Below are 72,089 nucleotides of genomic sequence, written 5' to 3' on the forward strand. Positions count from 1 at the left end.
ATCTCAGTCATAAAATTGTAACTATAGATATACTAAAAGACTTTTACTTAAAAAAAAGTACAGTTAAAGCAAGTATTAAAGAGAGTAATTGATGGGACATTTGCCAACTTTAAATTAATTAGAGTCAGTCTTAATTTTTAAAAGTGTTGGCTGCAGCAAAATGATAGAGTAAGACATTAATGTTCCCATTATGATTCATTTCAAATTTGAACTCTTCCCAGCTCAAATCTGTTTGGTTGGTTAAAAATGAAGTGATGGTTGCAAATAACAGTATCCAGAAGACTATACTGGGTTCTAAATTAGCCAAATGAAAGGCATTGTTCCCATTTCATTGTTATGAAAATCTAACTGACAGGTTCTCTAGTCTTAGCTTTATGAGGTGCATGTGTCTGAGTGTGTGTGCATGAACAAGAATGCTTGCTTTTAGTGAAATGGGCAGATATGAGATATATTGATTGGGTTCTTCCTGCCATTGATTGAGTACAAAACTTGTCACTTCTCCAAGTAGTGAATCATGTTGACAGAGAGCAATACATTTTATAAGGTGTTTTTTTTTTTCCTTTGTTCAGATCATTTGTAGTTGAAGCACATTTGCCACCTTTTAAAAGTGATCTCTGCAGCATTCCAGAGCCATTGAAATATTCGTCTTGACCAGGATAGTCAGTTTCTTTGCTAGCACGGAAGAAGATTTTTAACATGAACGTGATTTTATCAACCACTCTTTGCTTTGGACTCCTAACTTTGTTATCTGTAATGATCTTTTTAGAATCGGTGCACGGACTGCCATATTTTATTCAAGGTATGTACACATGAATGTATAATTCTACAGGTGGGTAAATAATCCTTATCCTCCTATTTGCGTTGCTTTGATTTTTCTATCATTATGGCAATAATGTTTTAAACATCAATATAATTTAATCTTCAGACAACACTTCAGTACTTGCTGTTTTAAATTAAATGTAATCTGTGATGCTGTTCTCAAGTTAATTAATTTTAACTGACACTGTACTAAATTAATTTCAACTGCATTTGTCTCTAACCAAGGGAAATCTTTTTCTTATCTCTATTCCATTAGCAAAGATGGGGATGTATAAACAGTAATACAGCGCAATGCATATTTCAAAAGTACATCTTCAGGGGAAAAAAAAGAGTTTCATCCAGTGAGATGATTAGTAAACTACTTATAAAAGGAGAATGACTCTGAAAACATATCAAGACAATACTTGTATATGTAGAGATCTGGGGAGAATGATACATTGGGAAATTTATATAGTACTTTCAGGAGGAGGATGTTAACAACCACATTATTCATTGTGTAATCAGATTTCTAAATACTTAGGGTACTTATATTAAATGAAATAATGTAATTTTTGACATCTACAAATACCATGAGAAATTTAGAGAAAATGTTTCTATTCTGGTCATATTGGAATTTGATCTTTTAAAAAAATTTTTCATTGGATTCTGTAGTGGAAATAGCTTTTAATCTGGGAATCAGTGGAGTCAGATTTAATGCTGACTTATTAGGCAAACAACCTAAACTCATTGACACTTTTATGTATGTCTTTACAATTTAAAAATAGTAACTAAAAATAGTGCTCTTTAATATCTCATCCAATTTGAATCTATCATCTAACTGACCTCTTTGTCAGGAAGAAGGAGACAGACAGCCTTTGCTTTTGCTTTCTTAGGGAAACCAAGACAGAATTTAATAAATTTTGTTTATGTGACTCTGGGTTGAGAAAAGGAATTAAGTTTCCTCTTTAAGATCTAATCCAACTTTAGTAGACCGTTTTGTCTCAAATGAGGTTTTAAAAGTCAATGAAAATTAGAACAGTTCTTTTGATAGTGGAAATAAAATTGCATAAACCCTTGTTATTTATTTATAGGGATTTTCCCTTTGAAAAACAAATACAAGCCTGGGGCCTAACTGCAAGACCTAAATACAAGCTTGGGGATGAAAGAATCTGGATTTTATCCCTGGCACTCACATTTTGTCTTTGGCCAGCCAAAATCATTGTACTTGTTAGGCCTTCATTGCTTTTCCTATGAAATAATGGGATTTTCAATGTTCTTAACAGTGTAAATGTGTGAGGAAGGAAACAACTGGTCATTCACAGAAGACTCTGCAAAATGAGGATGTTAGTGGTAACTGTATTATAACTTCTGATATCATGTATATGAAATACAGAAAAATCCAACTCAAACTTTTTATAAGATTACAAATAGATAACATCTCTGACCCAGAATACCACACACTGATGTCCATATATCATTGGCAACATATAGGAAAGGTTTCTCTCTGGGACCCCTTGATCTCTGTTTCATTATATGTAAATAGAGAAGACAAGTTATTGGGAAGTTTATTTTCTAATCTAAATTGTCCAGGATTAGAGCAAACTTCTCACCATTTTTCAAAGCAACTATATGTTTGACTTATTTTAGTCTTTTAACACACTGTTTTCAAATAAGCATTTGTCCACTGACAAATCACAAAGGTGGGGTCACATCCTCTCTGTGTTAGATGCCATCCAAGACCAAGAACACAGTCTGCCAGCTTTCCTCTGGCTTAGGGGTCACAATGAAAGCATGCCTCGTGAGCCTGAAACTGGACAAATTGCCCACTGTGAAATGAACAGCAGTGAATATCATGACTAGAAATTTAAAGAATTTTGGTATATTATGATTTGAGGGTGTTCCAGGTTTCTTTCTGCAAAATTTCTTATCTATATCCCATAAAAAGCATCACATTCAAATGACAAGCAAGGACACAACTGCCTCTTTTAAGCTTCAGTGTCTCAGGTAGTAATGAGTCTTTTTCTTTTTTTCTTGTATATTGCAAAAGTAATCACTCTCTCATTTCTGAGTAACTTTGCCATCCTTTTTGCAAAGGGACATCAGCACTTGGATAGATTTTTATTCAAACAGTTTTTTATCAACACTAACTTTTAGTTTAAAGACAGAAATATTAAAAGCACATGCATTTTTTTCTTTTAAAGCAGTATCTGTTTTAAGATTAAAAATAAAAATGAGAAAAAAGACTTATTTTCTATTCTTCTTATCTTTCTAATGTTTTACTTTATAAAAAAAATTTTTAAAAATTTCTTGAAAAAACTTTTCCTCAGAGTATCCTATAAAAGGTGGTTTTCTTAAAAGGTAGTGACAAGAATTACTGAGGACAGTATGTAATCACTGGAAACCAAATGGGTAAAGAATGCTAAATACATTAATTTTCTCTTTTGAAAAATGTTCCACTTAAACACACAGAGAAGGGGACTGTAAATTAAGCCAACAAAAGGTTCAGAAGGCAATATTTTCTAGTTACCTTTCTTCTAGTTTTATAAATTCCCTAAATTGAAGTGATGAATCTATTTCTTTTATCACAGTTCTCTTTCTAAAACAAATAATCATTATCACCTGGCTACACAATGTTCCTCATTTTTTCAATGAAAGCATTTTAAAGATTATAATTTAACATTTTAATAAATAGCTATAATAAAAATTGCTACACTATTGCATAGTCATATCTTTCTCTTAAACTAAATTATTCCTGAGGGTCTTTGTTTAATTGATGTTAAGCAAAAGTTCCATTGATAGTCTATTATTTTAACTATTCAAAAAGAACCCCAGAATTTCACAAATAATTTCTATGCCTATGAAGTAATGGAAATTGAGGAACTTTAAAATTGAGGAAATTGAGCAACAATAAATGTGTTTGTCAATGTAGAAACTTTTGATGATGCCACTTACCCCAGGTCATTTATTGTCTTTCTCAGCAAATAGTTTATTCCTTTAATTAGCCATTTAGTTATGTGAGTTCATTAATTGACATTTTGGAGACACAGGGAATAGGAGACAATTTAAAGGAAGAGTCTAGTTAAATTATGAGCCATTTCTCTAATTTCTCTAGCTGAAGCCTCAATATTCCCACTTTTAAATTTTAAACTCACTAATCTATCTTTTGTCCACACAATATCAGTTATTATGACTGAAATGGAAGAGGACCTTATGGTCCTTGCCCCCCAAACCCCTTGCCTATGTCCTCAGACTTCCTTTTTTTTTTTTTTTTTTTTTTGTAGAAAAACTTTAGACAAAGAATAAGTTTAATCGGAGAACTGAGAAAATGAAGAAACAAAGGAAAACAGTGAAAGGAAGCCCAATAATAATAATGTAGTCTTTAAGCATAATCAAGGGCCTTTATTATATTAGAAGGACCTTCCTTCTCAAGGGCCATAGCTAATATTCTGATCCATATCCTGTGAGCTGTCTCATAGATACTGAAATATCAGGTGGAGAAATTAACTACCTGACGTCCAGACTGTAGTCATGACATAAGCGGCCACAATTCTGAGAACTGGCCTTCAAGAACTTGAAACAAACTGATGCTGGAACTGAAGGTTAACGGTACCTAAAATAAGCAAGATTACGCTGGTCAGACCACTGATGACCAATTTCAAGATGACTATCAGAGCTGACATGTTTATGCATGTAGCCCCCTCCCTCAGCCTATTAAAGCTCATGCCCCCTGACAATCAGGAGGCAGTCAGACATTGGACAGGTCTCTCTGCCCTCCCCAAACCTCCTGGTTGCTGGCATCCAAAATAAAGCAAAGTTTCCTTTCTACTAAGCTGGCCTCTTTAAATGGCTTTTGAGTGGCAGCAGCTGGACCTGGGTTTGGTAACATGAGGAGAAAAACAGAGGGAAGAATGATCCTATAGAAATTATATAATAAAGGTGTGATTATTTTAGGCCACCTTACAAAGTTCATTTTGTTTCTAAGACACTATTATTTTAATTGCATTACAATCCTGTTGAATCTTCATTTTTTATAGCTTGAATAAAGTCTATTGTCCTGATTTCTACCCCAGAATCAAAATATTTAGGAAAATTTGGTTGATTTTTCTGTTTTTAGAGTGCTGAGAGAGTGGGCTAGGAGGTAAATGGACAAAGATATAAAGCTATGATCACAGAAAAACTGGGCATCATCTGACCACTTTCACAAGGTTGCCTTGGATGGTTCAAGGCAATTCCCAGAACATAAAATGGCTCATATTTATATGTGTATAAAATCTCAAAGTCAAATTTTATATTTTTATCTTAAAAACAACTTTTAATTTATATTTCTTATGTTAAACACAATAGTAGAAAAAATTTTAAATATAGATGGAAAAATAGAAAGTACAATTTTCTGTAATTCTACTAAGGCAGAAATAATTTCGGGTGAATTTCAGACTGTAAACTTCCAGGTATATTCTCCATCTCTGCTTCTTTCTCTTTCTCACAATCTCTTTTTGAGTGTTCATATACATTCAATGATTTTTAAAACAGCTTGTCTTTTTATATTACACATCTCTCTCTGTACACATTTTTTTGGCAAGTATACACACTTTCCAGGTTGTGCAGTGGTAAGGAATCTGCCTGTCAATGCAGGAGATGCAACTCAGGTTCTATCCACGGGTCAGGAAGATCTTCTGAAGGAGGAAATGACAACCCACTCCATTATTCTTCCCTGGAAAACTCTATGGACAGAGGGGCCTAGGGGGTTACACTGTAGTCCATGGGGTTGCAGAGAATCGGACATGGCTGAGCAACTGAGCACACGTGCATGTTAATAGTTACCTGTAAAATCTATTTAATCAGAAAGACACTCAAGTGACACAGACTGAAAAGAGCTTTCACTACACTGAGGTAATTATTACAGGAAATGAATTGCTTCCAGATAAAGAAGATACAGACGGTGAAGAACTGTTGCTGGCTCTACTGAATAAAAACTTTGGCTTCCAAAGATCTTCCAACATTGGTGAGTTAAGAATAAAGTCAAACATTATTTATTCCATCTTCTGACCTGTTTTCTCTACATGTTAATTTATATTAGAGAAAGTAATAATTACTAATTTAAAGCTGCACTGAAGGCTTAAGTGTCTGTTATTTCATATTCATGCTAAAAGCAATGGCATTATTAAAAAACATTAAAATCTTATTTTGTTCAATTAGAGTATTCTAATGGGATTAGTAACTGTTGAGTTACAAAACAGTTGTTTTTACTTCTACTTTTCCCTCTCGTCTATGTTACTCTCCACAGGTACAGTTAATATTTGCTTTTACTAAATGCTTCCAGGGTATTATTAAATGTTTTGAAATAGGTTTCCATTAGAAATTTCTCAGATTAACTGTGGTTTTGTGGCACTTTTTTTTGCAATCAGATTCTTTCAATTTGGGAAATGACTGGAGTAGAAACCATCGAGAAATTTAGGCTCCACCAAGGCTTTTTTCCTTTGAAGTACAGGATAATCTGATTTACAATTATGCATCAGATTGGTCTCCAAGAAATGATAGATATTGTCAGAAATTTAGCAGGTCTAACCTGAGAGACAGCGTGACAATATAATGTAGTGCTCTCTCAGAAAACGTCTGTTCTAAAAAAACTGTCTATTCATGGGACAGGGCACTGGTTAGAAGAATGTCTTAATAAATACTTTAAAATACAGGATTTAAAAATTAGAAATAAGATGTTTCATTGAGGAAATTGAACGTGATTATAAAAAGAAAAATCTGTACTCATATTGTAAAACCCAGAGAGATTACTATTAGTATTTTGGGAAATTTCCCTCTTGATTAAATTTTGCAGATAAGATTTGTGGCCTGCGTTTTTTTCTACTTAATATTTTTTCATGAGAATGTCCCTATGCCAGTGTAAATATTTACTTCTAAATAGTAGTCCTTATTAGAACTATGAAAAGTCCCTATTTAAGAAAACTCTGTATTTATTATAGAAATTAGATGCTTGCTCATTATAGTACTGATTATATTTCAACGTTACAGACACTGAAAAAATGTTTGGGGCTTTATATTAGAGATACATGGGTGATCTCAAATCATACAAAAAAATGCCTTGTCTTTCTGAATGTGTGACCTGAAGTGAATTAAATATTACTTGCAATGTACATTTTTCATATGACAAATGTGTCTTGCAGATATAGAACTGGCTAACAAATTGGAGGAACCTAACCAGGTGAGAATGTGAAACACATGAAATCTTAATTTTCATAATTATTATAAGATAATTTCTTTTGAAACAGTAGTTTTTAAAATTATTAATTCTATATTTTAAAACTATTATTCTTGCTAGAAAAAGAGTGAAGTAATTCACTAGGAAAAACAATCAAATTCTACTAAAAAAAGAAGAAAAGGAAAACAAGACAAAACTGTAACTGAAGTGATCATGGGATAAAATGTCTAGAAATCTGGATTTTAGATCCAGCTCTCCAATTACCTAGGAGACCATGGAAGAATTAAAATTCTCTGGATCTAAATCTCCTCATCTCTAAAATAAGAGGCTATAATTAGATTGGTGGTTTTCAAAAGCTATTATTACTTTTCAAAGTGGAAATATTTTTTTCCAAACAAAATTGTATGTGTTCCCAGTAAATGAAACATATAAAAGTGGAGCTGTTCTACTTGAAGCAGCTAGTTTGGGAGGAGAGGGACTGAAGTGCTGCATTCTTACCTGTCTTGGCCTCGGTACAGGGAACCCCTTAGCAACCTTATCCCCCAACTTTTTTCTATGAGGAAAATTGGAAAATCATTGCATTAGATTATTTATTAACTCTTTCAAACACACTGCATGCAAATTCATTATCATATAAACCTTGTGGCTGTGAGAGAGAAGTATGCCCCGTCAATTATTAGCAGCTAGGACACGGATACATGCAGTAGCTCAAGCTGAATTCTGTTTGAATAGAGTTAGATCTCCAGGGTTTAGGCAATCAGTGATCTTGCTAAAGATCAACTTGGCTTACACTCCGGATGGAAACCTTAGGGTCTCAAAATACTTCTTTCCCACTAGGAAGGACAAATATTTCAGGAAATTCGAACATACACATAAAGTCTTTGAATCTCCTTGAAAAGGACTGGTCATTTTGGGTGACATCAAATCAGGTCCAGTTACACAGGCTGTGTTTCCAGGCTTCCCATTAATGAACACTGAGACTTGACTTCCTTCACCATAAACCTGCTTGTTCCTGATTGTCTGTTGAGTCAGTTTTCTAAATGCAGGTTTCCTTTTATTTTTCTGTTTAATTATTTTTATTTTTTTTATTACTTTTGTTTCCTTTTCTGTTGCTTTTTCCTACTTCCTTTTGTCCATCTTCTTCCTCCTTTTCTTGCTCTTTCTTCTTTCACAGAAAACAGTATTGTTGTTATTAAAGACTAATAATTTTCTTATTTGATTTTTAACAGCTGGAAATGCTGAAAGAGCAGCTCACAGAAGCAAAGGATGCTGAGATGTCCTATGCAATAGACGGTCTATCTTCTTCCCATCCTAATAAGCGAGGTAAATTTTCACTTCAAAGTCTTAACATTGAATTCTAAGATTAATTTTGCAAGTATTTCTGAAAGGGAAGAAATTAAGTTGACACTTCTTTATCTTATGTTGATGATAAGATCAAAGCTCATATTAAAAAAAAAAAATTCCAAGGCCTCCTCAATGGCTCAGATGATAAAGAATCTGCTTGCAATGTGGGAGATTGGGCTTCGATCCCTGGGTTGGGAAGATCACTTGGAGAAGGGAATGGCTACCCACTCTAATATTCTTGTCTGGAGAATTCCATGGACAGAGGAGCCTGTCGGGCTATAGTCCATGTGATCTCAGAGTAGGACATCACTGAGTGACTGAGCACAGACATTCAAATGAAGGCTTTAAATGTCTGTGAACTCTGTCACATATACAACATGGTTAGCAAGGTCATATATTCCAGATTTAAGTAAAATTAGTCTTTCATTTGGAGAAGGCAATGGCACCCTACTCCAGTACTCTTGCCTGGGAAATCCCACGGACAGAGGAGCCTGGTAGGCTACAATCCATGGGGTTGCGAAGAGTCGGACACGACTGAGCGACTTCACTTTGACTTTTCACTTTCATGCATTGGAGAAGGAAATGGCAACCCACTCCAGTGTTCTTGCCTGGAGAATCCCAGGGATGGAAGAGCCTGGTGGGCTGCCGTCTGTGGGGTCTCACAGAGTCGGACATGACTGATGTGACTTAGCAGCAGCAGCAGCAGACTTTCATTGTTTAAAACTGTGTCTCACCCTTGCTATTTTGCTTTAACACTGGAGAGTAAAGAGTACTCTCATTGCTATAGCACTTAGTCCAGGTTTTGATTTATAATATTTAATTTTAGAAAGATTTGTCTTTTGTATCCCTATTTCTTTTTATAACAATCTTGGAAAATTCTTGTATATGAAAAAAGTACATATATGTCTCTTTATTCACATTGTGATATGAGATTTGCTAAGGCATGTTTTATTCATTTTCACTTGTCCCCTTCCTCTCAAGTTTGTCTTTAACTGCTGTAAAAAAGCAGTTTTTACAATGGAAGAGGATGAAACAGTGTTCTTTAGACACTTAGCATATACCAGACATTTTATATTTTACTATCTCATGTTGTTATAGTTAAGTATATAGAGTCTATAGTTAGACTGCCTGGGTTTAAATTGTAATATTGATATATCCAATGTGTGTGACCTTGGGAAATTATCTAACTTCCTGTGCCTCATTTTCTTTGCCCCCAAATGCAAATAATAATAATCATCTTTATGGGATTATTAGGAAGATTTTATAAGTTAATATATGAAAGTCACTTAGAACAATATCTGGCATGTAATCAGTACTGTGTAAGCCTAACTTTAAAAATTCATTTTGATCATTATTACTATAATTATTATTTTATTTTCATCATAATCACCATAAGATAGCTATTACTATGCCTATATTAAGACAGGAAAATTATATCTCAGAGGGGTTAAGTAGCATGCTGATAATAACCCAATTACTAAGTGATTTAACCAGTGAGCCTGAAGGACATTGGTAGAGGATATATTGGAGGGTGGAAGGGAGAGAATCTTAGGGCTTATTAAGGACTTTCAGTTCAGTCCAGTCGCTCAGTCGTGTCCGAGTCTTTGCGACCCCATGAATCGTAGCACGCCAGGCCTCCCTGTCCATCACCATCTCCCGGAGTTCACTTAGACTCACTTCCATCGAGTCCGTGATGCCATCCAGCCATCTCATCCTCAGTCATCCCCTTCTTCTCCTGCCCCCAGTCACTCCCCGCATCAGAGTCTTTTCCAATGAGTCAACTCTTCCCATGAGGTGGCCAAAGTACTGGAGTTTCAGCTTTAGCATCATTCCTTCCAAAGAAATCCCAGGGCTGATCTCCTTCAGAATGGACTGGTTGGATCTTCTTGCAGTCCAAGGGACTCTCAAGAGTCTTCTCCAACACCACACTTCAAAAGCATCAATTCTTCGGCGTTCAGCCTTCTTCACAGTCCAACTCTCACATCCATACATGACCACAGGAAAAACCGTAGCCTTGACTAGATGGACCTTAGTCGGCAAAGTAATGTCTCTGCTTTTGAATATACTACCTAGGTTGGTCATAACTTTCCTTCCAAGGAGTAAGCATCTTTTAATTTTATGCTGCACTCACCATCTGCAGTGATTTGGGAGCCCAAAATATAAAGTCTGACACTGTTTCCACTGTTTCCCCATCTATTTGCCATGAAGTGATGGGACCGGATGCCATTATCTTAGTTTTCTGAATGTTGAGCTTTAAGCCAACTTTTTCACTCTCCTCTTTCACTTTCATCAAGAGGCTTTTTAGTCCCTCTTCACTTTCTGCCATAAGGGTGGTGTCATCTGCATATCTGAGGTTATTGATATTTCTCCCGGCAATCTTGATTCCAGCTTGTGCTTCTTCCAGCCCAGCGTTTCTCATGATGTACTCTGCATAGAAGTTAAATAAGCAGGGTGACAATATACAGCCTTGACGTACTCCTTTTCCTATTTGGAACCAATCTGTTGTTCCATGTCCAGTTCTAACTGCTGCTTCCTGACCTGCATACAGATTTCTCAAGAGGCAGGTTAGGTGGTCTGGTATTCCCATCTCTTGAAGAATTTTCCACAGTTTATAGGGATCCACACAGTCAAAGGCTTTGGCATAGTCATAAAGCAGAAATATATGTTTTTCTGGAACTCTCTTGTTTTTTCCATGATCCAGCAGATGTTGGCAATTTGATCTCTGGTTCCTCCGCCTTTTCTAAATCCAGCTTGAACATCAGGGAGTTCATGGTTCACATATTGCTGAAGCCTGGCTTGGAGAATTTTGAGCATTACTTTACTAGCATGTAAAATGAGTGCAACTCTGCAGTAGTTTGAGCATTCTTTTGATTGCCTTTCTTTGGAATTGGAATGAAAACTGACATTTTCCAGTCCCATGGCCACTGCTGAGTTTTCCAAATTTGCTGGCATTTTGATTGCAGCACTTTCACAGCATCATCTTCCAGGATTTGAAAGAGCTCCACTGGAATTCCATCACCTCCACTAGCTTTGTTCATAGTGATTCTTTCTAAGGCCCACTTGACTTCACATTCCAAGATGTCTGGCTCTAGGTTAGTGATCACAACATCATGATTATCTGGGTCATAAAGATCTTTTTTGTATAGTTCTTCCATGTATTCTTCCACCTCTTCTTAATATCTTCTGCTTCTGTTAGGTCCATATCATTTCTGTCCTTTATCGAGCCCATCTTTGCATGAAATGTTCCCTTGGTATCTCTAATTTTCTTAAAGAGATCTCTAGTCTTTCCCAGTCTGTTGTTTTCCTCTATTTCTTTGCATTGATTGCTGAAGAAGGCTTTCTTATGTCTTCTTGCTATTCTTTGGAACTCTGCATTCAGATGGTTATATCTTTCCTTTTCTCCTTTGCTTTTCGCCTCTCCTCTTTTCACAGCTATTTGTAAGGCCTCCCCAGACAGCCATTTTGCTTTTTTGCATTTCTTTCCATGGGGATGATCTTGATCCCTGTCTCCTGTACAATGTCACGAACCTCATTTCATAGTTCATCAGGCACTCTATCTATCAGATCTAGGCCCTTAAATCTATTTCTCACTTCCACTGTATAATCATAAGGGATTTGATTTAGGTCATACCTGAAAGGTCTAGCAGTTTTCCCTATTTTCTTCAGTTTGAGTCTGAATTTGGTAATAATGAGTTCACGATCTGAGCCACAGTCAGCTCCTGGTCTTGATTTTGTTGACTGTATAGAGCTTCTCCATCTTTGACTGCAAAGAATATAATCAGTCTGAGTTCGGTGTTGACCATCTGGTGATGTCTTTGTGTAGAGTCTTCTCTTGTGTTGTTGGAAGAGGGTGTTTGCTATGACCAGTGCATTTTCTTGGCAAAACTGTATTTGTCTTTGCCCTGCTTCATTCCGCATTCCAAGGCCAAATTTGCCTGTAACTCCAGGCATTTCTTGATTCCCTACGTTTGCATTCCAGTCCCCTATAATAAAAAGTACATCTTTTTTGGATGTTAGTTATAGAAAGTCTTGTAGATCTTCATAGGACCGTTCAACTTCAGCTTCTTCAGCATTACTGGTCAGGGCATAGACTTGGATTACTATGATATTGAATGGTTTGCCTTGGAAACAAACAGAGACCATTCTGTCGTTTTTGAGATTTCATCCAAGTACTGCATTTTGGACTCTTTTGTTGACCATGATGGCTACTCCATTTCTTCTGAGGGATTCCTGCCTGCAGTAGTAGATATAATGGTCATCTGAGTTAAATTCACCCATTCCAGTCCCTGTTAGTTCACTGATTCCTAGAATGTCGACATTCACCCTTGCCATCTCTTGTTAGACCACTTTCAATTTGCCTTGATTCATGGGCCTGACATCAGGTTCCTATGCAATATTGCTCTTTACAGCATTGGATCTTGCTTCTATCACCAGTCCCATCCACAACTGGGTATTGTTTTTGCTTTGGCTCCATCCCTTCATTCTTTCTGGAGTTATTTCTCCACTGATCTGCAGTAGCATATTGGGCACCTAATGACCTGGGGAGTTCCTCTTTCAGTATCCTATCATTTTGCCTTTTGATAGTAACTGTCATACTGGGTAAGACTGAAGCAAAATGAGAAAGGGGTGTCAGAGGATAAGATGGTCAGTTTACATCACGGACTTAATGGACATGAATTTGAGCAAACTTTGGGAAATAGTAGAGGATGGAGGAGTCTGGTGTGCTTCTCTCAATCCTTGTAATAAATTCGTAGAATCACAGAGTTGGACACGACTTAGTGGCTGAACAATTACCATATGGGAAATCACTGAAAATTTGGGGCAAGTGAGTGCTAAAAAATAAGTTTCAACAGAACCACTCTCGATGTTCAGTGGAGGATATACTGCTGCTGCTGCTGCTGCTAAATTGCTTCAGTCGTGTCTGACTCTGTGTGACCCCATAGACGGCAGCCCACCAGGCTTCTCTGTCCCTGGGATTCTCCAGGCAAGAACCCTGGAGTGGGTTGCCATTTCCTTCTCCAATGCATGCAGGTATGCTAAGCAGCCCACCAGGCTCCTCTGTCCACAGGATTCTCCAGGCAGACACTGGAGGGTATTGCCATTTCCTTCTCCAGAATACACTGCAAAAAGGAGCAAAAATGCAAGCAGAGAGACCTTTAATGAGGCTAATTAAGATCTAGATAATAAATGGTGGTAACTTTAATTAGGGTGGCAGTAGTGAATTGATAAGAAGGAGTCTGATACTAGATATATTTTGAAAAAAAAAGTCAACAAAATTTGCTCTAAAATTATATGTGAGTTGTGGAAAAAAAGAGGAAGGTTTGTAAATGACTCCAAGGTTTTGTTCTAAGTAACTAGGGATAAAAGGGCAATGTCTGCTTATTGAGGGCTTCCCTGGTGGCTCGGAAAGTAAATAATCTGCCTGCAATGCAGGAAACTCAGGTTTGATCTCTCGGTGGGGAAAGGCCCCTGAAGAAGGGTTACCCATTTCAGTATTCTTGCCTGGAGAATTCCAATGGGGACAGAGAGCTGGAAGAAGCAACATGGTGCAAGGGTTTGGTGATGGAAAAGAGTTGGTATAGAGATTTGTTGAATCTTTTCATAGTCAGTATAGCCTAGGCTATGATATGTTACAAATTTTAGTCCAAATCTCAGAGACTTAATATAAGGAAATCCATAAGTTCAATGCACATAGTATTAATACAAGCCTCTTCTATTTTGTGGCTGTATCAACTAGATTGTTGCTGTAACTTTACTGCCTCCAAGACTACCAAGATGAAGGAGAGGGATAGAGGCTGCATCTCAGCTATCAGTTGCCTCAGTTCAGGGACAAGCATCACTTCTACTGATCCACTGCCTTTAATTAGTCACTTGAGCTGCTACCAAAATATTGGAAGAACAAGCTAATAAAAGTTAGAAAGCACTTATAAAAGTACATGAGGAGTACTGCCTCCACCACAGTCAATCCTTTGATCTTTTCTTAACCACATAGACTGCACTCAACTGACTCTCTATTAGAGACAACCCCAAATTCCTTTCACTACTGCACCCCGAACAAAGAACAGGCTTTCCAGGAGATACTAATTTTTTTCAAATACAATGTGGCTCCACTTCATTCACAGACTTATTAGCTAAAAGGACAAATTCAGTAATTAGCATGGGAATAGGGAAAGGATAACAACAATCAGTCATCTTATTCATAAAGGAAAAGAACATGAGACATGAGTGGTAACCCCTAGCAATTCTGAAATCACACAGGGCAAATATTATACAAGTCTCTTATTCTGGAGATGGAGAAAAGTGTCTTGCCTGGTGGCTCAAACGGTAAAGCGTCTGCCTGCTGTGCAGGAGACCCGGGTTTGATCCCTGGGTTGGGAAGATCCCCTGGAGAAGGAAATGGCAACCTGCTCCAGCACTCTTGCCTGGAAAATCCCATGGATGGAGGAGCCTGGTAGGCTACAGTCAGCGGGATCACAAAGAGTCGGACACGACTGAGTGGCTTCAGTTTCAGTGTCAGTGTGTGGGAGGAGGCCTTCGACCATTGCGTTGTTTCCCCTGGCTCCATCTTTTTCGAAGTTTTTGCCTTTTTTTTTCTTCCCATTTTTCATCCCTCAACACAGCTTATGTGCTTTTGAGGGAATATTCTCTTTGAGGCCTGAATGGTTTCTTCAGGCCTCTTCCTACATTTTAAAGTGTCAAAGATGTTTTTAGTTCTAGGGTTTATTCTGTCTTTGACAATGATTTTTTATACCAATTTAAACAGCCTCTCAACTATTGCTACATAGTTTTTAAAAAACTATTTTAACTATTTTGTATTCTCAGCCCCAACTGAGTTGCCTTGAAGAATATATTTTGAAAAGCAACACTTAATCTCATTTTTTGCCCTGAATTCCTTGTTTCAATTGATACTTACCTGACTTCACTCACTTAGAATTATTTTAAATCCCTTTTTATAGTTTCAGGATCTAGAAACAGCTCTTGAAATATTTCAAGGTCTTGTATTTCTGAACTACCTTTGTTTCATTTTTATTTATCGGTAAAGACACCATTTCCCCCTAAGCATACTATTTCTTGTAATACCTGGCTAAGTGTATCCACCAGAAACCTAAACATACTGCCAATGTTCTATTTCCTTACCTTTTTCTTCTAGAAGTTCCAGAGGAACACATTCTGAATCTGAACTGTTATCGATGTCAGTTTTACCGCACATTTTGCTACTTTGTAAAATGACTCTTCTTGTTTTCAGCCTGTGACATCAATCTCCTTGTCTGCCATTAATCAGTTGCTGAGGCTGTGCCATGACTTAGCTTCCTCTTAGAGCAGCACCCTCCTTCAAGTTATTAAGGCATATTTTGGTCATAATTTAGGCAAACCACAACAACAAAATAACCTTAAAAATTCAGTGGTGTAAGTTGGTTTAAGATTTATTTCATGTTTACACGGAGCCTTGTGTACCGTGGTTATTTTCCTTCACTTTGTGCCTGCACCATGGGTCCCTATGGCAGGAGAGGAGAGATACGGAGGAAAACTCATCCTTACCTTCCAAAATTAGGCACATGCTCTCAAATCTATCTTAATGGGATTAGGGAAGCACCTGGGAAATGTCAAGAAACGCAATGAACAGTTGGAGAATCCTATCTCTGCTATAGACATTTTGAGCTTGTTATGCCATGTATAACAAAATCTTCCCAGTAGTGATGTGAGTAAACCCCTGAGTATATAAATTTGGAGCTTAGGGAAGTAGCTCAGACTGGAGATCTAAATATGACAGTTACCTGCATGTCAGTATTGCTTGGTATTGTGATGAAACTCTCTAGGGAATTACTCTAGATAGACATAAAACAGAAGACATCGAGGACAAGTGCCAGGCCACACCAAGGTTAGAGACTGGGCAGATGAGAGAGAATTAGCAAAACAGACTGAGAGGGAGCAGCTATCGTAGAAAAAGGCCACAAGGAGAAAAATGCCTCAGATGTCAAACAGAAAAACTGTTTCCAGGAAGACATAGTTCAGCTGTTCCTAAAGCTATGGTAGGTTCAGTAAAATGAGAGCTGAGACTTTCCATCTGAACAGCAATGGGAAGGGTTTTAATTATTTTGACAAGAATTATTTGATGGACTTTTGGTTAAGAAGAATATGAAAAACAACAGAAATGACTAACAACAGACAACTCTTTTGAGAAATTTTGTTTTGAAAGGTAGTAAAAATTAGAATATTAGCTGGAGTAACTTGGAGGGGTCAAGAAAGCTTTGTGATCGTTTTTAAGCAAGGAGATATTAAATCATTTATGCATGTAATAGGAACAAAATAAATATTTGTAGTGATAAACATATGAATTAGATGCCCAGGTTAGGTGACAGGAGCAATCCACATCACATCTGTCATTTTTATTGGGATAACTAGCAACAGTCTACCATGAATAACAATATATGAAGGTGAAATGAACTCAGAGGTTCACCTTAAAGCTAGAATATCTTAAATGTCTGTGAAATAATGTTATCTGTTTAATCATTTAATATATACTTGATAGACACCTGGTAAATCCTTCCTTTCATTAAAGATACAGCTGTCCAACACCAAGCATCATGCTAAAAACAGGGATAGAAGAATGCCGGCTAGGGTGTTTCCCCCCTGACACCCCACATAAATGATAAATGATAGATAAGCATTGAGGAGTTGGTTTGACTGGTGATATCATTCATGAAGATTTCCTTCAACTGGGAAGTATATTCCAGTGCACCAGAACCAAGCTGCTCTTGAGGTGCAAGTCTTGGATATGTGTAGATTTATATTTTCCTTCTTGATTGAGATATTCAAAGATATCCAAAGGGACAGAAAGGGACTTTCCAAAATATAAAAAGAATATTGGATTAGAGGACCAAGCTCCTCAATTTACTGTCTGAAAATAAATTTCTGCTTTCATAGGATTTAAATGTGTTTTGTTGAAAGAAAACTCTGGCTCTTTTAGGAATGAAAAGTAAACTCAGTACTATCGTAACACTCTGTGTATGTGTGGTGATGAGCACTAAGGCCACAGTTTAAAGAGTAAGTGGAGTTAGGGAGAGATATCTGGGCAAGAAGATAGACTTTTATTATTTATGGCAAAAAGTGTCTTAACTGTCCTATGAGTTTTCAACTCATTTTTATTGTACATCCCATTAATCAATAGTGAATCAAAGACCTATCTCTCCGAGGTCTTAATTTTATAAAACATTTAGTTTGAAGGAAATCAGAGAAATTTGTAATTAATTAGATGAAGCTGGCGTTGTTAGACAATTGGGAAAAATCCACAGATTTAAATCACTCATTCATGCATTTAAAGACTAAAATGCTGCTTGAATTAGTATGATTTTTTTTTTTCTGAAGAATCACTTTATGGTCAGAATGTGAGACTCAATTTGACAATCAAATTACATAAATATCATTTGGTGGTTTGCAAAGCGAAGTTTAAATTCTCTTCCTTCTTTTTCCTCTAGTAAATAGAAGCATATTTATCATGATTTCGCTTATTTTCTTAGTCCTCTTTGGGACTTAAGTTCAGTTCAGTTCAGTCTCTCAGTCATGTCTGACTCTTTGTAACCCCATGAATTGGAAAACGCCAGGTTTCCCTGTCCATCACCAACTCCTGGAGTTCACTTAAACTCACGTCCATTGAGTCGGTGATGCCATCCAGCCATCTCATCCTCTGTCGTCCCCTTCTCCTCCTGCCCCCTATCCCTCCCAGCATCAGAGTCTTTTCTAATGAGTCAACTCTTCGCATGAGGTGGCCAAAGTACTGGAGTTTCAGCTTTAGCATTAGTCCTTCCAAAGAAATCCCAGGGCTGATCTCCTTCAGAATGGACTGGTTGGATCTCCTCGCAGTCCAAGGAACTCTCAAGAGTCTTCTCCAACATCACAGTTCAAAAGCATCAATTCTTCGGCGCTTAGCTTTCTTCACAGTCCAACTCTCACATCCAAATATGACCACTGGAGAAACCATAGCCTTGACTAGATGGACCTTTGTTGGCAAAGTAATGTCTCTGCTTTGGAATATACTATCTAGGTTGGTCATAACTTTCCTTCCAAGGAGTAAGCGTCTTTTAATTTCATGGCTCAGTCACCATCTGCAGTGATTTTGGAGCCCCCCAAAATAAAGTCTGATACTGTTTCCGCTGTTTCCCCATCTATTTCCCATGAAGTGATTTATGCCAGCTCTAAATAGAAAGTGAAAGTCACTCAGTCATGTCTGACTCTTTGTGACCCCATGGAATAGTCTATGGAGTTCTCCAGGCCAGACTACTGGAGTGGGTAATCTTCCCAACCCAGGGATCAAACCCAGATCTCCCACACTACAGACAGATTCTTTATCAGCTGAGCCACCAAGGAAGCCCTTCTAAAATAGAGGAGTACATCTAGTAGGATGGCCTATTGTATTTTTTTGAACTGTATTACATACATTATAACGTAAAACAGAGCTGTTCATTAGAACTTTCTTTAATGAAAGTTCTTTGGAAGGACTCTAATTTGCACTGCCTATTATGGTCATCTATTGAGCACTTAAAAGTTGGTTAGTATTCTAGAGAAACTGAATCTTCAAAAATTTATTTAATTTTAATTAATTTAAAGATCCATATGAGGCTGACTACTGCTAAATATCTGTTTTAGAAAACTTTCTCATACTCAGGCATACTTACACTATTTTATTTAAATGTAATACTTTTATCAAAAATCTTTCTAATAAAGAATTGTTTTGTTTCTTTTTTAGCTTGTTTTTGGAAATATTGTGTCTAAAGTTTTTGCTCTGGATGCAAAAGATAAGAACATTAGAAAAAGTTATATAACTACCCACTCTACTGTTTAAAGATCAAAGCTATTTCAAGCATAAAAAAATAGTGGCAAAGTTTATACAGCTTGTTACATGCTTAAAGTTTATGTTGTGAATCGTAGTGACAAATTAGTTGCACTTGAATGGCATGGACTATAAGAATGACTCTGTAGAGCTAAAGTTGAGAGTGCTGTATCTATTGTACGCTTTCCATAAATTCATTGTCTACATATCATTTTGTTCAGTGATGACTAAGCTGTTGAGCTATCAATTAAAAAATTTAAAAATTGCTTTGGAAAATTAAATTATATTGTCTGAATCTATGTGGAAAATATGTATCTTTGTTCTTTCTCTTTTTTGTGATTCTTTTGGCTACTATCTCTTTTCTGTTCATTAGGATAATTGTCAGTAAGACTCCTACTGCCAAATGAATGCATTACTAGGGAGCAGAAGTCTTGTTTATCGGACTCTAGGAAAAAGTAGCACTAGGTGTTTGAGAGAGAGATATTAAGAAAATTTTCTTACATAACAGTTTACCTTTGGGCCCCTTAATTCTTATCTTTGCCTTTACCACAGTATCAGAATTTGAGACTTTTAGCATGTCTGTGAGAGACTAGATTCAGTGTACTAAAAACATCAGACAAATCATAAAAACTCTTTGAGGTTTTTTTTTTTTTTCATTAATTTCTTTCTCACATCTTCACATTAAACTGCTCTTACTTAAGTCTGAACAAACTTATTTAATCAATTCAAGGCTGGGAATCCAACTTCACTTTTATTCGCCACCTGTGGTGACACGGAAACATTGTCAAAGGAAGTTTGTAATTAAGAAATATCAATGGTAGACTATCAATGGCCAGATAGGCCTCGGGCATTCCCTTATATCACAGTACAGCGGAAATGTAGTTTATCTACATATGCTAATTGTGTGGGTCTTAACAATAAAACTGTCTCATGACCTAGAATGAGCGATATTAAGTGAAAAACAATTTAAAAATTCATAAACAGAACAAGTTGAGTAATATACCTGTAGTGCTTTAAATAAACTTGTTAGGAGCCACTTGAATGTACATAAATATACAGTTGCTTAATAATGCCTGAATGTTTCTCCCATATTTACATCTGCTGTGAACACAAGCATGATATTATTGTAAACAAAGATAAAATGTCTGTTTTCATCATCTCATGTTTATTAACTTTGGTGCAGTTGAATGATATTTAAGCACTTTTAAACTTTATGGGTAATGTTATTTAAAAAGTTTGATACTTTTTCCTTTTAGAGAAAGTTATTAACAGTTTTTCTTATAATTTGTTATTCTTAAAAATTTGCCTTAAGAAGTTTTATTCTGTAAAGTAAAGGTAGAATTCCCTAGATATTTTTTGTTTTTGTAGTCAGCGATTAACATCCCCCATGAAAAATTAGTTATGTAATCAACACCAAAATTCAGAAATCTCTATTCACTTCTACATGAAGCTTCACACAGGAACAAAGAGGAAGAAAAGATAATCTGTTTCTTTGAAACTAGATGAAAAGCCCCTTCAAGCTGGTAACTTTCAATGACATATAGCTGGATTTAGTAATACACAATACATTATACAAATTGATGAGATGACATCAGATTCTTAAGAGAAATTATGGCTTAATTTCCTGATATGTTAAACAAATATCTTATTTTAAACTAGAATACTGCTCACGATTGTTGTACTCTATATAAAGTAGCTGTAGAAATTAAAATATGAAATCAAATAGTTACAAATAGAGAAAACATTTTTCTTTTTTTCTTCATGTGCTTCTGGTGTATATGCTATGAGACAAATGCATTACACATTAGAACAAAGTGTAAATCAATATATTGTGGCTTCTTACTTTAGTTAAAATGGAAGCCCATAAGCATGATTGTGAATTTAAAAATTAAAGAAGATAGGAAATCAATTTGTTTAATCCAACTTTAAATCTTTGCCATGAGAAATTTTCAGGGACGCTAGGTTTTAATACCTTTTGTCAAAGCGTGAAGCAGCAGCTCCCCGTTGGATTGGAATAGAGTGGAGTGTTAATCACTCAGTCATGCCCAACTCTTTGTGACCCTATGGACCGTAGCCTGCCAGTCTCCTCTGTCCATGGAATTCTCCAGGCAAGAATACTGGAGTGGGTAGCCATTCCCTTCTCCAGGAGATCTTCCTGACCCAGGGATTGAACCCAGGTCTTCTGCATTGCAGGCAGAGTCTGACAAATATCCAAATGAAAGAAAAATGAAAGAGTTGCTAAGGAATAGGATACATTTTTATAAATCATCACAAAGTTGGGCAAGATAAATTATAACTTAAATAATTTTTTCAGATAGTAAGTCCTACAGGATCTTTGTCTGTGTACCACTGCTAAATTTCTAGTGCAAGAGGATGAACAGAAATCAAAAAAATCTGTGAGCTTTCTCAAAATTTACTCTTCTTTGCTAAGATTCCTCTATTACAATTCAAAGGATAATTCATTTTCAGTTTTTTTTTCCTAAATTAAATGTAAAGATTTTCAGCAGTTAGAAAATTTCTCCCCTAAAGAAACTACATACAAAATCACTTTGTGTACAATGCCAACTATATATGCTCATTTCTGTGTTTGAGTTTATTTTATTCTTTGGATGGTATGTTGATTTATTTTTAGTTAAGATCAACAACTACTCACTTCTCTTCTTCCAGTGTAACTGAACCTTCTCATTACACTCTTCCTTTTTAGCTAAAATAAACCTTTCTCTACTGGTCAATTTTTTCTTTTTTTTTTTTTTCCCTCACATATCAGCTCTGCTTGACAGTGATTACTAGAGTTTAAAGAAGTGTTAGAGGCTTTTTAAACTTCTGCTAATTTATGCTAAATCTCTTGTTCAAGTGATAAATTCTCTGTATGTACAATGTGCAATGGATTTATGCACTTAAATTACAGCAACAGTGCAGTTTTTGCTGAGGACGGCTTTCCAGAATACCAAACCTTGTGCTTTCACAGGAGAATTAAAAATAATTTGAATCATTTTAAAGAAATCATTCTCAAATATATTATACTCTTCAATGCTTTATTAAACACAATATATGAAACAGATTAAATGGATTCACAGATGGGTGGTTAACATTAAGAAGACTGCTTATTGTAACATGCTAAAATGTACTGTGCTTCAATTAGGTGAATTGAACTGGCCCCAAGAGCTCTGGTGGTTTCCTATTTGACTTCCCCCACAATTTCATCTATTATTTCTGTAAATAGCTCTCCTAATCAGCCACCACTACTCTTAATTAACTGTAAGTTATAACTTAGAGAAATGGAAAGTTGTTAGGGGACGAAAGATAGCCAAACTCAGCAAATGAATAATATTCTTCGATTCCTGATTCTAAGTCAGTGTGCTCTGACCTGCAGTGTTTCTCAATTTATTGGGAGAATAAATTTTATGGGCTTAATTACTGCTGTTTTTTCTTGTTCAGAGAGTTTTTCTCTCATATCTGGAACTGGGATTGTGTTTTATTTGGTTGAACCGAATTGACATTTGAATGTAAAAGAAGCCTAATTTCATAATCATTACCCAAGAGGCTCACAGACAAAAGATAAGAGAGGAGTAAAAGTCTTCAAGAGAAAATACACAGCATCGTCTTTCCTTGTTCCCCAGTGATGATCGAATGGATTGTACCTAAATTCTACTGAAATAAATCAGTCAGTCTTTAGTTATTATCCCTCAATTTCATATATGTAAACGGTAAAGGCACACAGAAACCATTTCACTGTATTGTGTTCCTTAGAAAAGTAATGTTTGGGGTATAGTAACCATTCATGAATACCTATAATATATATTTTAAAAATATCCATGCATTGAAATTATCTGCACAATTTAATTGAAGTTATAACAATACTGTGATGTGATGAACAGAAGTTCAAGCTCTGGAAAGGATGACAGAAGTTTCCTTAGAAGTTTAATCATTAAGGAGTGTGAAGAACTTCACCAAAATATCTTCCATGTTTCTGTGACATTTCACCCAAGGAAGTTGTGTCTGCAAAAATGAAAGTTGAAAATGTTACAGCTAATGAGACCTCTGCATAAGGGGAAATCCATCAACTTGAATTGAGAAGAGCTAAAACTTTAATTACATGAGGTTTCATTATAGCTTTTTTTAAACTGCCATGTCTTTTATTGCAGAGACAATAATGCAAAATGATAATTTCAGATAAAAATTTATTAAAAAGTGTATTTTAAATATAACAAGTAGGTGCTTATGCTGAAACCACAACTCCTTTCTTCTCCTACCTTTATTTCTTTTGAGTTTCCAATTTTAGGCCAAAGGATGTTGCCGTTACAAGGGAAAGATAAATAAAATTTGATTACTACTTTCTGTTTATTGTTAACATGTTGATAATTGTATATTTTGCTCTTTTTAAAGGATCCAAATATATTTAAACATAATATTTCTGTTATTTGAGAGGTATGTTGCTTATATGAATGATAGTATATCAATATTGTTCTAAAATAGAAATTGTCGTTATAATGCAACAACGTATGTTTTACATTTTTAAAAGTCTTAAGGTACTGTGGCAGCAAGGGGTAGCACAGTTAATGATCATATTTACCACATTTCATTAAGTTGGTATCCTGTTTCAACAGCAGAGTCTCAGAACTTTGCTAACTGCAGCTAGAGAAGCTACAATGCCTTACCACTCTGAATTTGAGTTGCTTAGAACTGAAACCTATTAAAAACTCAAAACTTTGGTCCAATATATTAACAATTTGAGGAGGACATTGTGTAAAAAGCAGATTAGCATCCTTTCTAAAATGTGTATCAGGAAGAGACAAACATTTATTCTGGAAACTATGTAACACACAGCAGCTGTATCTAGACTTGACCTCAAACCAAGAAAAACTTCCATGTTAGTACCAGTTTCATTATTAGTGTGATGACTTACAGTGAAACCCAGAAGGTGAAAACCCACAAATAAAACTGCCCCAAAAGAGTGTATATCAGCTCCCACAGCAGTGAAACAAAGATTTTCATAAAGTCTGAGATACTATTTCTGTTTGTTTAAGAGATGGATAATCAGTGAAGTCAGCAATAACAATTTAGCACACAGATCTTATGGGCTATGAAGAGAATGTTGGCTTATAAGTCCAGAGGCTGGGACCTGGAGCTTGCTTTGTCTAAAAGTGTGTAAAATTTTAGGCAAATCAGATTCCTCTCAAAACCTGTGTTCTCATTCATTTACAAAAATGATTTAGGTTGAAGGAGACTTTATATTCTTGAATCTCAAATGATTTCATTGCATTATTATGTGAAAATTATTTAATTATTCATGTTATCTATTAAATGATTCACATATTACATCTCCTGTTTAATTCAAAGGAATATTGTGACAATAAGAAATAACAGCAAAAATAATCTTGAAAAGTTAAATGGAAATTAAAAACATATTTTGATAGCCTTTATTATTCTTAGAATATAAAAACATGAAACTTTACACGAGGAAGTCAAAAAATGTCTGAGAAATCTTGGTGATAGTGGCAGGAAGTAAAGAATAGAAACTATGGTTGAGCAGGTGAACCCCCAATGATTGAAGAAAGGGAAAGAGAAAAATGTATGATATTAAACTCTTTTCTCAACATATTTTTACGATGTTACTATCTTTAGGTTTTAATAATAAGGACAGTTTTGGGGATCTTCCCTAACCAGGGATTGAACCTCGGTCTCCTTCATTGCAGGCAGATAATTTACCAACTAGGGAACCCTTTGATGCTCTATAAAATCTGTTAAGTAAAGGACATAATATATTAATTTGGATTTCACATAGCAATGATTCAGGAAACATTAATTCAACTCCCTTTTCATAGTTTAATAACTCTGGAGTTTTTATGGTCTAAAACATATGTAAAATTTATAGGAAAAATGAACTTCTTATATGATTTTTATGTCATACGTGTGTTTTGGTTAAATTCAGAAATATTAAAATGGGTGATAACCCAGAGTTGCAAAGGTGATGGGATATATGTGGAAACCAACTGAATTTAATTATTTTAATCTCAGTGTCATAACATTCTCAATACATCAAGAAACTGCAAGGTTGTGGCCCCAATTTCTAGGAGTTACTTAACTTTTAATAGCAATTAGTTCCTACTCAAATATAATGTGTTGATTTTTTAACATCCCTGAAGAGTAACCACTCTTAGTATATCTCTAGAAATAAAAAAAATTCAACTTGCTTTTTGAAGATGGTGCTGCTCAAAAGGCAGTGTCATTGGTTATTTTCAGTAAGTCCTCCTATAGTTATGGACATTCAGTAACCTTGCCACTTCACTGACCAATGATTCCATAGAGGGAAAAATTATTTTAATTGCCATTCTGTGAATGAGATAGTTGAGGTAAAATACTGATTTTTCATTGTGGTTGAGAGTATTTGATGAGGAGGCAAAACAGCATGACAAATTAAGAGGGTCAAGGCTAATGTGGTGCTTCTGGGCCTCTTCATCATTGGTCTGAGGATTATTTTGAGAAAAGCAAAAAGCAGAGCTTTCTCTCTGTAGTCTGAAATTGTCGAAACAATTCTGAGCTGTTTTAATATGTTTGGGAGAAAGAATGCACCCTCTCTGTAAGCCTTATTGGGAGTGCCTAGATTGTGTGTCCAAAAAATATTTACCATTTAAAACATATAATATGTATAATTAAATACATTTAAAATATAAGCTAATGACTTAAGCTTTCTGGAATTGAATTCTACTTGTATCATTGAGTTAATTAATATAAGCTTTCCACTTACTTGTACAATAATAATAATTATTATTGAGTACTTAGTTATGTCTGGCACAATTCTAGGTACTTCAGTTCAGTTCAGTTCAGTCGCTCAGTCGTGTCTGACTCTTTGCGACCCCGTGAATCACAGCACGTCAGGCCTCCCTGTCCATCACCGACTCCCAGAGTTCACTCAGATTCACGTCCATCGAGTCAGTGATGCCATCCAGCCATCTTAGTGTATACCAATTCATTTATCCTTAGGACAATGCAATCTGGTTGAAATTATTATTATCCTCATTTTATGAAGGAGGACTTCAGACTTTAAGCAAGTTGCCACAGCTAATAGATAGATGATCCAGGATATGACCCATAAAACCGGACCTGTCCACCTGGTATTTTACCCCTTATACTGTACTACTTTTCAAGATATTGGAATAGTAATAGTACTTACTTTATGGAACATGATGAATAAATAAAACTAAGTATAGGGCTCAGCATAGAGTTAATTTTCAGAACTGTAATATAAGCTCTTATCACTTGCACATATTGTGTGTCTAATATAATTTAGAATTAGTACAGGCATCTAATTTAATCTTCACAACACCCTTAATGTTATCTAAATGCACAAGCTGCAGGGAAATAAGTCATCTTGATGGAAATGAGGTAATGAATGACAGAACCAAGATTTGGATTACATGTCCTGATTTCATGCCTGATACCCTTTCTGCTATATCACTTTCTCTCCTGGTTCATGATGATAATTGGGTAGTTTAGTTATGAGCAACAAGATGGTGTATATCACCAGAATGTGTCTTCTTAATAATAGAGGGATTGCTATGTGTTTATTTATATTTATGAAAATGGTTTGTTGATAATTATAACTTTAATCTGTTTGCATATTAATACTCAATATGCAAGTTTGAGAGAATAAGTCTTTTTAGGGCAAAGTAGATCTAGGTATTGTTTTTTAATGTCATTTAAATTATTTAACATCAATATACTAATCAAGTACAGAAATGTTTGAAAGACAGTTTATAAGCCAAGAGATCCAAAGGGGGATTTATAAACCAAGATGGATCAATTAGCCCACTGTGAAATATTAATCAAAGCCTGCAGGTATTGTTATTTCTTCAAATTTTACTCACGACTGGAATCCATTAGCCTCTGGAATTTGAAAGCCGGTTTCTTCCAATTCGATCCATAGGGATACCAAATCGCCTTTTTGGATGATCTACTACTTTCCTGAAATAAACCAAAAATAACATATTTAAGCTAATGTCCAATTAGTTTTGCTCTTTTATTTCCCGCAGATCTGGGGGCTTTCTTCCGGAGTAGGAATGACTAGCAGTTCTTATTCATCAGCACCCAGTATGTGTCAGACACTGTCTCTTATCTTTCGGACATCTGTTGAAGTAGGTGTGCCCACTTCCATTTTACATCTGAGGACACCGAGGTTTAGAGAAATTAAATGACTTTTCCAAAATAAATAGCCAGACGAAAAACAAGATCTTACCAGCATACCAATCTGATAAGTGCTTAGTTTGGGTAAGTCCCTTTCCCCTCTTCAGATTTTGGTGTGTTCCTCTGTCACTTGAGGGAGGTTGCACCAGGTCAGTGGTTTTCCCTAACCTCTTCCTTTCAATGGTTTTCCTGGGGAAGGATGGTGGTGGAAGAGGAACAGATGCTGAAGCCAAGACTGGATGTGGAGTAAGTATGCCCCTCAGGTCTTCACTCAGATTTTACCTAGAGAAGCTTCGTGTGTGATAGTCTATATTTGTTATATATGTTCAAATATTGTTTTTTGGGAAAAAAAAAACTTCATTATTAAAATAAAGTTAAAAAATTCTACAAGAGGCCTTACAGTTTGTGTGTTTTAGGAATTATCTCTTTAAAAAGACACATTTTAATTTGATTTGTTATTGTCATTACTTAGTTCTATCAAGTCAAAATGCTAACAGGAAAGGTCCCAGAGCTGTGAATGAATAACTTTCACTGGCCTTGGATTTTAAAGAAGTTTTTATATTCTTAAGAAAGATAGAAATAGGGAGAAACTAAGAAAGCCATGTAAGTAAGTGACTTGTCTCACAGCTGAGGGGAATTGACTTAACAGATTTGTTGGACTTTTTATTGACATAATATGCATACAGAAAATAGGATATTTTGTAAGTGAACAATATGAGGTATATACAGATTATAAACACAATTACTACCCAGATCAAGAAATAGAACATTACTAGCAATCAAATATTTTTGAATAGGAAAGAGTCTTAAAGTTAATTCTTGCACCAAACGTAAGAATATCAACTCCAATTTTTGATCAGCGATGTTACAGCTTATCACTTGAAAATCTCGATGAGGAAGATCTAATTGCCACTCAAGACAACTTCGTCAATATTCAACAGTTTAAAGAGTTTCGAGATTTGTTTCAGAGCATTTTCAACGGTTTTTTTTTGTTTGTTTGTTTTTTCTAATTACTTGCATTATATTGTCAGTATTGACTACATAATTTAAGCATGAAAACTACATCATCTGCAAAGGCTTCCCAGGTGGAAAAGTGGTAGAGAATTCAAATGCCAGTATAAGAGATGCAAGAGACATGGGTTCAGTCCCTGGGTTGGGAAGATCCCCTGGAGGAGGAAATGCCAACCCACTCCAGTATTCTTGCCTGGAAAATTCCATGGACAGAGGAGCCTGGCAGGCTGCAGTCAATGGCGTCTCAAAGAGTCAGACTCAACTGAGTGACTGAATAAGACAATATACTGCACTTCTGACCTAAACAGTTGCAAGATAATACATAAATTTGTGGGTTTTTAAACCCAGATGTTTGTGTTAATTCATTACCACAGCAATAAAAAACTGATGTTTGTTTGTATGATTTAGGATTGATGTCTGAGTGTATTACAGCTAATACCTAAAAACATGAAGCATATGTGATTTTTATTCCTTGAGTCCTCAAATTCCTTCATGAACAACTCCCATTATAATTCCAGAGAAGAGAGAAGGTAGAAGCCATCCTGGGATAGAGAAGAATGCTCTGGGGAAATCCCAGACAATAGAAGAGGAACTGAGAAACCAGCACTTCCAGGTGTTTAAAAGACTGATGAGAAGAGAAAGGAAATGGCAGCTGGGAAAAGAGTAGTGGCCCACACGTGAACTGACCTCTGAAAGCTTCTGTGGAGTGGATAGTGTCACCAGAAATATATCCTTTTACTTTATTAGAGAAGTGTGATGGTTTCAGGGCTTCCCAGGTGGCTCAGTGGTAACAAATCTGCCTGCCAATGCAGAAGATGCAAGAGGGGTGGGTTCGATCCCTGGGTGGGGAAGATCCCCTGGAGTTGGAAATGGCAACCCACTCCAGTATTCTTGCCTGGAGAATTCCATGGACAGAGGAGCCTGGCGGGCTGAAGTCCATGGGGCCTTAGAGTCAGACACGAATGATCACAGCACAGCACAATGCAATAGCATGATGGTTTGGTTTCATGCATTATCATAAATTAGAACAGAATATGTATGGGTCCGTATTACCGATATATATTTTCAAAAGTGAAAGTAAAATAAATGAAAATAGCATCTTTTTTCTTTCTGTACTACAGTTAATCTACTTTTCCTGCTCAAGTAGATGGGAGAGCACTACAGGCTTTCCTGGTGGCTCAGACAGTAAAGAGCCTGCCTGCAATGCAGGAGACCCAGGTTTGATCCCTAGGTCAGGAGGATTCCCTGGAGAAGAAAATGGCTACCCACTCCAGTATTCTTGCCTGGAAAATCACACGGAAGGAGGACCCTGGCGAACTACACTCCATAGGGTCACAAAGAAACGCTACTGAGCTATTAAAACACACAATGGTGTGATAAAAAGAAAATAAACTCTTTCTCCTTCCATCTTCCCTCATTCCCTGTTCTTTCTTTCCCTTCTTTTCCCCAGATTTGATCCAAAAAGTATTAGAAATCAGGAGATATTAACTTGTATTCTATTTATTTCTTCTACTTACCGAAAATGAGAATAGCTAAGTCAAATAATTTCTATATACTTTTCTATCAATTCAGAAGCAAAATGGCAAGCTAACATTTATCTTAACATTTTTGCTGATATGAAATATATATAACAATACTACACTCTTCAGCACATGCACTGACATGAATACAGAGTGTGTGAAACTTAAATGCTAACACAGAAAAATATTCTTAAGACCAAAAGGGAAAACCATACTTTCTAACTATCTAGTCCCTCTTGTGACAAAATAATGGAATGACATGGCTTATATATTCATTGAAAACAGTCCATCTTTTCCATTTTAAAATATTCTGAAAGTAGTTTAAGGATACAGAATATAGAGCAAAGTAATATAATGAGGATGGATTATTTTAAATATAACTTTAAACTTCACACTAAAATATAGACAGCCTAAGTCATTTATATTCTTTGATAATTCAATTTCTAAAGATGTTCACCATTCTAAAACAACTGTTGGAAAGCTTGTATTTATACTTTTTGTTTAGAATCACACATATCTAGGAGTCTATAAATTTATCTATGTTCAGTTTTAAAAAATGAAACAAACATCCTTATTGATAGCACCAAATTAAGAAATAAAATATTACCATTACTTAGAAGTCCTCAGTGTTCTTCCTCCCAAATTGATACCCCCCATAACTTGGTCACACAGGTAATCTGAAGGATGAATTTTTATCTAATAGTTCCCTTGATTTTCTTTATAATCTATATGTATTCTTCAAAACTCTCTTGGTTAGTTCAGATGGTTCTAGAATTTTATTTGAAAGAAATGATCAGTGAATTCCTCTTGATTTCTTTCAAAAAATGTGTTTCATGTTTTCAGATTTGTCCATGTTGACGTGTGTATAGTTTTTTATGTTCACTGTTGTATAGTATTTCATTCTATGGATAATGAATATGTAACAGCTTATTAACACATTTTACTGATAGTAATTTGAGGTATTTCCTTTTTTGTTATTATTGTTATGTACTGTTCAGCTAATTTTTCTCATTTACATGCCTGTAATGCACATTTGAGGATTTCTCATAGTAAATTTTTAGTAGAATTGCTAGCTATTCTTATACTTAATTTTATTACATAATGCCACACTGTTTTTCAAATTGGTACCTATTTACACACCAGAGAGCAGTGTATGACAATTTCTATTGTTTCAAATCTATGACAACCTTTGCTTTGTGGACTTTTAATTTTGCCGGTAAATTTATATCTGTAATTATTGATGAAGTTATACTGTAATTTTCTTTTCTTACTCTTTTTACTTACTTTACTCTTACTCTTTTACACCCATGATTTTGGTGTCCAAATAATGCTATTCTCAAGAAATGAATTGAGAACTATACCTTCTTTCTTAGGTATTATTTTGTTATTTATTTAATTGTTTCATGCTCTGAGACTATGTTCTGTATGATAACCAAGCCTTTAAAAATGTTAAGGCTTATCTTGTGAACAGATACTTATTTAATTTTAACAGTCGTTTCATGTGAACTTAATCATTTTTTCTCACCAATTGTAGGATACACAACTTTTATTGATTCTGCTTAAAGTTTTGAGTTTCAAAACGAAAAACTTAGGAATTAAGTTTAGTGTGGAGAGTGTTCTCACAAAACAATGATTTACCACTACATCTTAAAAAGACAATAAAATATCTGGACTCTTTCAAGGAGGGCATATGGCTCCACCAACATTGAGTAACAGCAAAAAGGGAAAATACAGTAATGGCTAAGAGAGGATGCTCATTTAAATAGTTCAGTAATTGGGACTTCCCCGGCAGTCCAGTGGTTAAGACTCCGAGGTTCCACTTAGCTCCCTGGTGGGAGAACTAAGACCCTGCATGCTGTGTAGTGTGGCCACATAAATAGTTCAATAGTTTAATAAAACAGAATTAAATATGTATACTTTAAAGTTTAGGTGCATATAGTAGCCATGCTCCAAGATAAACCCCCATAGTTCTACTATAATGCAGTCTCCTTCCACATTGAACAAGACGGACCTCTGTCATCAATAGCATATTGTGGAAATGATTTCTAGAGCTAAGTAATGAAAAATGCTGCAGCTTCTGCCTTGCTTTGTTGGATCTCTCACTCTAGGGGAAATCATTTGCCATCCTACAGTCCTTTAGAGAGGTTTACATGACAAGGAACTAAGGCTTCCTGCCAAGAGCTAGCAAGGCCCTGAGACTTCCTGCCATTAGCCTTGTGAGTGGGCCATTTTGGAAATGGATATCCCCAGACTCCATGCAGCCTTCAGATTATTGCAATCCTGGTCAGCTTCTTCACTGTAACCTTGGGACAGACCCTGAGCCAGAATCACTCAGGCAAACTTTTCCTAGATTTGTGATGCACAAAAACTGAGTGGGAACAGAAATGTGCATTCTTGTCTTGCTGCTGCTGCTCAATCACTGAGTCATGTCCAACTCTTTTTGACCCCATGGACTGTAGCCACCAGTCTCCTCTGTCCATGGGATTCCCTAGGCGAGAATACTGGAGTGGGTTGCCATTTCCTTATTGTCTTAAGCCGCTGTATTTGGGTAACTTGCTTGCATAGCAACAGATACCTAATACAGTAAGATTTAAAGGGCTGTGGGATTCCACAGGAGAAGAGATCATAGCCAAATTTGAGGGCTCCAGGAGGAACTTATGGAATATATGAAAACAATAAAACAAACGGTGACCCCCGATTCCTGCAATCTTGTTTATCACAATTTAAAATTATAGAATTGATAAATGATATAGGAAGTTAGATATAAATTTAAGAGCTTAGGAAAACTAATATATGAGATAGACTAATATGAAGGAGACTCAGCAAGGGCCTGTAAAAGATGAGAATGAATGAAAGATTAAATTTAAATGGATTTTTAAATTGAAAAGAGACAATTGGGTTTTCAAATTCAAATTCCAGAATGTTCTGATGAAAGATCACACAAGTCTGAGTGTTGATGTAATTTTTTAGGGACCAATACATAATGCCCCCCCCTTTTTTTTCCTGAGTCCATCTTTAGACACAGTAGAAATGATATGAATGATCAATGCATAGAAGTCAAAACGTCATTTTGTTTAGGCTGAATGTAGAATAAGACTTCAATTTGCATTTAAATGACTTTCCTACATTTTCTCTGAGGATTGGATAGATTTACACAATTAGTCCTAATTATCAAATAAAAACAAGAAGAAAGAGGATGAGCTGAACACGCTCAATTCTTCCTCCCAAATTAACCTGTCTGGTGCATGATTACTTCTCCTTGGGGAAAGAATGAATAAAGGATTAATGCTTGGGGTCAATATTTTTCTAACTGGAGTTCCTCTACTTGGAAACATGAGGCTGGAAAATATGACTTAATAAATGGGATACGTTTGGAATGATGAAAGAAACTGCTACTTCATTAGCACACAGTTGACTTATGACTTTTGGAGTTCTACCTCAAAAGTGGTAATTCAATCTTAAGTAGATTCTATTAAATTTTTGATGATGGTGCTGACTAGGCATAATGTCAGCTTCTGAAATGTTATCCCCCAAACAGGCCCTATTAACAGGCATTCAGAAACAAACCAAAAGCTCTGGAATTAAATAGCGAGATTTAAAGGGTTCCAAATCAGACATGCCTGATTTGGAAGCTACTGTAGATCTGTAGGACCAGGTGGAAAGGATTTTCATATACTTGGTTCATGAGCCTCTTTCAGGGACTAATGACACTTGGAATTTCTATCCAGCAAATGAATTTATGCAAAAATGTCTTCTATAATTTTCTTTTGTGGGGAGTGGATAATGTACATTTCAAACCCCATATATGGAATTAAGCATTATCCCTTTTGGGGGAAAGTTTTAAACCATCATGCATGAGTTAGGTTAGAAGTAAAAGGTAAAGGAACTTTTTTTTCATGGACCTGAGTTGGGGTATAAGAAGCAAGCAATAAAGAACAGGTTCAGGAATAGGTTAATTATATTGGGAAAAATGGCCCAAGTTCAATGATCAAGGGCATTTCTTATAGAACAGACAGGCTTTTGAATATAAAGAAGGAAACATGAAAATAGGGCATCACATTCTGAGTTCTTTCTCTGTGTTCTTCACCATGGAATGGAGCCCATTCTGAACTATCTGCTTTGGACATTAACAATTGAAAGCTGGAAAGAAGTGAAAAATCATTGAGTAACTGGATTGGCCTTAATCTGTAGCATTGTTTTACAATGAATTAAAAAGGTGAAATCTTAGGATTTTTCACCTTTAATCTTTGGTCAAGAAGAGCAATTGTGTTTGAAAAATTGAAGTTGAAATTGCTATTCTCAATTTAATTTAAACTTTATCTCTGTCTTAGGATAGAAACATATATGTCATTGGTACAGTTTTTCCAAAATGATTTATTTAATGTAGTCATTCTTAGTGAATCTCACTTTTTCTGGCCTTGGACAAGTGCCTTATTCACACATACTTTAATTTCTTTATCATAAGCAGCTTATTTCTCTAGAAAGTCACTGGACTTGAGGTTCAAGAACCTGGTGTTCTAGCTAGATTATAGCCAGGAAGTCATTTTATATCTGTGAAAATATACCAATAAAAAGGGGATAATATTAGGAATTTTAAAAACTCATTGTGTTGGAATGTTAAAATGGGATTCTTTCTGTCATAGTTTTGGCTGTGGCCCAGAAAAACTGAGGGGGAAGAAAGGATTGCATTTCCTCTTGCATTCCAAAGTAGGGTGCTAGAGTTATGCAGCATTTGTAAAGAAGGTTGCTATAAACTACTTTTCCAAATTTAAACCAAAAAAAAAAAAAAAAAAGATTGATACTGAATAGGTAAATAAGGAGAATTTCTCTGGAGCAAGTTATTGGAGAACAGGGACATTTCCCTCTTTTTTCATATGGAGAAAGGGCTTCAAGAAAATCTTGTTCTTCAGTCAGTCTCTATGCTTTGGCAGAGGAGCCTGGGGGGCTGCAGTTCATGGGTACGTAAAACAGTTGGACATGACCGAGCAACTAAACAACAACAAATACTCTTTAAAGCAGGGTAGACCTCATAGAACAGACTATGAAATCTAAAGGGCAGGAAGCTGTGAGAACTGGCTCAATTCCAGAGTGAAGAGACGGTTACATAAGCAACAGCTTTACTTTCAGTGACCAGAGTCAAGGATGTGGGTTTTCTGTGGAACAGATGTAGAGCAAGCATGTGGGTAGAGTTGGCCTAGGTTAATTATAAAAGGAAACTTCCCCTGCTTTTGGCCAGGGGTTATGGGTGATGTGGTCTCAGCAGGATGCTGGTGATGGTGGTGTCAAATGAAGAAACCAAGCGAATAGGATAAAGGTGAGGAGCAAAACTGATTTGCTGAAAGAGAAGCATTGCTGGAGGCAAAGGTGTTTATGTCAGTGTTCACAGTGGTTATGCAATGACCCCACAAAAACAGCCCAAGGTGAGGAGTCAGCTTTGAGCATTCACTGAGGGCAGAGAACATAAAAGTCAAGTCATGATAGTATCAATAAAGTAAGACTTTTCTTTGCTTCTTTGCACCTTCTTCCCCAGTACTGGAGGAGACTTAAGACAGCCCAGAGTGGTAGGGGAAGGGGGGAGGGTAGACGGACACAAACCCTTTCCCACTGCAGCTTTCCAGCTAGAAAAGGAGAAACATTTTTAATACTTATAGTTTGGTCTAAGACTCTTGTTGAAGCTGCAATATTTTGTCCACCTGATGTGAAGAGATGACTCACTGGAAAAGACCCTGATACTGGGAAAGACTGAGAGCAAGAGGAGAAGGGGGTGACAGAGGATGAGATGGTTGGATGGCATCACCAACTTGATGGACATGAGTTTGAGCAAACTTAGGGAGATGGTGAAGGACAGGGAAACCTGGCATGCTGCAGTTCATGGGGTCACAAAGAGTCAGACAGGACTTAGTGACTGAACAACAGCTAAGACATATGAATAGTTATTTTAATTACTGAAATGATTGTTTTTCTAATAAAAGTGACCAGAAAATTTTTTGTTATTTCAATGTGACCCACAGAGTCATAGTACCTTTTTTTGTCTTTACCCAAAAGATAGAAATAACAACTCCTATTGAATGTGTTTGAATGCATGTGGATGAGGAATAAAGTTGCTTTTCTATTTATGTTCTATAAAGTCCTTCTCTTTCAATTAAGTGATTATAGAAACAATGTTAAAAGCAAAGTGTTTATTGACTTGACTCTATAGAAAGTATGTAACTGTGCTGAGTAACTTCCATCTGTTCTCCAGATACACCCTCTGCCTTTTCAGTCCAGGAAATTAACTTTTCTGGATCCCACAAACATTCCTGTACTCCCTGGGTTTGGTTTGGGGCAGGCAATGGGTAACCTTGGCATAAGAGACTGGAAGGAGAGAGGAAGTAAAATCAGGATACTTTTCCACTTGCTCCCTCCTTGCAAGATCACTTCCTCTTAACTGGAGGTCATAGCTTCTCCCAAGGAATCTAACTCTTCAAAGACCAGGTTCCTGGGCTATTGTGCCATACAATATGATTTGCCTCTCCCAGAATTTCATAGTCTTGCTGTATCTAAGCACTTCTCAAATTTTCCTGTTTCAAATGTCCTGCCTGTTTCCTGTGGAAACGCTGACTGACACCATGATGTTACTTCCCTTCCTGACCTCAAAATATTAATGGGAGAATTAGAACAATACAGCTGTGAAAATATTTACCCGGATTAAATTCAAATATAAAGAATTATTATTGTTAATATTTTACAAGGCATTTTCAGTTTTGTGCGAAGAAGAGCGAAAAACCACTTTTTAGAAAAATTCCAATATCTTCTAATGTTAAAGGTCATTCAAATAGTAGATGACCTAGAAGCTACTTCCTTTTATTTTTCATAAACTGAATGGCCTCTTCAGGCTTTAAACAAGTGAACTGAATGGAGAAAATATTTTGGATTTCAAAGCATAGTTGAGATAACCCTGCTCTGAGAATTAAAATAACTTGTACATTCAATTGAAAATGAAGCTAGTGTCATAATCAGGTGGAATAAATATTAAATATAATATAAAATAGGAAACAATAGATGATTCTTTGCTTCATTTTATTATGATCTGACATAGACTTTGTCCCGTTTTTTTTATGTTTGTTTTCTCTTTTGTTTTTCTCTAGCTGTTCACTCATTCTTCCATTTCCATCTCTTATGGACCTTTCCAAAAGCAGATTTAAAATTTTTTCTTTTCTGATTATTTTATAGTAACTGAAAATAAAATAATGCATTTCATATGCTTGAGACAGAGCTTTAAAATCTGGGGTAATGTACCAATTTGTCACAACATTGCTTCTGCTTTATGTTCATGATTTTTTTGGTTGCAAGGCAGGTGCAGTCTTATCTCCCTGACAGGGATAGAACCGGCACACTCTGCACTACAAAACATATTATTAACTACATTATTAACTATTGGACTGCCAAGGAAGTCCCAGATTCCCTGCATTGTTTCTGGTCATTTCTCTGTCTTCTCATATTTCCTGAAAATTGGCAGGTGGAACTCGAGGCAAGAATTTTCTTTTGCAATTCCGTTATATAAGTAGTACTGAGTTAGTTCAACATAGGGCATATCATGACTTGCTCTTTTTCCTCTTGTGATGCTAACAGAAAATTGACAATCATTGTCTAGAGCCATCACTTCACTAGGGTTTGCAAAATGGAGACATTCTATTATTCTTCCTTCACTTATTACCTGGAATAATTATATAAAGGAGAATTTCGACCTCATCTACTATGTGTATTGTTTCTTCATTGCTTTAGCTGTACAAATTTTATAAAGAGAAAATTCCACCTTTTCTTCTTTGTGTTTGCAAGCAACTATTTGTTGTAATATCCTTTTATGCTCAGTTAATAGCCATGAAGCAATCAAAAACTTACTCTAAATTTTATATGCTCTCACTACTGTCCCTAAATTGCTTGATGTTTTGCTATATCTATATTGTCAGACTGCATAACTATAATATATGGCATTTTTTTTGTTTTGCAACCATCATTACAGTCTAATTCTAACGTTATGCTTGCACCAGTTCTTATGGGGGTAACTCTAGAGTCATTTTGACTGAACAAATTCATCTAGTAGCTTCCTCAGGAAGTACTACTCATGAGAACAATATTCCCTAATCTTTTAAACAGTTGTAATAGTTTACTTTTAGCCTTCAAATGTGAAATGCTGTTTAAATGAATATTAAATGTTCACCAATTTCCCTTTATTGCCTATAAATTGAGCTATGTTAGGTAGATTATTGGAGAAGATAATGGCCACCCACTCCAGTACTCTTGCCTGGAAAATCTCATGGACGGAGGAGCCTGGTAGGCTGCAGTCCATGGAGTCACAAAGAGTCGGACACAACTGAATGACTTTACTTTTCGCTTTTCACTTTCCTGCATTAGAGAAGGAAATGGCAACCCACTCCAGTGTTCTTGCCTGGAGAATCCCAGGAATGGGGGAGCCTGGTGGGTTGTCGTCTATGGGGTCACACAGAGTCGGACATGACTGAAGTGACTTAGTAGCAGGTAGATTATATCTCCTGATACCTTAAAGAAATTGTTATGATGAAACCTCCATGTAGATTCTATATATTTATATTTACGCAATATTATAAATTCATATACAAATTTTACATAAACATTTACATGTTCATTTCCAAATTATTTTGTAGACTGTGCTGCAAGATCCAGGAATCAGAGAAATTATGTTTATTAGAAGGCACAATCTTTTCTCCATTTATCCTTTGCTCTTCCATATTCTTCTTTATAAATTGCTTTTAAATGTATCTCTTCTTGCTTTGTGTTATAATTGGCTAAAGATATTTCTGCTTTTAATTGGCATGTGATTTATTTGAGGGACAGAGACTATATTCTTCTACCTTTTTCCACCATAGTACAACACAGTGCCTAGAACATAAGTGAAACTAACTTGTATTTTAAAAATTAAAATAGGATCTGAATTTCAAAATACAGGTGTGAAATTTTTGTCAAGTACATGTAGGATAAATCTAGTCCCAGAGTGATTTTATTTCCTAGTGTTGCTTTGAGAATCTTTCAGAACAGAAGCCTAACAATTACATCCTGAAAATCAAAGTGAAAGCAAAATCATTCACCAGGAACAAATGTGACAAGTCCTAGAATTCCAAGTGACCAAGTAAAACTGGACTAAAGGATGTGGAGATGGGTGCGGGAAGAAATGAGGTGTCAGTAAATGAAATTCTCCACAGGATTTCCTAAGGAGTTTGCTTTTCTCTTGTAAGCAATGGGAACTTTTTATGAAGTGTTAGATAATTCCTCTGGTAGTAAAAGATTCAACTGGTGATCTAAAAAAGTGAGGATGTGGTGGAAGAAGAGATGAGGGAAGACTGGAGAAAGAAAAGGTGAAAAGATCAATTAGGCCAGAATTAAGAAAGTCTTCATGTGAAAGGCTATCTTGGAGATATTTAACTTGTAAAACAAACAAAATTTAAAGAATTTAGTGAAAAACAAAGTGTTTCAAGTGAAGAAATTTCAAGTGAATCCTGTGAGCAAAAGGAATCCTGGGAGGAATCCTGTGATTCTAGTATATTCCCCAAATTCCAAACTATGGGAACTGGGTAGTCTCTTGGGCCACTACTAATATGAAGTGTCTAGCACTTTCATGCGTTGGAGAAGGAAATGGCAACCCACTCCAGTATTCTTGCCTGGAGGATCCCAGGGAGTGGGGAGCCTGGTGGGCTGCCATCTATGGGGTCGCATGGAGTTGGGCACGACTGAAGCGACTTAGCAGCAGCAGCAGCAGCAGCAACGCAAGGAATAGATTTTGAAGAGGTAGAAAATGAAGTAAGTTTGGAATGACGCGTTAAAGTACTGACAATTGCTCACTGATTAAAGAGAGATTTAATTACTTTAATTTTATTATTATAATTAACAGTTTGCAAAGTTCTCATTTGATTTTTCTGGAGGTAAGTAATTATCCCCACTTTCCAGATAAATAAGCTGAGGATCACAGAGTGTAAGATCCTTATACAAATCACATGGCTAGAAATAATAAGAAATTTGACATAGACACATTTGTTTTGACTCTAGGTCCTGAGAGATCTTCACCACCTTCTTGGTATAAGAGAGGGGACTTATTCATATCATTTGGCAAGCTTTGTAACAAGGGTAAAAATAAAAATGAAATTCTAGTTACCTCTATTAAAGAGAAAACTTAATTCACTGGAACATTTATCTCACAGTATATACTTTTGCCCTTACCTCCCAAATGCTATACGTCTTTAGTAATAATTACTTTATATCTATATGCAACAGAATCTTCAGAAAATATTTTGACAAAAATATTAGTGCATATTGTGCATATTAGTGGTGAATTCAATTTTAAGTACTTTGATAATTCAAAAATGGCAGTCATTTTGCTTCCCAAACTTTATTTCCAAAATGATGCCTTTAAACTCAGAAATGAGCTAAGACATTTTCAAGACATTCATTGTACTTTTTTCTAGGTAGAATTCTCCCTGTTTCTCAACCCAGTGTGGAAGAATTAGAAAATGGAAATGTTCCTTCTCCAAGAATGCACTTACCTCTGTTTACCTTTATGACTTACAGAGCCAGCTGAGAGTCTGTCCAGGGGAGAACCAAACCCAGAGAAGCTTCTTTTCTTCTTTGTTTCAATCACATCATTCTCCAGAGACACAAGTTCGTCAAGAAGTAAGAGTTTTGCTGCCAGGTCAGTGGCCGACTTATCTTCTCTGACTGTGGGTGATGACTGCACACCTAAGATTCCAGAATCAAAGGCCTATTGGGCAAGAAAGGTGAGTCCATTCATTAAGAGAAAGAGTATACATGCAATCATCTATCTACATTTGGATTTTACTATTTTTCAGCTCACATGTCATGAAACTTGGTTACTCACAGAGCTATGATCCAGAGAGAAAGACTTTTGAGGAGAAAAACACATAGGGTTGAAGTTTATCCAAAAGAAATGAAAATAACACACACACATACGTACATACAAAGAAAGAAACGATAAACTCCAGACCTGCCTCTGAAATTTAGTATATTAACTGTTCTTTCAGATTCTTTCCCAGTAACAACTGCTTTCTTATAACTCTAATAGCGTTTTATCTATGCTTCTTCTATCTCTACAATTATTACATTTCTCCTTGTATTACATTAGCTAAAACATATGTATGTTGCATATTAGATTGTGAGTAACTTGAAGTCCAAGACTATGTCTAATCAGCTTTATGTCTGTGCTAGTCAATCCCTATTTCAGTATTTTGCTCATTATTATTGCACTAATTTGTACATTTCTAATGAATATTTATTGAATGAATTCTGAAAAAAATATAAACCTCTTGCTCTTTTCTTTTCACTACTCATTTTTTCATTCAAACCACTAAACATCCACTATGCAGGTCCTGTATTTGATCGAAGAGATACAAAAATAAGAAAAATCCAATCTGTGCTTTGAGGGAGCTTACCATCTCTACCAGCGTGATTTACTAACAAATAACAATCAGTATCTACAGCGAGTCAGAGCTATTTCAAGGACTTTATTGTCCCATGTCAAATTTCTTATTTGTTTATTTACACATATTGCCACTTTGTAGTCCATCCAAGTCATAAAAGTGTGTAAGTGTCTGGTTTATGAAGTCTATCTTCCTTCTCAGGCCCAATGACAGCATTTAAAAAAATGTTCCTATTAACAAGGAACATTCTGGAGTCATTCTGTGGTCCAGGGGATATAACTTCTTTCCTAAGAGTTTGAGGATATTTCCCTCTGAGAAGAAACATTAACTACAGCCCGACTATTGGTGTGAGCAGAACTTATCTTTTTTCACATCCTGTCTTTGTTTTTGAATTGTTTATCTCATTCTCTTTCTCTTCCGTTCATTTTTTTTTTTTCCGCAATAAAATGAAAGAGTGGCACTTTCTAAACCTTTTCATCATCTACTCAAACATTTTTCTTTTGGAATACTTGCAGTCTGCCTCAAAGCTCTTGAGACTAATGGCCATTGAACTTCTTTCCTAAACAAGTCAAATCTGCTCTAAGTATAGCTAGTTATTCTTAGAAAACTCCTCTTGTCCTGCTCTTTCTGATTCCTATCAGGAGTGATTGATATCAGATCCTCTTGGCAGCAGAGGATGAGATGGTTAGATATAATCCCCAACTAAATGGACAAGAATTTGAACAAACTCTGAGAGATAGTGAAGGACAAGGGAGCCTCGTATGCTGTAGTTCACGGAGTCTCAAAGAATCAGATACGGCTCAGCAACTGAACAACAGCAACAACCTCTTCACTCAGTGCACACTCTGAATCCTCATATAATTTATTTGTCCCCTCTCTCTGTCTCTTTTCTATTCTGTCCTGAGTACTGCCACGAAGTAAATTATCTCCAAACACTACTTTCATCATATTAAAAAAAAATTAAAGTCTGTATAACCCTTTGTTACTTACAATGCAAAGTCCAGAACTCCTTTTAAAAAATCTTAACTTCAATTACTTCCCTACATAAACTTGGAAGCATAGAAACTAAAGAGGAAATACTCATGAGAAAGAAATAATGAAGATCAGGAGAAAAACCAAAGGGCAAAGTTAAGAGATCTTTTATTATCTCTCAGAAGGTCCTCCAAAAAATATGTGTTAATTCTTCCTACTGATATACATACAAAGTCAAGTTTTCTTTTTTTTAATTTTTATTTTATTTATTTATTTATTTTCAAGTTTTCTTTCTTTTTAAAGATATTCCTAATCCTCAGGAAAAAAGGCACAAACATTTTATAAAACTTGCCCTTCAGTAAAATGCATTTCAGATTCTCACTTCATGTTATTTAAGAAAGTACAAAGAATGCATATTTCTCTTAAGATCAAATGATCCAAGTTAACTTTTCTCTGTGTCAAGATGTCCTCACATTTCTTTTCCTTTGTAGTTTAGTATTGGCAACAAGAAAATATTTGTAGAGTGATAAAATTTTGGCCAAGTGATTCAAATCCTGACATGTAAACAACTTTAAATTTCACATAAAAGCACTTCATCTTTATATAATTCATTCAATTATATATATATCTATATATATTTATATATATATTTATATATATGGCTGAAATTATAATGAATTTTCTCCTAAAGTTTTTGGTTTATGGAATACCAATCTTTGTTGTTACTTATAGGTTTTTTTCTTTTAAATATTTATATACCAGGTTTTCTCTGAATCCATTGTGAGGACACAGCATGGAAAGAAATGTCTATTTACTTGATTTTTGTGTTATTGAAACTTCTCCATATTTGTCAGCAGCACCTACTACTGACCTTAGGAAAAATGATTTAAGTTCATTAAAAAACATGGCCCTTAGTTTCCATTACCTCTGTTGTGACACCCACTGAGAACACTTTTCCTGAGCTCCAGAGCATCAGTGTCATAGCCAGGATAAAATGTGCACTTGCTAATCTCCAGTCCAGCATCTAAGGGCCACACACAACAGGGTTAACATTCATTAGTTTAACATATAAAGATAGGAAACAAAAATGCCTGTAAAGCTTGTTATAGGCAGGGAATAAACTAAATTATTCAGCTTCTCTACATTGTAGTGCACCTTTGTAACACTTAAATTATACTTAATAGAGGCTGTCAATCTCCCAGAATGAATTCTATCAAGGCTTCATTTCCATGGAAACCTAGACTGGGGTTGTACAGCTATAATCATAATTTAACTCAAAAAAACCCAAGTCTGTGAAATCTAGTTTGTGGAACCTTATTGTTTGAGTGTCTAATCCATAGTTTACATCATGTACCTAAGGATAAATGTGTTAAATTGACTAGGTATGATAAACCAACCCCTGCTGGGGTTTGCGGTAAACAAGAGAGAAATGGGCTGTGTCTAAAAGTAATTTTATATGAAATTTCAAAAACACCACTGTTCCAATAGTAGAATATCTTTATGTCCTGTGATTTAAAAGGATTTTTTGAGCAAGATTCAAAAGGTGAACTTCATAGAAAAAATTAACAAATTACACTATATCAAAATTGAAATTTTCCATGTGATAAGGTACAGTAAACAAATTGCAATAAATAACAATTTACAAATGAAATATATTTTGAACAGATATAAAAAAGCAAGATTAGCATTTTGAACATTTAAGTAACTCTGATAAATAAAATTTGGAAAAACAGACACAATTAAATAAAAATGGGCCTAAGTTTATAAGAAAACATGTATTTGAAAGTTCATAGCCTCATTGTTTAGAGCAGTGAAAAAATGAGTCAACTCAAGTACCTTACTCAGAAGGAAATGGATTTGTCAGGTGAGGTACATTCATACTGTGGACTTAAAGCAAACAATTTAAATATATGTGTTATCTATGGTTCAAACAAATGAAGTAAATGTTATGTGTAATTGTATGCATGGATTTAAAATAGAGCAGATTTGAGGGGAAATTAAAAATTCCAGAACAGTATATACCATGCTACCATTTACCTAAATTGGAAATACATAAACAATTTCCTGTATTTTGAAATCTATACTATAATTAAAATAGAGACCAACGGAAGTTGATTCATGACTGATTGCTTCTGGGGAAAGTGGGGGAGAATATAAGATTATGAAGAAAACATTAGGGACTCAGGTTTTACCTACATATACACAGGAAAGCAAACAAGTCAAAAGGTTACATTTATTACTTCTGTGTAGTAAGCATAAATGTGTGTCATTGATACTTTTATGAATTTTTACATTAATAAAGCAACATAAATCCAATTAAAGCTTATTTACAATATAGATTAGACCTTCTGGCTCCCAGTCCGACTTCTGGTTAAAATGGGAGGCCTTGTTCTGCTGGGAGAAGATCTCTGACTCTGAGCTACCAATAAAAGCAGCTTGACTTCTCCACTTAGCACATGACACTGGGAAGTCCCCCAGTTCAACATTAATAAGAATTCTCAGCAAACTTCTGTTTCCTTAAAAAAAAAATCATTTGGAAACTTGCAGGGAGCAAAAAGAATTATTCAATCTGAATAATTGAATTTGAGACTCGTATTTGCTTTAGTAATAGTATGGCCTTGGGTGTATGTTACTTAATCTGTTGAAATTTATTTTCCATATTGGTGAAATGAGGAGTAATGCTGACTTCAAAAGAACTTCAAGAGGTTTGGATTAATTCATGTATAAACTCTTCACCCGGAGAAGGCAGTGGCACTCTACTTCAGTACTCTTGCCTGGAAAATCCCATGGACAGAGGAGCCTGGTGGGCTGCAGTCCATGGGGTCGCTAAGAGTCAGACACGACTGAGCGACTTCACTTTCACTTTTCACTTTCATGCATTGGAGAAGGAAATGGCAACCCACTCCAGTGTTCTTGCCTGGAGAATCCCAGGGACAGGGGAGCCTGGTGGGCTGCCGTCTATGGGGTCGAACAGAGTCGGACACAACTGAAGCGACTCAGCAGCAGCAGCAGTAAACTCTTCACCGCATATATTGTTCAGTTGCTCAGTTGTGTCAGACTCTTTGTGACCCCATGGACTGCGGCATGCCAGGCCTCCCTGTCCACCACCAACTCCCAGGGCTTGAACAGACTCATGTCCATTGAGTCAATGATGCCATACAATCATCTCATCCTCTGTTGTTTCCTTCTCCTCCGGCCTTCGATCTTCCCAGCATCAGGGTCTTTTCCAACCAGTCGACTCTTCACTGCAGGTGGCCAAAGTATTGGCATTTCAGCTTTAGCATCAGTCCTTCCAATGAATATTCAGGGAGGATTTCCTTTAGGATTGACTAGTTTGATGTCCTTGCAGTCCAAGGACTCTCAAATGTCTTCTCTGACAGCACAGTTCAAAAGTATCAGTTCTTTGGCACTCAGCTTTCTTCACAATCCAACTCTCACATCCATACATGACTACTGGAAAAACTATAGCTTTGACTAGGTGGACCTTTGTTGGCAAAGTAATGTCTCTGCTTTTTAATATACTGTCCAAGTTGCTCACAGCTTTTCTTCCAAGGAGCAAGCATCTTTTAATTTCATGGCTGCAGTCACCATCTGCAGTGATTTTGAAGCCCAGGAAAAGACAGTCTGTCACTGTTTTCATTGTATCCACATCTATTTGCCATGAATTGATGGGAAAGGATACCATGATCTTCATTTTTTGAATGTTGAGGTTTAAGCCAACTTTTTAACTCTTCTCTTTCACTTTCATCAAGAGGTTCTTTAGCTCTGCTTCACTTTCTGCCATAAGTGTGGTGTCATCTGCAGATCTGAGATTATTGATATTTCTCCTGGCAATCTTGTTTCCAGATTCATCCAGAAAGCATCCAGATGCTTCATCCATCTCAGCATTTCTCATGATGTACTCTGCATAGAAGTTAAATAAGCAGGGTGACAATGTACACCCTTGACATACTCCTTTCTCAATTTGGAACCAGACTGCTGTTCCATGTCTTGTTCTAACTGTTGCTTCTTGTCCTGCATACAGATTTCTCAGGAGGAAGATAAGGTGGTTTGGTATTCCCATCTCTTTCAGAATTTTCCAGTTTGTTGTGATCCACACAATCAAAGGCTTTGGCCTAGTCAGTGAAGCAGAAATAGATGTTTTTTTGGAACTCTCTTGCTTTGTCTATGATCCAACAGATATTGGCAATTTGATCTCTGGTTCTTCTGCTTTTTCTAAATCCAGCTTGAACATCTGGAAGGAAGTTCATGGTTCACATACTGTTGAAGCCTGGCTTGGAGAATTTTGAGTACTACTTTGCCTGCATGTGAGATGAGTGCAATTGTGCGGTAGTCTGAACGTTCTTTGGCATTGCCTTTCTTTGGAATCGGAATGAAAACTGACCTTTTCCAGTCCTTTGGCCACTGCTGAGTTTTCCAAATTTGCTGGCATATTGAGTGCAGTACTTTCACAGCATCATCTTTCAGGATATGAAATAGCTCAATTGGAATTCCATCACCTCCACTAGCTTTGTTCATAGTGATGCTTCCTAAGGCCCACTTGACTTTGCATTCCAAGATGTCTGGCTCTAGGTGAGTGATCACACCATTAAGATATTTTTGTGTATAGTTCTTCTGTGTATTCTTGCCACTTCCTCTAATATCTTCTACTTTTGTTAGGTCCATACTGTTTCTGTCCTTTATTGTGCCCATCTTTGCATGATATATTCCCTTGGTAGCTCTCATTTTCTTGAAGAAATCTCTAGTCTTTCCCATTCTATTGTTTTCTCCTCTATTTTTTTTGCATTGATCTCTGAGGAAGGCTTTCTTGTCTCTCCTTGCTATTCTTTGGAACTCTGCATTCAGATGGGTATATCTTTCCTTTTCTCCTTTGCCCCATAGCTTCTCTTCTAAATAGCATCTAGGCTCTAAAACACTGATCATGATTATTTCCCTAAATTAGGACAGAAAAAAACTAACAGGAAGAAATGTAAAAGTTATCTGGTAAAAAATACCAACCAAGCTGCATTACTTATTCTTTAGAAAATCAGGTGTTGAATCTTATTCTTCCTTCTGATTTTGCTGATGTCTTTGACTTTCCTCAGCAAAAGGTACAAAATATTAAAAATATAACTTTTTTTTTTACAATGATCTCGTATTTCTGGCATATCTTTAAAAAAATAACTCTTCCATTCACTCAAAGATAAGCTTATAATTGTGATGTTTTCTTTCCACTCTTTTTTAAAACAGTTTCAAAGTGTGAAATTTTTCAATTTTATAAGCTTTTCTATGTGGACTTTCCTCATCTATTTTTATGCACATTTTGCTAACCAGGTTTCTCTTCATCTCTGCAGTCTTATAAATGGCACAGGACGATGGGTGTTTGTAATATTGATGATTATGTCTGAGGCATATATTTTTGTTCTTGGGTGTATATAGGAAAAAAGTCATAATGTGTCATCTTACAGATAACCACATCCTGATTATTTGGATAGGGAGAAATAAAAATAAATGCTGAATTTAAATACACACATTTGATGGTTTAAAGCCATGCTTGTAGCTAGCCACTTAACCAAAAGGCCAAGTTCCTAAATATGGCATTTGGTACTCTAATGAAAACAAACACCCTGGCACCTGCCAGACAAAAGACATTTGATTAACTAGTTGAAACTTGATTGCTACAAAATTAGAAACAGGGGAAATTATAGGGAGGGAAGGAAAAGACCAGGTTCAGCTCCATTTCCCTATTTTGTTGATAGTGGATAAATATAGTCTATGACTAAAAATCTACTCAGCACCATGTACACTGTGAATTACAGAAAGAACATTCAAAGGATGCTCATTGTGTGACTATACGGCAGTGGAGGCACCTGCAGTTTTTTTTGTACAGCCATAATTTTCATTGAGAAATGTTTGAATAATAGTTCTCTAATGCGAGGCGATTCCAAATAGACAGTGGGCATGAGCTCTACCTTATAAGATTAGGCGTGTACTTCATTTTCAGTTCATTGGCCTACCATGTACACATATTGTCACTAATGATTTTGCCGAATAAACAAACATCTTACATTGTGTAACATCTTAACCTTTGTTTCAGAGATTTTCCACATGCAAGAATTCACTATACCCTGAAGGGATCATCCAATCCGTGGCTGGAGATGTGGTGGGAGGAGGAAGACCTGATGTTTTGTCACTGAAGTTTGGGTTGCAGATAGACATTTATTATAGCTACAAGGCTTCCCTTGAGGCTCAGCTGGTAAAGAATCTGCCTGCAATGTGGGAGACCTGGGTTGGATCCCTGGGTTGGGAAGATCCCCTGGAGATGGGAAAGGCTGCCCACTCCAGTATTCTGGCCTGGAGAATTCCACAGACTACAGTCTATGGGGTTGCAAAGAGTCAGACATGACTGAGCAACTTTCACTTTCACATATATTCCTTTAAAACATCGACAGTGCACACTGACATATTAAAAATTCTGATCTAATTATATTTAAAATAGGATTAAATGAGAAGTCTGCTAAGACGAAAAAGATGTTTGAATTATTGACCATCAATGCTGCAGTGAGTCATCGTTATTATGAAAAATAATCTCTAAAGTAGACTGGGCTAGGAAAAGAAAAAACTGGCAACCATTCTTTGATGGTTGCTGATGTCTTTGAGGCCTGTTGTTGAAGAAAACCAAATCACTCAGGTGACTAAGGAAATTTCTCCTCAACAAGGTCTGACTTAGAGATAGTGGATCTAACCATTAGAAATTCATGAGAGGAATAATTTTTTAGGTTTAGTCCAGATATAATTCTTTGGATGTTTTATTTTACTAATTTCTTAATTGGAAATATACAAAATAGACTCTACCCACATTACTTTCAACAGAAATTAAAGTCTTAATTAAAGATAAAGTACTTAAAAAAGTAATGAAACTTAAAAATCCTCTTCCACTGTGGCATTGCAGGCATTTAAGTGAGATTTAACAGGACATGTTGTGAAAGATCCCTAGTTCTGTCACTGGGAAATGCCCTTGTGAGCCTGCACATAACACTTCTCAAACCTTCTTTCTCTGAAAACAGGGGTGGTCTTCTAGGCAAGTGGTAGGTCAGCTTGTTCCCACAGTAAAATTGAAAAGCAGAGTAAATTCAAAAGCATACCCTTTGCATGCTAAGTTGCTTCGGTGTGTCTGACTCTGTGTGACCCTGTAGACTGTAGCCCCCCCCGCAGGATCCTCTGTCCATAAGATTCTCCAGGCATGAATACTGGGCTGGGTTGTCATGCCCTTCTCCTGGGGATCTTCCTGACCCAGGGATCCAACCCGAGTCTCTTATGTCTCATGCATGGGCAGGTGGGTTCTTTATCACTATTGTAACCTGGAAAGCCCGATATTGTAGGCTACTTCTACAGTGTAGTGTTTACCCTTCTCCATAAAGTCATGCTCACCTGAATCTTTTTAGTAATGGAGGAAAGCTTCCAGCATAGTAGATAATAGAGTAACTACCTTTTTCCTTATTGTAAAGGTGAGTCTAAGGGACAATGGTTGACACAAAGTCTGTGTGATAGAGACCTGAGCTAGGGGTTCTGAGACTCAGGCCCTGCTCTTGCTTGGCTGTTATTTCACTATATGATTTTGGGCAAACGACTTCTAAAGTTGCTTCCAGCTTTTGTAAAGACTGTTGCTGAATCCGACTCTTCTCTGATGGAAGCACAGACACTGTATGTTGTTGGTGTAGGTTTGGCTGAGAAAACCTTTCTGCCCTCCCTCAAATCAGGTGAGTCTACTCATAATACTTTGCGTTTAGGTTTTCACATAAAAATACTTGTCATTAAAGTATTTCTAACTGAAAAGAGAGGGCCTTCAAGTCTTTGATTTTAAGATTTCATTTGCAGTGATTCTATTTTAAAAGTGTATTTTAAGAAAGAAAAAAATGCTATCAATTAAGTTATGACACGCAATCAGGTATAAGGGCTTCCCTGTGTCTCAGTGGTAAAGAATCTGTCTGCCAATTCAGGAGACACAAACTTGATCCCTGTGTTGGGAAGATCCCCTGGAGAAGAAAATGGCAACCCGCTCCAGAGTTCTTGCCTGGGAAATAGCATGGACAGAAGAGCCTGACAGGCTATGGTTCATGGGGTTGCAAAAGAGTCGGGCAAGACTGAGTGACTAAATGACAGCAACAGCAATCAAGTGTAAGGCATTCCAATTTTAGAGATGTTAAATGTGCACAGAATAGATGAAATAAGCTATATCTATTTACTTTCAAATTTTTACTTGAAGTTTTTTTTCTCATCATTCTTAAGACCACATACTCAGTTCTCCCGCACTTTAGAAACAAAGATGTTAGAGCTGAGGGAGGATCCAGATGCCCCGGTATGCAGCAGTTAATTATATCTGCTTTTTGGGGGTGAGAGAAAGGATTGTGCAATATTTAATGCATTATTAGCTATAAATTTTTTGAAAAGTACATAATTTTTGGAGTTCCCTGGTAGTCCAGTGGTTGAGAATCCAGCTTACAATGCAAGGGACGTGGGTTCAACCCCTGGTCATGGAACTAAGATCCCACATGCCTCAGGGCAACTAATGTTGCCCAGGCACAGCCAGTGTTCCCAGCAAAGATCTTGCATGCTGCATCTAAGACCTGATGCAGCCAGAAAATGACTAAATTTTTTTTTAATCACATAATGTCAAAAATTTAAAGATTTGACTGAGTTCCTATTCCTCTGCATTTGTTATTAATAGTATGTCTATCAAGGTAAAATAATCATTTGAATATTTTCAGAGTACTCACAAGTCTTAGTATTAGTGGACGGGCCCAGTCTTTTCAGTTGTGTCCGACTCTCTTGCAATCCCACGAACTATATTCCACCAACCCCAAAGACTATTATATAGCCCACCAGGCTCCTCTGGCCGTGGGATGCTCTAGTCAAGAATACTGGGCTAGGTTGCTGTTTCCTACTTCATATATTAATGGATACAAAATTACTATTACCGTTATCAAAAGTTCTTATTTTAGTTGCAAAAATAGGACTTTTTGATAATAGAAAATTTCAGATATATAGAAAACATATATTTCTGTGATGGTGAGGAAAACTCAGAATCAGACTTGAAGGATAGGGATAACGCTCCTTGTTGTGCTAGTTAACCTTGAGCAAGATGCCTAAACCGTCAAGTTGTCTAACAAACCTCATGTATGATCTCACAGTTTAATTAATTAAATTTGTTTAATTTATAATTGTTTAATTTACAATGGGCACAAATCATTAAGGATTTGCCTTGTATGTGGAACAAGAGCAATAAAACATGTACTTTTATGTTTAATATTATTATTGAGAATGTATAAAGATATACATTTATCTGCGAAAAAAACATTGCATCATTCTTATTTTATCATAGGTAAAACTTTTCAATGGAAACTCTAAATTTTGCATGAAACCATTTTGTATAAAAATGATTATTATTGAGCCCAAGGCAGGTATTTGAAGTCAAGTCCTTCCAGGGAAAGTAAAGCTTATACCCACAATGACCTAGGGAACTTGGGGCCATCTTTAAAGTCAATCAGCAAAGTCTATGTTAAAAATCAAGAAGATACAGAACAGTTTGACATTATAGGGATAGTCTTAATGCTTCAATGAGTGCTTAATGCTTGAACAGGCATTAAGGTTGTTTCCAGTTTCATTGATGAGAGAAGAAACCAGGTGCTTGAGACACTCTCCTGCTGGAAAGCAGAGACTTGGAGGCTGGAATCTCTTCTTTACTGGTGCTGACATGCCACGCCACAACCTTTGGTGCAGTTGGCTCCACAAACAAGAAAACTAAACATGGCTAAGGCACTTAGAACTTCAGAAGTGGGGATTAGTTTCAGATCCTCTTAAACTCAAATACTTAATTTAAAGTCATTGAGGATTTTCACCCAAGAGCAATTGAACTACAACTAGTTGCTTCTATCACTAGCATATACATTGTCTATATATCATTCTCACTGAAATAATCGGAGAAATACTTGGTGTTTATTTTATTTAACATTCTCTTAGTGAAATTTGCTCTTTTCAGTAGGTTGTGTGATGGGCATTTGCTTGATATATTGAGTATGATTTTGAAACGAAGGTGCAAATTGAGACTGAGAAACTCAACATTTCTTTTTTTTTTTTAATGAAAATGTCAGGAATGCATTCTTTCTCATTTCTCATTGTTCTTCCATCAGCAGTAGTCACTTTTTCAAAGTCACAAAGCCAGTTTAAAGAGGCAGAACAACAACGTAAGGCTTTCAGCCTCTCAGTTTCATGCTCCTTCAAGTCTAACTTATTTGTGGAAGTATAAAGTATAAAGGATTGCTTTCCCATCTCCAAAACAAATTGCTTATAAAGTCAGATGTGTATGGGTGAGGTGTTCTTAATGTGGCAGACATCTGCATTTTAAAATGACTTTCCCTGAGTACTACAAATCAGAAAGAGTGATAATTTACTAATATACATATGTTAACTAACTTTATTCTGGCACCATTTTTGTTCTTTTTCAGACACTACTGCCTTCCCAAATCATAAAACTTTGTTGTTAAATACCTCAATTTTTTTTCGATTTTGAATTTTCAACCATACCGCTAGTATCTTTCTTGCACAAATTTAAGAAGGTAGAAACCTACCATGATATTAGTAAGATCACATTATTAAAAAGCCTAGATAAATAAACTATGTAAATGTTGCTGTAAATTCCTTGAGGGTAGTAACTATGTCATGTTCACTATTTTATCTCAGCACCCAACATAATGCCTGGCAGGGAGTCAGTATTACGTGTTGAAAGAATGAATGAATGAAGCAGCCCTTTGTGGTAGGAAAACAGAAATGTGGGACAGATTCTAAGTGATATGGAAATTAAGGCTTAGTCATGGGAAGAGATTTGCCCAACTTTTGTACCTACAATAATATGTGATGACGTTATGCCAAACTCCTGGTAAGTCTGTTCATGTTTCATATCACAGATTCTCATTCTAATGAGAGGGACATGTGTCCTTATTCCTTAATCATTATTCCAGTAAAGTTTAAGATTTCTCCTTATCAAACACTAATTTGCATTCTGATCCCTGAAATATTGTAAATTTCTTCATAGTAAACTATGTCCTCTAGAAATAGAAGAGAACTTCGTGTATGATTGTGTAAAATACTGGTAAGGGAACTTGTTGTTTAATTCTAACAGTTAGTAGTGGGAGAAAAAGAATCTTCAAAACTAGAGATGGGGAAATGTAGATAGAATTGCACATACACATGCTATTTGGTCTTCTGGTACAAGCCATTTTTATGTGGTATGAAAAGGCATTCAGAGAGTAAAGTTGGATAAATGCAGTTAAATATGGTATACATATGCATCAGGATAATGTGGACTGTTACCACCTCCTTCACTTTTTACTCCTCTCTGTACTTGCATATACTATTAATGGGCTTCCCAAGTGGCGCTAGTGGTAAAGAACCCACCTGCCAATGCAGGAGGCATGAGAGATGTGGGTTTGATCCCTGAGTCAGGAAGATTCCTTGAAGGAGGGCATGGCAACCTGCTCCAGTATTCTTGCCTGGAATTCTTGCCTCTGTGTCATGGACAGAGGAATCTGGGGGGCTACAGTGCATGGGGTCACACAGATTTAGATACGACTAAAGTGACTTAGCCAGAGAAGGCAATGGCACCCCACTCCAGGAAAATCCCATGGGCGGAGGAGCCTGGTAGGCTGCAGTCCGTGGAGTCGCTAAGAGTCAGGCACGACTAAGCGACTTCACTTTCAATTTTCACTTTCATGCATTGGAGAAAGAAATGGCAACCCACTCCAGTATTCTTGCCTGGAGAATCCCAGGAACAGAGGAGCCCAGTGGGCTGCTGTCTATGGGGTTGCACAGAGTCGGACACGACTGATGTGACGTAGCAGCAGCAGCAGCAAAGTGACTTAGCATGTATGAATACTATTTAAAAAAATAGTAAATTACATTTCAATTACATTAAATTAGACAATATAATCAATGAAAAAATACTCTAAAATATAAATAAAAGCCCAAAATATATTTTATAATACTCAACAACAAGATTCATTTATTAGGTATATGCTGTTTATTAGGCACCAGGGATATAAACATGAATGAGACACTCTTTCTGTCATCCAGTTGCTCACAGCCTGGTGGAGATGAAAACTCCTTGGCCACTGGCCCTACCCAGCCAATGATTTCCTCCTGCAAGAGCAGACTCTTCTGTGATTCTTTCATTTCCTTCAAGTACAGTTGTTGTAAATAATCTTTTTTATTTTAATGTCTGCAAGGTACTTTGTTATTTTGAAATCCGTCCATCTCCTATCATCCTCCTAATAGCCAAGCTATGATTTATATGGAAAATATTATAATTCTATTTTTTAATAGATGAACTGACCCAACTCAGGTTACTTCCTCATCTCCTGACTCCTGGTATTGTAGTTATACTTTCTAATCCAAGAAAAGTGAGTTAGTAGAAAGAGACTGGTTGTTCTTAAGTTACACAGACTTGAATATGACTTTTGACTGGAAATGTTACTTAGCTTCATTGTTTTTAATATCTTCACCAGGAAAATGCGGCAAAAACTTACTTTTTAGGCTTATTGTAAGGACTAGAAATAATACAGGTAAAGGGACAGGCATAAAGTGATAACTTTTTAAGTAGTAGCTATTGTTATCCTGATATTAGGGGCATCCCTCCTAGCTCAGTCAGTAAAAAATCTGCCTGCAGTGCAGGAGACCTGAGTTCTATTCCTGGGTTGGGAAGAGCCCCTGGAGAAGGAAATGACAACCCACTCCAGTATTCTTACCTGGAGACTCCCATGGAGAGAGGACCCTGGCAAGCTACAGTCCTTGGGGTTGCAAGAGTTGGAAATGACTTAGCGACTAAACCACTACATCCTGATATTGCCTTCTAAAAATAGCAACTTGTCAAAATATTTCTTTTTATTCTTTTATTTTTATGAAAAATTTTTATCCTTGTTCATTTTAAGGAATAAAATTGGACCTTGGAATCTAGAATTATAGCATAGTGATAGAAAATAAAATATAATAAAATAATATTGACTGAGGGAAGGAAATTTTACTAAAGAGTTATAAATGGCAATTACTTTTAACATTTAATGTTATAGTATACTATGCAATATCATTAATTTCAGCCATAATATTTCTATTAAAATATTTGTATAAAACTATGAACAATATCTGGCTTCCCAGGTGATACTAGTGGTAAAGAGCTTGACTGCCAATGCAGGAGACATAAGAGATGTGAGTTTGATCCCTGGGCCAGGCAGATCCCTTGCAACTCAGTCCAGTATTCTTGCCTGAAGGATCCTATGGACAGAGGAGCCCAGGGAGCTACAATCTACGGGGTCTCAAAGAGTCGGACATGACTAAAGCAACTTAGCAAGCACACACGCATGAACAATATCATAATGAAAAGAAAGCAATGGGAAGAAATCTGTTACACTTAAAATATAATTATTCTTCAAACTCTTATTGTATTAACCAAAGTAAATTTTTAATTGAATTTTAAATGATTTATATTTTGTTTTATGGTTCATAAAATATCCTATTAATTTTATTTTATTTTTTAAAAATCACTAATTATGTTGAGTCTTGGTTTCCCACAGGTTTTGTAATGTTGACAGTATAGCATAGTCAGGCTGTGTAAGGGAAGTGGAGCCAGCGTGAGTGTTATTGTAGTTAAGGACTTCACTACAGGAACTAGACTGTACACAAACATGGGAGCAGCCAGTAAGGGATGGACTATGGAAGAGGAAGAGATGCCACTTTTTAAACATCTTAGTGCCCTGGCATGGATGGACAAGTCAGAGTTTACAAGGAAATGCAACCATCAATGTGGGAACACAGGGAAGTCATAGAGAAATCCATGGAAAGGCTCTTGGAGAGGACCATGGAAAGCCATAGCTCTTACTTGGTAGGCCAACAGCCAAGTTATCAGTGGTGGCCCAGCTGATATTTTAAAGGTGCATTTTTCACAATGGTTAGAACCTTGTGTCGTAGGAACATAGAGTTTTAGAAAAGAAGGAGGCTATCATCAGAAACTGGAATTTACTATTTTCAGTAAGGGCTTCTCTGACAGCTCAGTTGGTAAAGAATCCACCTGCAATGCAGGAGACCCCAGTTTGATTCTTGAGTCGGGAAGATCCTTGGGAGAAGGAATAGGCTACCCACTCCAGTATTGTTGGGCTTCCCTTGTGGCTCAGCTGGAAAAATTATCCGCCTGCAATGTGGGAGACCTGGGTTGGATCATTGCATTGGGAAGATCCTCTGGAGAAAGGAAAGGCTACCAATTCTAATATTCTGACCTGGAGAATTCCATGGACTGTATAGTCCTTGGGGTCGCAAAGAATTGAATACGACTGAGTGACTTTCACTTTCACTTTTCACTTTCAGTCCCAGTAAATGGAGAGAGCCAGACTCAAAGGTAATTAATTTGTCTAAGGAAGGGGAGATGAAAGGGAGATTTTAAATGGATGAAGAGGGGGTAAGCAGAAGGAAGCATGGCAGAAGAGTTGGTTCTGGAGGGAGTGTGTGCTTTGTGCTGAGACCAGAGCTGATGAGGCACCGATAAGGGAGAAAAGGCAAAACTGAGCAGCAGCCAGTTCATGCCAACCAAAGCACCAGTAATTACTGGCCAGTGATGCTAACCACTGTTCCTGTGAGGTGCCCTGAGAATTATCTGGAGAAAGGAGGAGAACTCAGCTAAAAACATCTCTAACCAGAGAGATCTTCAGGGACATAGAAGTTGGCCCATGTAGAGAGGTGCCCAGGGGTAGGAGGGAACTTGTGACTCTTCGTGTGTATACACACAAACTCTAGTTTTACTAGGAAAGAAGGAAGCCCCTGGGAAGCTGCGTAAAAGCTGATGAAGTCAGGATTGAGATTAGAAGGCTGTTTTCCTGACTCCAAAGCTTGTATTCCTCTGATAACATTGAATCTAAGCAAAGATTGTCTGGTGGGTGATCACAGTGGATGAATTGTTGGTAAGAAGGTTAAATTATATGATGTCTAAGGATTAGCCCCAAGATTCTGTGATACTGATTCTTCATTCTCTAATATAGGGAAAACTGATAGATGTGGGAGCTTCCCAAGTCATTCTCACATTCAATATCACTGGCACTTTTGGTTCTTTTGTCTTTTTCAATGATAACAAAATGTTACGGAGCACCACTCTGTGCTTAAGCTTGCCTGAAGTTGCACAGCTGCATAATGACAGAGTTGGGATAATATTTTGAGACTGCTCAATTTGAGTTCTGTTCCAATCTAATTTTATTAACTAATGTTCAAATCATGAAAATATTTGAATAAAATTGCACCCCTAAGGTCCCCAAACCTATTTTCTAAGCATAACTGCTTCTTTATTGCCCATGATTCATTGTATCAGAATCAGTTAAAAACCCTGAGAAATAAAGGGAGAAAGCAAGTAACCTTAAATACCATAAGTAACTTACTGAATGAAGCCACATTCAATTAACTTATAAAGAGGAGACTTGAATGCATATCTACAGGAAGTTCTCCTTAGAAAAGTTCTATAAGAGTGCTGAAGAGTAATACCATATTAAAGAGAAGACACAAAATGTGCCTGATGTTTGTGGGAGACCATTAAATATACTGCTATCAATTCTATAGCTTCCCTGGGCACTGAAATCATCACAAATCATTGCTTATCTAATTTCTAGAGAGATAACTCAGAAATATATAGTAGTCACTTTCCTAAACCTATAGAACCTATAATTGGAATTCAAAGGAGTCATATTTTGTTTTGCTAGAACTGAATTTGTAGACTATACAGTTTCCACAGATCAAAACTTGAAACAACAGTTTAAATTTCTTCTTAAACAGAACTCAAGCATATGTTTCTGATTAACACTTAATTCAATCATTAATAGCAAGAGAACTTCCAATACTGAAGAAGAAACATGACCTAAGTCTATTTTAAACTAGGTTATTAGTATCATATTTGCCTATTTGGGTTTCATAAGAATAAAAGCACTGGATAGTATAGGTTTGAAGAACATAGAGCATATAATTTGGTTAATTTAGGGATGTTTCTTAAGTTCTAATTTTAATAGAAATAAAGATAAGAGAGAAACTTCCTTTTCTACCTAGGTTTTCAGAATCAGGCCACTTTGTAACTTTAAATATTCTTAACTCTGGACATATTTGATAAAAGCAAAATTAATATATCTAACACTCTTATAGGATCATTATTTTGAGTTCTTTTTTTCTTTATTTTGAAATAGAATATAAAAGCAAAAACAATATAATAAATATAAAATGCCTGAGCAAACAATTATCTCTACCCTAAGTTTGCATTACAAAATATCTTAGATATTTTACTCATTTTTAGAGAGGATAATATTCCCCAAAACATTTTTAATTTTCACAAAATCAAGATATAATCAAAGCATTTGAAAAGTATTCAAAAACTTGAAAAAAAAAGCAGTTAAAAGGAAAAAGACTAACTCTTTATCGGCTTTTATATTTAACTTACCTTGTGAAAAATCAGGAGAGTCTAACTTTAGAGTCCTGTCTGTGCAGTTTTTCCCAAACTCAGCTCTGATGGTGAGTTTTCTCTCTGAGTTTTTATAGTCTCAGTTATACACCCCTCACTCCAATCCCTGCCTTTGCTTTCTCTTACATCATTTCTACAGATTTTCCACTGAACATTTTCCCAAGCTTCTTCTCAATCTCTCTCTCTCATTCTTTTTTCTCTCTCTCTTTCCTCACCTCTGTCTCTCTTTCTCTGTTTCCCTCTCCTATTCTTCTTTTTCATATTTATTCCATTTATTGCTTTGACCATGGAATTTAAGTAGCAACGGGAGAATCAGCTCTGGAAAATTTAAGTATACATTTAGTATTGTGTTCAGTCTTAGACTCATCACCTCTGCTGGGTTTCAGTCCAGCTCTGATAAATACAAATCACATTTGTGAAATAAAATGCATTAATATTCATTAAATAGAAAGTCATTAGGGCATTTCAAAAGAAGATTTAGGGAAACAAAATCAGAAACACAAACTGATTTATTGGTGTATATTTTTGACTCTGAAATTAAATGATCAAGTGTGGAAATGGTGAATAGTTTCAGCCTCAGTCAGGTGCACAGCTTGAAACTGACAGCTACTTCATAATTAACATTGCTATACTGGGAAAGCTGTCACTTACAAACCTATAAATACTAACCTGTGACACGTGGGCTATAAATGCATACATTGTACTCATTTTTATCTTGCTTTTGTTCTCTTGTATTTTAGTTTCCTTTTAACCAAAACATTTCTGCCTCTGTCTGAAGGTTTCCTTCATTCCCGTTTCTTACTAATCACATTTGAAACTTTACATACCTGAATTATAAAAAATAAGTTATTAAGTCCTTAAAGGAATATGTTGTCAGATCATTATTAGCTCACTTAAGTCACCAGTAGATCCCCATTTGACAGATAGAGACTGAGGCTAGGTAAATGATTTAATGAAATCACACAGCTAGGAAGCAGCATTAGAGCTAGATTTCAAATACAGATCTTCTTAATTCCGTATCCAGTTCTTTTCCCACAACTTCATTCTGCCCCATTATTTAAGAAGCTGGAAAAGAGAATCCAAACCAGATTAATTGGCACAAATAGAAATAAGTTTGTTCTTTTTGGTTTTACTTTAAAAGCCATTTAAAATACTACTTGCTAGTGTAGGAACTATTACATGGTTTACTTAGATCTAGATGGAGAACTGACCAGACTATACTGAATTGGTGGGACAGTAAAATGCTTCATTTTTATGAAGGGTTTCCAGGGATAACATATGTCTCAACAAGCTTGAAATTTGAGTAGTTGGCAGCAATAGTTCACAAGTCAAGATAAAAATACAGCCTAATTGTGGATCCTTGTTTAGACATTACTGCAATAAAACAATTATGTTAACTTGAATCCACATGATGGAAAACTCTCAATATAGATTTAATGGATTCACCATAATGCTACTAGAAGCTGATATTCTTGATGTGCCTTCTACCCTTATTTGAAAGGCCTCCCTTAGAGTGCTGACAAGTGATATCTGTGGCTGATTTATTCCAGATCTATCCCTGCTTAGACAGTCCAAAGATTCCACCCTATTTGTGGATTTTGTTGACCTAATTCAAAAATTTGACTTAACTGTTCTGTAGCAGTAGAAATAGAAACAGTTTATTCCAGGAACATAACCATGGTACATTTAAGCCATTTATACAGGCTTCTCCACATTATAAAGCCCTATGTAAATTGCTTATACATTTATATATAGTAAAGAAATTGTTACTTAAAAGAGAGTAGAAATAGAAGCATATGAAGACACTGAAGGAGAATAAACACCCAGTAATAGAGAGACTAAGATGAAAAAGGAAAAAAGTATTACTAAAAACTTAATTCTCATAATAACCTTATTAATGAGGCATTATTATTACTATTATTGTATAACAGATGGAGAAACTGAATATCAAATATGTGAAAGGGTAGCCAGAGTGCTCACACTTAAAATGATACACACTGCTGTGCATAAAATCGATAGCTACTGAGAAACTAGTCTATAGCACAGGGAACTCATCTCAATGGATTGAAGTGATCTAAAAGGGAAGAAAATTGAAAAAGAAAATGGGATGTATGTATACATATAACTGATTCATTTTGCTATACAGCAGAAACTAGTACAACATCGTAAAGCAACTATACTCCAATAAAACTTTTTTTTAAAAAGTGATGAGGCCAGAAGACAGCTTTCTGAATCGTTCAGAATTCTGGCAATAAAGAAATGGTACATTCAAATTGAATAATTTGAGAATAATTTATTGTGGGCAGGGTGTGGAGGAATGAGAAAGGATTGTGCAGTATACTGAACCCCCAATAATAGCCAGGTATTTCTAAACTGGAAGGATTAAAAGTGAGATTACAGGGACCCAGAACAGAGGGATCTTGGTAGAGAAAGTTGCTTGGCAGAAGTGTAACTTTTCATCAAGGAACACAGGTAGTTAAGCGTGATCTACAAGGGAGGGAATCTAGGAAGCAAACACTGAGATTTCACTCTGCTTCCTGGACACAATCTCCTGTTGTATTTACCTCTGGTCAAACCTGAGAGATAAAGGACTCAGCATGTTGTTTAACCTCAAAATTGCACTAAGAGACATACAAATGGCATTCCTTGTAAAGATCAACTTGAGTGTGAATGCCACTGTTCCCCACATTGTTATGCCATACTTCCTGATGCTTTTTTTAAAAGTCAGGGTTATTGAAGGATAATTTACATAAACAAAATTCACCCCTTTAAAGTGCACAGTTTGATGAGTTTTGACAAATGGAGACAGTATGTAGCCTCCACTACAATCAAGATAAAGACCATCTCTATAGCTGCCCCCTCCCCCACCCCACTGCCTTTTACAGTTAATTCTCTACCCAACTCCTAGGTCCTGGTAACCACCCATCTGATTTCTGTCTCTATAATTTTGCTTTTTCCAGAAGGTTTAGGAAATTATACAGTATGTAGTCTTCGGTGTCTGGCTTCTTTTACTCAGAATAAAGCTTCTGAAATACATCCATGTTACTAAATGTACCAGCACCTGGTTTCTTTTTAAAATGGGAACGTTCTATTGAGTGGATGTGCCACACCTGCTTAACCATTTACCAGTTGGTCAAAGTTTGAATTGCTTCCAGTTTTTGGTGATTTTGACTAAAGCTGCCATAGTCATTAACATAGAAGCCTTTCAGTGGATATATATTTTAATTTCACCTGGGAAAATATAAAGAAATGGGATTTCTAGATCACATGGCAAGGGTTCAGTTCAGTTCAGTCACTTAGTCGTGTCCGACTCTATGCGACCCCATGAATCGCAGCACGCCAGGCCTCACTGTCCATAACCAACTCCCGGAGTTCATTCAAACTCATGTCCATCGAGTCGGTGATGCCATCCAGCCATCTCATCCTCTGTCGTCCCCTTCTCCTCCTGCCCCCAATCCCTCCCAGCATCAGGGTGTTTTCCAATGAGTCAACTCTTCGCATGAGGTGGCCAAAGTACTGGAGTTTCAGCCAAAATGATTTCCAAAGTCGCTCTACTATTTTGCATCTCCACCAGAAATGTATGAGAGTTCTAGTTACTCAGCATCCTTGCTAGCATTGGACAGTCATTGCTATTTCTAAAAATTTAGCCTTTCTAATAAATGTATACTGGTATCTAGATGTACTTGGGACTTCCTCAGGGGCTCAGCGCTAAGAATCTGTCTGGAATGTAGGAGACATAGGAGACATGGGTCCAATCCCTGGCTGGGGAAGATCCCCTGGAGGAGGGCGTGGCCACCCACTCTAGGATTCTTGCCAGGAAAAAGCCCATGGACACAGAAGCCTGGAGGTCTATAGTCCATGGAGAAGCAAAGAGTTGGACATGACTGCGCACAAGCACTATACTGAATACTATCTTACTGTGTTTAATTTGTATTTCCATAAAAACTAAGGGATGTTGATAATCTTTTCATGTACTTACTTTCCCTTGTATATCTTCTCTGGTAAAGTGTTGGTTCAAATCTTTTGCTTAATATTCAGTTGTGAGACTTCTCTATACATTCTAGATACAAGATTTTTTAAATGAGATTTGTGTTTTGCAATTTTTTTTCCATTCTCTAGCTTGTCTTTTCACTCTCATTGCAGCTTTGTTTCATAGAGCAGTCATTTATAATTTTGATGAAGTACAATTTGCCATTTAAAAAAAAAACAGAACATATTTCATATACCCTAAGAAATCATTTCCTCACTCAGGTTTGCAGTAATTTTTTCTTGTGTTTCCTTCTCGAAGTTTCTAAAATTATTTGGCTAGTCTAAGTCATGTCCATTTCCATTTAGGTTTTAAGATCAGCTTATGAATGTGTACAAAAGAACTAGTTGGGATTTTATTGGGATTTCTTTGAATCTATAGATCAATTGGAGGAAAACTGACATTTTTCAAGTATTCTGATGTGTGAACTTAGTATGCTTCTCTTTTATTTAGCTCTTTGATTTCTCTTTACAGTGTTTTTAAATTTCTAAAGTGTACTACTCTTGTATTTATTTTGTTAAATATTTCACTAATTGTTTGATATTTTTGATGCTACTACAAATGTAGCTTCTAAAATTTCAATATCTAAGTGGACATCTCTAATTTACAAAAATACAATTGATTATTGTCTATTGATCTTTTATTCTGTGACCTTCTTAAACTCATTTATCAGTTCTAGTAGGTTTTTATAGATTAAATGGGATTTTATGTAAGTATATAAAATCCTCTGGTTCAGGAAGGAAACCTGTTTTGTATCTTCAACTTGTATGTCTCTCATATTTTTGTAATTGTTTATTGCCTCATCCAGCCGCTCCAGTGAAATATTTTATAGAAGTGGAGGGTGAACATCCCCACCTTGTTCCTGATCTTGTGGTTAAGAAGGTATTAATTTTTCACCATTAAATATGATATTGTAGGTTTTTTATAACTGCCCTTTATCAGGTTGCAGAAGTTCCCTTCTGTTATTAGTTTTCTGAAAGTGAATTATAGCCTTGCTCATCTGAGATAAATTCTACTTGATCACAATGAATACATTTAAGGGTATTTATTTATGAGGGAGATAGGCTTTTTACTTCCTTAAAATGTATTTTTCAGCTTTTGGTATCAGAATTATGGTGGTCTCACAAAATAATTGGGAAGAATTATGCCCTTGTCTTAGCTCATTCAGGATGTTATAAAGAAAATACTATAGACTGGAAGGCTTAACCACAAACATTTATTTCTAATTTTCTGGAAGCTGGGCAGTCCAAGATTAAAGTGCCTGTGGATTTGGAGTCTAATGGGAGCCTATTTCCTGGTTTGTAGGTGATGAACTTCTCAATGTTTTCCCACATGACAGGAAGTGCAAGAGAGATCCGTGGGGTCTCTTCAGCATGCATGCTCAGTCTCTCAGTCATGTCCGACTCTTTGAGACCCTATGGACTGTAGCCAACCAGGCTCCTGTGTCCAAGGGATTTTCCAGGCAAGAATATATTGGAGTGGGTTGCCATTTCCTCCTCCAGGGGATCTTTCTGACCCAGGGATCGAACCTGTGTCTCCTGCATTAGCAAGTGGATTCTTTATCACTGGGCCATCTGGGAAACCCACTGGGTCTCTTTTGTAAGCACACTGATTCTATACATGAAGCTTCCACCATTATGACCTAATCGCTTCTCAAAGACCGCCCCCCCCCCATCTCCTAATAATATCACTTTAGGGGTTAGGATGAAAAGTGAAAGTGTTAGTCGCTCAATCTGACTCTTTAAGACCCTATGGACTGTAGCCCGCCAGGCTCCTCTGTTCATGGGATTGTCCAGGCAAGAATACTGGAGTGGGTTGCCATGCCCTTGCCCAAGGGATCTTCTCGCAGGGATCAAACCAGCGTCTCCTGCTTGCAGACAGATTCTTTACCCTCTGAGCCACCTGGGAAACCCCTGCAATTATTGATATACTTATTTTTAAAGCTACAATCTTAAAACTGGTGTTTTTTGTTTCATCTATTTTCTACTATTCTACTTTAATTTGGATTATTGTTCATACCTATGTTTTAAGTTGTTGCTATAGATTTACAATATGCCAATCATTATATTGCCACAGCTTTCCTTCAAGTCATATTTTTCCACTTCACATATAGGATAACAATCTTTTAATAGTACAATTTCATATTATTCTTTTGGTCCTTTGTGGCAGTATTGTCACACTTTTTAATTTTTGCTTTTATAAGCCTAATTATTTTTTCTATATTTACTTTACAAAGTCAATAATTTTTAGTGCTTTAACATTTTTTTAGTTTATATTTGCCTATATTTACCATTGCTGATACTGTTTTTTGTGTTTGTGTGTGTTTAGATTTACACCTTTAAGTAATACTATTTTTCTTTTGCTTAAAAAACATTCTTTAACATTTCTCATCATATTTTTGTTCAAGAGAGTGTTTAACTTATCTTCATTTTTACCTTTTATTATTGCTCATGATAGAATTCTGAGGTGATATTTGCATAGTGTATGTTTGGAAACCTGTTCATCTGTGATATACTTTATGATGTAGTAGTATTTTCCTTTCCATTTATAATCCTGAAGGTTTCTGAGTTTCTTGATTGTTTTCTTTCATTAATTTTGGGGGAAAATGACCATTACCTCCTCAGATACTTTTGGTCTCATTCTCTCTTTTTTCTTCTGTGACTCTGAGTACATGTGCGTTAGATCATTTGATATTGTCCTACACCTCTTGGAAGGTCTGATTAAAAAAAAGATATCTTTCCTCTATATTATTCAGTTGAAATAGTTTCTGTTGACCTAGCTTTAAATTCATTTACTTTGTGTGTGTGTACACGTGTGTGCCCATGTGCCTGTGTGTATTTAATTTCAGCATATTATAGACCTAACAAATGAATGAGGATTTCACTTATATATTGTCTTCTGGGAACTCTAAACTCTCATGCCAATGACACATTTACTTTAAAAATTTGTTAAAATTTCAACTGTTCTTTTGTTTTTAATGACTTTTATGTTGGCTTCCTATTTTTCAAATGTTGTACCCAAGGTGAGACAATCTGTATGTCCTCTCTCCCCTCAGAAGAACTGCAAGAATTTGAAATTTACCAACCCTGATTATTATTGACCTCAGATCCCTGATGGTCTCAAACAAAGTTAAAATTTTGCATGATTTTGTGAAAGTGACATTGTCTTATGGCTTTCATATACCAAATGAAAGTATAAGTTTTCTTCCTAATATTTTATGCTTGTTTGGCTGTGTAACAATATTTTAATAATTCCTTTCCATTCTTGACAATATTGTATTTATTATCATTCCAGTTTTGTAGATGTTAAAACAGATTTTAAAACACTCATACAGTAGAAATGAGATGCACAGCTTGTCTCTTAGCTATGTCCTTTTCCACTGCGTTTTTCATCTGTATAAATCATCCCTTTAATAATGAAATTCAGAGGTGTAAGAATTGCATTCATAAGCCTCCTCATATTTCCTTTGTATTTAGTGAACTAATTGAAGTGAACTTGAGAAGAAGGCTGAGCGCCAAAGAATTGATGCTTTTGAACTGTGATGTTGGAGAAGACTCTTGAGAGTCCCTTGGACTGCAAGGAGATCCAACCAATCCATTCTGAAGGAGATCAGCCCTGGGATTTCTTTGGAAGGAATGATGCTAAAGCTGAAACTCCAGTACTTTGGCCACCTCATGTGAAGAGTTGACTCATTGGAAAAGACTCTGATGCTGGGAGGGATTGAGGGCAGGAGGAGAAGGGGACGACAGAGGATGAGATGGCTGGATGACAACACAGACTTGATGGATGTGAGTCTGAGTGAACTCCGGGAGTTGGTGATGGACAGGGAGGCCTGGCGTGCTGCAATTCATGGGGTCACAAAGAGTCGGACACGACTGAGCGACTGAACTGAACAGAACTTGGGAAGGCTAAATTTCCATACTCTAATTTTCCACGTCAGAAGCCTCATTTCTACTTCTAGACTCTATGGAACACCTCGTGTTATTCTGGTTTTGCATTGATTTTTGTTGTATCCCATGTCTAGGGCACACTGCATTTATATAGTTGCAGTGGTGGTGGCTTTAAAAATAGACTGGAAGTTTACAGATCACCTTTGAGCCAAAGTGCATTACCTTTCACCTTTATTTTATGGGGCTTGAGCCTCAACCTGGCTTGTTGGCCTTATTTCAAGAATTTTTTTTATAGCCATGACATTTGCTGACCCTGACTGAATGCTCTTGTCTTTTGATATTCCTGTCCTTTACATCCTTCCTTTATTATGATTATCCCTACCGTTATATTAACTACAGGAGTCTATCTGCTAATTTACAACAGTTCAAAGCACTGACTTGATCAATTTTAGGGAATACCAGAAGCCACACTAGAAGACCAAACTGCCATATATTTCCTCAGCTTTATCACACAGACACACACACATACACACAGGGCTACAGGAGAAAAATCACTTGCCTATAAGGATATAGTAATATAATAATAATAATAATAGTAATAACAACCTATTAACTTCTGTGGTAACTCAGTTGGTAAAGAATTTGCCTGCAGTACAGGTTACCCTGGTTCAGATCTTGGGTCAGAAAGATCCCCTGGAAAAGAGATAGGCTACCTACTCAGTATTCTTGGGCTTCTCTGGTGGCTCAGATGGTAAAGAATCCACCTGCAATATGGGAGACCTGAGTTCAATCCCTGGGTTCAGAAGATTCCCTGGAGAAGGGCATGGCAACCCACTCCAGTGTTCTTGCCTGGACAGAAGAGCCTTGGCGGGCCACAGTCCATGGTGTTGCAAAGAGTCAGACATGACTGAGTGACTAAGCACATTAACACATAGCACTTCAAAATTTATCTTTTTACTTCTATGCACTGCAGAAATTATTATTATCTTCCTTTTACCAGAGAAGAAATAAAAACTTAGCTAAAGTCAATAAACTAGTTAGTGGTAAAGCCAAAATTTAAAGAAAAATATTCTGACCTTAAAGTTTATGGTTTTTAACAACTACACTATATTGTCTCTCCGTCTGATCCTTGACACACCTTGAAAGGTAGGAATTATCCATAATTAAATCATGGGGAAATAAGATTTGGAATATGTTCAAAGTCATGCAGGTATAAAGGTGAGAGCTAGGATTTGTGTCTGTGAATGACTCCTCCAAAACTGTTTTTAAAACTTCTTCAATACTGCTTTCCACTGTGCTATACCAATGATGCTGAGAAGTCAGCTTGACAGTCCTGGTTATACCTCATATTCCTGGAATGATCTATTTAGGCCATCAACTTTCATCATTGTGGAGAAATCATGTGTCTATGAATTACATACCCTTTAAATTCATCTCTACAAATTCACACTGGGAAGGAGACTCAGGTATCACAAAATAAATAAACTCTGCTCAATATGCAATAGTAAATAAGACAAGTAAATTAGAACCTCTTAAGTAAGTAGGAAATACCACTGCTGGACTGCAACCATCAGCCTTACAAGTCCTGTACTTGCCCAGCTTCAGAACCAACAAAAGAGCTTGGAGTCTGAGACTGAGATGTCAGTGGCTTAATGGATGGAGGAGCTTACATGTCTGAAACAAGGTCCTAGAGTGACATCCCACTGTGTGTGGCAGATGGGGCAGGGCATGGCAGGAGACTTCTCTCTCTCGAGGGTGGGGAGAAGTTACCAGTTCTGAAGAAATTGACTTCAAATGGGTTTTCAGGTTGGGCTTTCCTGGTGGGTCAGTGGTTGAAAATCCACCTACCAATGCAGAAGTCATGGGTTCAACCCCTGAGTTGGAAAGATCCCCTAGAGAAGGAAGTGGCAACCCTGTCCAGTATTCTTGCCTGGGTAGTCCCATGGACAGAGGAACCTGGCAGGGTCTATGAGGTCACAAAAATGTGTCCATGGGGTCACATAAGAATAGGACATGAATTACCAACTGGACAACAACAGCAACAACAATGAGCTCACTGGTTACTGGAAAACCAGAAGAGAGGTACGCCTCTTACCCTTTCCTTTTGGTAAGAATTATCACTAGCGGGGGCCTGGGGCAAGTGTGTAGAAAGGTCAGTCATGTGAGCAGGGTATAGGTGAGGCATGCACTGGTTGAGCAAGGGATGTAGGGAGAGCAAGAGAACAGCTACCTTGGGTGGCCTGACTATACAGCCAATAACAAGATTATTAAATTCTCTGTTGATTGTTGTTTAGTCATTAAGTTGTATCTGACTCTGCACCTCCATGAACTGCAGCACACTAGGCTTCACTGTCTCTTGGAGTTTGCTCAAATTCTTGTCCATTGAGTTGGTGATGCTATTCAGCTATCTCATCCTCTGCCCCTCTCCACTCCCCCCTCCCCCCACTCCATCCAAGCTTGCCACATTTTACCTTCAATCTTTCCCAGCATCAGGATCTTTTCCAGTGAGTCAGCTCTTTACATCAGGTGGCCAAAGTATTGGAACTTCAACTTCAACATTTGTCCTTCCAATGAATATTCAGGGTTGATATGCTTTAGGATTGACTGATTTGATCTCCTTGCAGTCCAGGGAACTTTCAAGAGTCTTCTCCAGCACCACAATTCAAAAGCACCAATAAAACAAGACTTCAAGTAAGATACCCAGTGCAAATTAACTATAATATGAATGCTTAAAAACCTCTAACATAGACAGTATCCAAAGGATGAAGGTAATCATTCCACTCTCCTCTCTGCTTGTCAGATTGTATTGTACTTTGAGAGAGTTGCAGACAAATTAGTGTCCCAAAATGAGGACCCAGCTCAGGGTGGTATCTGGAAGACAGTTGCTTTAAAACCATACAGAAGAATGCATACGTTTAATTTGAGGGGCAAAAATAAAAACAAGCAAACAAACTATAGAGGGTCCTAATACTGATTATGAGTCATAAAACACAGGAAGAGAGATTTTAATTCAATAGGAACAAAACGTTGTCAGTACATTTTATTTAGATCTTTTGACAAAAGAATTATTTCCCTCAAAGAACAGTTAGTCCCTACATCAAAAAGGAAAAGTGTATTTGTTGAGTGTGTTGAAGAAAGGATTGCACTTCTAATCTCTTAGATTAGAGGACTAGTAAGTTTTTAAACCTGTGATTTTCTTAACAAAAATTGAAAAGTATATATTAATACAAACTTATATCCAAATATACAGAGTGACTTATTTATATCATCTGTCATATATTGATCAAAGTTATTACCATGTGGAAGTTTTTAATATATAAAACACACTCCTTAGTGTGGTCACCAGACATATTGGACAAGTTAAAATAAATTTTCATTTGATAATGCCTATCTTTGCCTGAAAATCAATTTATATATTATTATGTCAACAAATACACGTGACATTGTACAGGAGACAGGGATCAAGATCATCCCCATGGAAAAGAAATGCAAAAAAGCAAAGTGGCTGTCTGGGGAGGCCTTACAAATAGCTGTGAAAAGAAGAGAAGGGAAAAGCAAAGGAGCAAAGGAAAGATATAAGTATCTGAATGCAGAGTTCCAAAGAACAGCAAGGAGAGATAAGAAAGCCTTCCTCAGCGATCAATGCAAAGAAATAGAAGAAAACAACAGAATGGGAAAGACTAGAGATCTCTTCAAGAAAATTAGAGATACCAAGGGAACATTTCATGCAAAGATGGGCTCAATAAAGGACAGAAATGGTAGGGACCTAACAGAAGCAGAAGATATTAAGAAGAGGTGACAAGAATACACAGAAGAACTGTACAAAAAGATCTTCATGACCAAGATAATCCTGGAATGTGAAGTCAAGTGGGCCTTAGGAAGCATCACTGTGAACAAAGCTAGTGGAGGTGATGGAATTCCAGTTGAGCTATTTCAAATCCTGGAAGATGAAGCTGTGAAAGTGCTGCACTCAACATGCCAGCAAATCTGGAAAACTCAGCAGTGGCCACAAGACTGGAAAAGGTCAGTTTTCATTCCAATCCCAAAGAAAGGCAATGCCAAGGAATGCTCAAACTACTGCACAACTGCACTTATCTCACATGCTAGTAAAGTAATGCTCGAAATTCTCCAAGCCAGGCTTCAGGAATGCATGAACCGTGAACTCCCTGATGTTCAAGCTGGTTTTAGAAAAGGCAGAGGAACCAGAGATCAAATTGCCAACATTGGCTGGCTCATGGAAAAAGCAAGAGAGTTTCAGAAAAACATCTATTTCTGCTTTATTGACTATGCCAAAGCCTTTGACTGTGTGGATCACAACAAACTGTGGAAAATTCTGAAAGCGATGGGAATACCAGACCACCTGACCTGCCTCCTGAGAAATCTGTATATAGGCCAAGAAGCAACAGTTAGAACTGGACATGGAACAACAGACTGGTTCCAAATATGAAAAGGAGTACGTCAAAGCTATATATTGTCACCCTGCTTATTTAACTTATATGCAGAGTACATCATGAGAAATGCTGGACTGGAAGAAACACAAGCTGGAATCAAGATTGCCGGGAGAAATATTAATAACCTCAGAAATGCAGATGACACCACTCTTATGGCAGAAAGTGAAGAGGAACTAAAAGCTTCTTGATGAAAGTGTAAGAGGAGAGTGAAAAAATTGACTTAAAGCTCAACATTCAGAAAACGAAGATCATGGCATCCAGTCCCATCACTTCATGGCAAATAGATGGGGAAACAGTGGAAACAGTGTCAGACTTTATTTTTGGGGGCTCCAAACTCACTGCACATGGTGACTGCAGCCATGAAATTAAAAGACACTTACTCCTTGGAAGGAAAGTTATGACCAACCTAGATAGCGTATTCAAAAGCAGAGACATTACTTTGCCAATAAAGGTCCATTTAGTCAAGGCTATGATTTTTCCAGTGGTCAGGTATGGATGTGAGAGTTGGACTATGAAGAAAGCTGAGTGCTGAAGAATTGATGCTTTTGAACTGTGTTGTTGGAGAAGACTCTTGAGAGTCCCTTGGACTGCAAGGAGATCCAACCAGTCCATTCTAAAGGAGATCAGTCCTAGGTGTTCTTTGGAAGGACTGATGCTAAAGCTGAAACTCCAATAATTTGGCCACCTCATGCAAATAGTTGTCTAGTTGGAAAAGACTCTGATTCTGGAAGGGATTGGGGGCAGGAGGAGAAGGGGACGACAGAGGATGAGATGGCTGGATGGCATCACCAACTGAATGCACATGAGTTTGGGTGGACTCTGGGAGTTGGTGATGGACAGGGAGGCCTGGCATGCTGCGATTCATGGGGTTGCAAAGAGTCAGACATGATTGAGTGACT

At 36.6% G+C, this 72,089-nt stretch overlaps 2 protein-coding genes across 3 annotated transcripts; one reads left to right on the forward strand and one right to left on the reverse strand.

Annotated features, from left to right (window-relative positions):
• The first annotated feature begins 632 nt into the window (after window positions 1-632).
• Window positions 633-19,476, forward strand: UTS2B (urotensin 2B). 2 transcript variants are annotated; one of them, XM_060404719.1, is made up of 5 exons: window positions 633-799; window positions 5,702-5,800; window positions 6,975-7,012; window positions 8,239-8,332; window positions 19,098-19,476. In XM_060404719.1, the coding sequence occupies exons 1-5, from the start codon at window positions 697-699 to the stop codon at window positions 19,121-19,123; spliced, it is 360 nt and encodes a 119-aa protein (XP_060260702.1). In that variant the 5' UTR covers window positions 633-696; the 3' UTR covers window positions 19,124-19,476. The 2 variants fall into 2 exon arrangements, with proteins under 2 accessions (XP_060260702.1, XP_060260703.1); XM_060404720.1 differs by having other exon boundaries at window positions 5,720-5,800.
• Window positions 17,479-58,868, reverse strand: OSTN (osteocrin). The gene is made up of 5 exons (XM_004003038.6): window positions 58,802-58,868; window positions 43,238-43,336; window positions 40,450-40,664; window positions 27,050-27,146; window positions 17,479-23,180 (listed from the first exon to the last, which is right to left on the reverse strand). Exons 2-4 carry the CDS (start codon window positions 43,334-43,336, stop codon window positions 27,062-27,064), a joined length of 399 nt encoding a protein of 132 aa, XP_004003087.1. The 5' UTR covers window positions 58,802-58,868; the 3' UTR covers window positions 17,479-23,180; window positions 27,050-27,061.
• Between the last annotated feature and the right edge of the window lie 13,221 nt (window positions 58,869-72,089).

This window comes from Ovis aries, chromosome 1 (genome assembly GCF_016772045.2).
Source record: "Ovis aries strain OAR_USU_Benz2616 breed Rambouillet chromosome 1, ARS-UI_Ramb_v3.0, whole genome shotgun sequence".
NCBI lineage: Eukaryota > Metazoa > Chordata > Mammalia > Artiodactyla > Bovidae > Ovis > Ovis aries.

Bases quoted from the DNA above. Each gene is read 5' to 3' on its own strand.
- OSTN (XM_004003038.6), bottom strand. From the start codon at position 43,336: ATGCTGGACTGGAGATTAGCAAGTGCACATTTTATCCTGGCTATGACA. The intron at 40,665-43,237 runs GTAATGGAAACT...CTTGCCCAATAG, and splicing joins CAGTGGGTGTCACAACAGAG to GCCTTTGATTCTGGAATCTT. The intron at 27,147-40,449 runs GTAAGTGCATTC...GGTTTATTTCAG, and splicing joins AGTCATAAAGGTAAACAGAG to GAAAGTAGTAGATCATCCAA.
- UTS2B (XM_060404719.1), top strand. From the start codon at position 697: ATGAACGTGATTTTATCAACCACTCTTTGCTTTGGACTCCTAACTTTG. The intron at 800-5,701 runs GTATGTACACAT...TAATTATTACAG, and splicing joins ACTGCCATATTTTATTCAAG to GAAATGAATTGCTTCCAGAT. The intron at 7,013-8,238 runs GTGAGAATGTGA...GATTTTTAACAG, and splicing joins AATTGGAGGAACCTAACCAG to CTGGAAATGCTGAAAGAGCA.